Raw genomic sequence first — 72,089 nt, forward strand, 5'->3', positions numbered from 1 at the left:
TCGAAACAACGAGTGCCTCCAACTAACAACAGTCCCGGGGGAGTTTTGTTTGCAATTATTTTGATTTGATTTGCATAAAGCATGGGACTGGGCATCCCGGTGACCAGCCATTTTCTCGTGAGTGAGGAGCGGAGTCCACTCCTCTTGAGAATAACCCGCCTAACATGGAAGATACGGACAGCCCTAGTTGATACATGAGCTATTCGAGCATACAAAACATAATTTCATTTAAAGGTTTAGAGTTTGGCACATACAAATTTACTTGGAACGGCAGGTAGATACCGCATATAGCAAGGTATGGTGGACTCATATGGAATAACTTTGGGGTTTAAGGGATTGGATGCACAAGCAGTATTCCCGCTTAGTACAAATGAAGGCTAGCAAAAGACTGGGAAGCGACCAACTAGAGAGCAACAACAGTCATGAACATGCATTAAAATTAATAAACATTGAGTGCAAGCATGAGTAGGATATAATCCACCATGAACATAAATATCATGAAGGCTATGTTGATTTGTTTCAACTACATGCGTGAACATGTGCCAAGTCAAGTCACTCGAATCATTCAAAGGAGGATACCACCCTATCATACCACATCACAACCATTTTAATAGCATGTTGGCATGCAAGGTAAACCATTATAAACTCCTAGCTAATTAAGCATGGCATAAGCAACTATAATCCCTAATTGTCATTGCAAACATGTTTATTCATAATAGGCTGAATCAGGAATGATGAACTAATCATATTTACAAAAACAAGAGAGGTCGAGTTCATACCAGCTTCTCTCATCTCAATCAGTCCATCATAAATCGTCATTATTTCCTTTCACTTGCAAGACTGAATGGTGTGAATAATAATAGTGCTCGTGCATTGGACTAAGCTGGAATCTGCAATCATTCAATAAACAGGAGAAGACAAGGCAATATGGGCTCTTGGTTAAATAAGCAATAATGCATATAAGAGCCAGTTTAACAATTTCATTATGGTCTTCTCCTATCGACCCCCAAAGAAAAGAAAAGAAATAAAACTATTTACACGGGAAAGCTCCCAACAAGCAAAAAGAAGAACAGGAAATCTTTTTGGGTTTTCTTTTTAATTATTACTACTACAGCAAGAAAGTAAACTAGCTAAAAGCTACTACTAATTTTTTTGGTTTTTTCTTAAGGTTTTTCAAACACACAAGAAGAAAGCATAAAAAGGAAAATAAACTAGCATGGATAGTACAATGAAAGAGTATGAGCACCGACATCTAGCATGAGCGTGTCAACATAAATGTAATGTCAGTGAGAAATACGTACTCCCCCAAGCTTAGGCTTTTGGCCTAAGTTGGTCTATTGCCACGGCTGGCCTGGCGGATATCCAAAGTTGTAACTGGGGTCGTACTGAGATGCAGCGGCTATTGCATCGTGGGCTGCAGATTGGAGGCGAGCTGCCCTCGTCCTCCTTTCATACTCATTTGCCTCCTCCCTGGTTATAACATGTCTCCCTTTTGCCTGAAAGTCAAAGAGAGTAGGAGCAGGGAGGACAATATTGACAGCGTGACGCCTGTCAAAGATTAGTCGGTACTGGAGAGGCAGTTCGTTCCTCTCAACAAACCGATGGTGAACCATGGCATTAAAATCTGGATAAGCAGGAGGTAATTCCATATCATAATTACGAATGGGTATATTAAGAAAATTAGCTAAACGGGTTGCATAAATTCCACCAAAGAAATATCCATTAAATCTATTATCATGCAACCTACGTGCAACAATGGCTCCCAAATTATAATGTTTATCTCCTAATATAGCACTCCTGAGAACACTGAGATCAGGGACACACATGTGGCATGCTTCATCCTTACCATTTATGCACCTACCTATGAAGAGAGCAAAATAATGTATAGCAGGAAAATGAATGCTCCCTATGGTAGCTTGTGTTATATCTCTAGACTCCCCCACAGTTATACTAGCAAGAAAATCTCTAAATTCAGATTTGCGAGGTTCACTAGGACTACCCCATTGTGGAAGTTTGCAAGCAGTATTAAAATCCTCTAAGTCCATAGTATAAGAATTTTCATAAAGATCAAATAGGACAGTTTGAGAATTGCGTGATGATGAAAATTCAAACCTCCTCACAAAGGAATTAGTGAGATAGTGGTACTGACGGCACTTATCTGCCTCGAAGCTCACAAGATCAGCGTTACGCACATATGCGTTAAATTCTTCCTTGATTCCTACTCGATCCATGAAGTCCTCTGAAGGCCATTCACAAGCCCGCACTTCAGCGTCCCTTGGTGGTTCATCGTCGGCATCACGCATTGCGAGCCTGGGTCCTTGCTTCCTTGAAGGGCCACCTTGGTACATTTTCCTAAACATATTTCTTCCTCTGAAAAATTTCTGAAAATTTTAGTAACTTCAAAAAAAAGTGAACCAAACTCAACAAAATTGATAGTAACTACTCCCACAAGTGCCTAGAGACTATATCATGCGTTAGAACTACTTGGAACCATATAAATTTGACATGCAAGCTCAAGAACATGGTCACCTAGGCAACACAAATTTGCAATGAATAAAGCACTAGAAAAAAAACTAATTGGACCATTGGAGGAGTCACATACCAAGGAGCAATCCCCCAAAGCAGTTTTGTGAGAGGTGCTTTGAGCAAGGAGATCGAAAATCGCAGCAAAATGAGCTAAAACTCGTGCTTGAGCTGGTTGGTGATTTTTTTGGGAGGAAGAAGGAGTGTATGGGTGCAGGAATAAGTGGAGGGGAGCCACCATGGGCCCACGAGGCAGGGGGGCGCGCCCTGTAGGGGTGGGCGCGCCCTGGACCCTCGTGGCCAGGTGCTTGCTCCCCCTGCTGTGTTCTCAGTGCCAGATACTCTCAAATATTCCAGAAAAAAATCATATTTCAATTTCGGGGCATTTGGAGAACTTTTATTTTCGGGGTATTTTTTATTGCACGGATAAATCAGAAAACAGACAGAAAATATTGTTTTTACTTTATTTCAACTAAACAACAGAATGTAAAAGGAGGGTACAGAAGGTTGTGCTTTCTAACTTCATCCATCTCATGCTCATCAAAAGGAATCCACTAACAAGGTTGATCAGGTCTTGTTAACAAACTCATTCTGAATTGCATGAAACCGGAGAATTTTCGAATAGCACTATGTTACCTCAACGGGGATATGGACGTCCCCAATAATAAGAATATCATATTTCTTCTTGACAGTAGGAAGAGTAAATTCAAAACCTCCAAAAATAATCGATGGAATTTTTCCAATAGAATTGATACTGTGGACTTGAGGTTGTTTCCTCGGAAAGTGTACCGTATGCTCATTACCATTAACATGAAAAGTGGCATTGCCTTTGTTGCAATCAATAACAGCCCCTGCAGTATTCAAAAAGGGTCTTCCAAGAATAATAGACATACTATCGTCCTCGGGAGTATCAAGAATAACAAAGTCTGTTAAAATAGTAACGTTTGCAACCACAACAGGCACATCCTCACAAATACCGACAGGTGTAGCAGTTGATTTATCGGCCATTTGTAAAGATATTTCAGTAGGTGTCAACTTATTCAAATCAAGTCTACGATATAAAGAGAGAGGCATAACACTAACACCGGCTCCAAGATCACATAAAGCAGTTCTAACATAATTTCTTTTAATGGAGCATGGTATAGTGGGTACTCCTGGATCTCCTAACTTCTTTGGTATTCCACCCTTAAAAGTATAATTAGCAAGCATAGTGGAAATTTCAGCTTCCGGTATCTTTCTTTTATTTGTGACAATTTCTTTCATGTACTTAGCATAAGGATTCATTTTGAGCATATCAGTTAATCGCATACGTAAAAAGATAGGTCTAATCATTTCAGCAAAGCGCTCAAAATCCTCATCATCCTTTTTCTTGGATGGTTTAGGAGGAAAAGGCATGGGTTTCTGAACCCATGGTTCTCTTTCTTTACCGTGCTTTCTAGCAACAAAGTCTCTCTTATCATAACGTTGATTCTTTCATTGTGGGTTATCAAGATCAACAGCAGGTTCAATTTCTACATCATTATCATTACTAGGTTGAGCATCAACATGAACATCATCATTAACAATATCACTAGGTTCATGTTCATTTCCAGATTGTGTTTCAGCATCAGAAATAGAAATATCATTGGGATTCTCAGGTGTGTCAGCAACAGGTTCACTAGAAGCATGCAAAGTCCTATCATTTTTCTTTTTCCTCTTCTTAGAAAGACTAGGTGCATCTAAATTATTTCTCTGAGAATCCTGCTCAATTCTCTTAGGGTGACCTTCAGGATACAAAGGTTCCTGAGTCATTCTACCTCCTCTAGTCACAACTCTAATAGCATTACCATTATTCTTACTATTCAATTCATTGAGCAAATCATTCTGAGCTTTAAGTACTTGTTCTAGTTGAGTGGTAACCATAGAAGCATGTTTACTAATGAGTTTAAGTTCACCTTTAACTCTAGACATATAATCACTCAAGTGTTCGATCATATAAGCATTATGTTTTAATTCTCTACCAACATAAGCATTGAAGTTTTCTTGTTTGACAATAAAATTCTCAAACTCATCTAAGCATTGACTAGCAGGCTTATAACGAGGAATATCACCTTCATCAAATCTATAAAGAGAATTTACCTTTACTACCTGTGTTGGGTTATCAAGAGCATGTGTTTCTTCAACAGGCGGTAAATTAAGACCATGTATTTCTTCAACAGGAGGTAAATTCTTAACATCTTTAGCTTTTATACCTTTTTCTTTCATGGATTTCTTTGCCTCTTGCATATCTTCAGGACTGAGAAATAGAACACCCCTTTTCTTCGGAGTTGTCTTAGGAGTTGGTTCAGGAAGTGTCCAATTATTTTCATTAGTCAACATAATATTCAATAGAATTTCAGCTTGATCAACTGTTCTTTCCCTAAAAACACAACCAGCACAACTATCCAGGTGGTCTCTGGAAGCATCCATTAGTCCACTATAAAAAATATCAAGTATTTCATTTTTCTTGAGAGGATGATCAGGCAAAGCTTTAAGTAATTGGAGAAGCCTCCCCCAAGCTTGTGGGAGACTCTCTTCTTCAATTTGCACAAAATTATATATTTCCCTTAAGGTATCTTGTTTCTTGTGAGCAGGGAAATATTTAGCAGAGAAGTAATAAATCATATCCTGGGGACTATGCACACAACCAGGATCAAGAGAATTAAACCACATCTTAGCATCACCCTTTAATGAGAACGGAAATATTTTAAGGATGTAATAGTAGCGAGTTTTCTCATCATTAGTGAACAGGGTGGCTATATCATTTAATTTAGTAAGATGTGCCACAACAGTTTCAGATTCATAGCCATAAAAAGGATCAGATTCAACCAAAGTAAGTATATCAGGATCAACAGAGAAATCATAACCCTTATCAGTAACAAAGATAGGTGAAGTAGCATAAGCAGGATCATACTTCATTCTAGCATTCAGAGATTTTTGTTTCGGCTTAGCTAATAATTTCTTAAGATCACTTCTATCATTGCAAGCAAGAAAGTCTCTAGCAGTTTCTTCGTCCATAAGATAGCCCTCAGGCACAACAGGCAATTCATATCTAGGGGGGAATCTTCATCATCACTTTCATCAATATTATCAGTTTCAATAATTTCATTCTCTCTAGCCCTAACAAGTTGTTCATCAAGAAATTCACCAAGTGGCACAGTAGTATCTAGCATAGAAGTAGTTTCAACATAAGTATCATGCATAGCAGAAGTGGCATCATCAATAACATGCGACATATCAGAATTAATAGCAGAAGTAGGTTTAGGTGTCGCAAGCTTACTCAAAACAGAAGGTGAATCAAGTGCAGAGCTAGATGGCAGTTCCTTACCTCCCCTCGTAGTTTAGGGATAAATTTTTGTTTTCGCGTCTTTCAAGTTCTTCATAGTGACCAGCAGATATAAATCCCAAGTGACTCAAAGAATAGAGCTATGCTCCCCGGCAACGGCGCCAGAAAATAGTCTTGATAACCCACAAGTATAGGGGATCGCAACAGTTTTTGAGGGTAGAGTATTCAACCCAAATTTATTGATTCGACACAAGGGGAGCCAAAGAATATTCTCAAGTATTAGCAGTTGAGTTGTCAATTCAACTACACCTGGATAACTTAATATCTGCAGCAAAGTATTTAGTAGCAAAGTAATATGGAAGTAACGGTAACGGTAGCAAAAGTAATATTTTTGGGTTTTGTAGTGATTGTAACAGTAGCAACGATAAAGTAAATAAGCGAAGAACAATATGTGAAAAGCTCGAAGGCATTGGATCGGTGATGGAGAATTATGCCGGATGCGGTTCATCATGTAACAATCATAACATAGGGTGACACAGAACTAGCTCTAATTCATCAATGTAATGTAGGCATGTATTCCGAATATAGTCATACATGCTTATGGAAAAGAACTTGCATGACATCTTTTGTGCTACCCTCCCGTGGCAGCGGGGTCCTAGCGGAAACTAAGGGATATTAAGGCCTCCTTTTAATAGAGTACCGGACCAAAGCATTAACACATAGTTAATACATGAACTCCTCAAACTATGGTCATCACCGGGAGTGGTCCCGATTATTGTCACTTCGGGGTTGCCGGATCATAACACATAGTAGGTGACTATAGACTTGCAAGATAGGATCAGAACTCACATATATTCATGAAAACATAATAGGTTCAGATATGAAATCATGGCACTCGGGACCTGGTGACAAGCATTAAGCATAGCAAAGTCATAGCAACATCAATCTCAGAACATAGTGGATACTAGGGATCAAACCCTAACAAAACTAACTCGATTACATGATAAATCTCATCCAACCCATCACCGTCCAGCAAGCCTATGATGGAATTACTCATGCACGGCGGTGAGCATCATGAAATTGGTGATGGACGAAGGTTGATGATGACGATGGCGAAGGATTCCCCTCTCCGGAGCCCACGAACTCCAGATCAGCCCTCTCGAGAGATTAGGGCTTGGCGGCGGCTCCGTATCGTAAAACGCGATGAATCTTTCTTTCTGATTTTTTTCTCCCCGAACATGAATATATAGAGTTGGAGTTGAGGTCGGTGGAGCTCCAGGGGGCCCACGAGGCAGGGGGGCACGCCCTGGGGGGGCGGGGGCAGGCGCGCCTCCCACCCTCGTGGACAGGGTGTGGCCCCCCTGGCCTTGATTCTTTCGCCAGTATTTTTAATTATTTCCAAAAATAATCTCCGTGAAGTTTCAGGTCATTCCGAGAACTTTTGTTTCTGCACAAAAATTACACCATGGCAATTCTGCTGAAAACAGCGTCAGTCCGGGTTAATTCCATTCAAATCATGCAAGTTAGAGTCCAAAACAAGGGCAAAAGTGTTTGGAAAAGTAGATACGACGGAGACGTATCACACGTGATCACTTAGATGATTAGAGGGATGTCTATCTAAGTGGGAGTTCTTAAGTAATATGATTAATTGAACTTTAATTTATCATGAACTTAGTCCTGATAGTATTTGCATATCTATGTTGTAGATCAATAGCTTGCGATGTAGCTCCTATTTACTTTTGATATGTTCCTAGAGAAATATAAGTTGAAAGATGACAGTAGCAATGATGCGGACTTGGTCCGTGATCTAAGGATTTTCCTCATTGCTGCACGGTAGAATTATGTCCTTGATGCACCGCTAGGTGACAGACCTATTGCAGGCGCAGATGCAGACGTTATGAACGTTCTGACAAAAGCTCGGTATGATGACTACTTGATAGTTTAGTGCACGATGCTTTACGGCTTAGAGCCGGGACTTCAAAAAATGTTTTGAACGCCACGGGGCATATAAGATGTTCCAAGAGTTGAAATTGGTATTTCACACTCATGCCCGTATCAAGAGGTATGAGACCTTTGACAGTACTTTGCCTACAAGATGGAGGAGAATAGCTCAAACAGTGAGCATGTGCTCAGATTGTCCGGGTACTACAATTGCTTGAATCAAGTGGGAGTTAATCTTCCAGATAAGATAGTAATTGACAAAGTTCTCTAGTCACTATCTCCAAGTTACTAGAACTTCGTGATGAACTATAATATGCAAGGGATGACGAAAGTAATTCCCGAGCTCTTCGCGATGCTGAAATCAACGAAGGTAGAAATCAAGAAAGAGCATCAAGTGTTGATGATTAACAAGACCACTAGTTTCAAGAAAAGGGCAAAGGGATAGATGGGGAACTTCAAGGAGAACGGCAAGCAAGTTGCTGCTCAAGTGAAGACGCCCAAGTCTGAACCTAAGCCTGAGACTGAGTGCTTCTACTGCAATGGAAATGGTCACTGGAAGTGGAACTGCCCTAGATACTATGGTGGATAAGAAGGATGGCGATGTGAACAAAGCTATATTTGATATACATGTTATAGATGTGTACTTTACTAGTGTTTATAGCAACCCCTCGGTATTTGACACTAGTTGAGTTGCTAAGAGTAGTAACACGAAAATAGGGGTTGCAAAATAAACAGAGACTAGTTAAGGACGAGGTAACGATGTGTATTGGAAATGATTCCAAGGTTGATAAGATCACCATCGCACACTCCTTTTACCTTCGGGATTAGTGTTGAACCTAAAATAAATGTTATTTGGTGTTTGCGTTGAGCATGAATATGATTGGATCATGTTTATTGCAATACGGTTATTCATTTAAGTCAAAGAATAATTGTTGTTTTGTTTACATGAATAAAACCTTCTATGGTCATACACTTAATATAAATGGTTCATTGAATCTCGATCGTAGTGATACACATATTCATAATATTGAAGCCAAAAGAAGCAAAGTTGATAATGATAGTGCAACTTATTTGTGGCACTGCTGTTTAGGTCATATTGGTGTAAAGGCATGAAGAAACTCCATGCTGATGGGCTTTTGGAATCACTTGATTATGAATCACTTGATACTTGCGAACCAGGCCTCATGGGCAAGATGACTAAGACTCCGTTCTCTGGAACAATGGAGCGAGCAACAGACTTATTGGAAATAATACATACTGATGTATGCGGTCCAATGAGTGTTGATGCTCGCGACAGGTATCGTTATTTTCTAACCTTCACAGATAATTTGAGCAGATATGGGTATATCTACTTGATGAAACATAAGTATGAAACATTTGAAAAGTTCAAAGAATTTCAGAGTGAAGTGGAAAATCATCGTAACAAGAAAATAAAGTTTCCACGATCTGATCGTGGAGGAGCATATTTGAGTTACGAGTTTGGTCTTCATTTGAAATAATGCGGAATAGTTTCGCAACTCACGCCACCGAGAACACCACAGCGTAATGGTGTGTCCGAACGTCATAACCGTACTTTATTGGATATAGTGCAATCTATGATGTCTCTTACCGATTTACCACTATCATTTTGGGGGTTATGCATTACAGATAGCTACATTCACATTAAATAGGGCACCATCTAAATCTGTTTGAGAAGACACCGTATGAACTATGGTTTGGCAAGAAACCTAAGCTGTCGTTTCTTAAAGTTTGGGGTTGTGATGCTTATGTGAAAAAGTTTCAACCTGATAAGCTCGAACCCAAATCGGAAAAATGCGTCTTCGTAGTATACCCAAAGGAAACTATTGGGTACACCTTCTATCACAGATCCGAAGGCAAGATATTTGTTGCTAAGAATGGATCCTTTCTAGAGAAGGAGTTTCTCTTAAAAGAAGTGAGTGGGAGGAAAGTAGAACTTGATGAGGTAGTTGTACCTTCTCCCTTATTGGAAAGTAATTCATCACAGAAATCAGTTCCAGTGATTCCTACACTAATTAGTGAGTAAGCTAATGATGATGATCATGAAACTTCTGATCAAGTTACTACCGGACCTCGTAGGTCAAACAGAATATGTTCCTCACCAGAGTAGGTACGGTAATCCTATTCTGGGAATCATGTTACTCGACCATGACAAACCTATGAACTATGAGGAAGCGATGATGAGCCCAGATTCCACGAAATGGTTTGAGGCCATGAAATCTGAGATGGGATCCATGTATGAGAAGACTTTGATTGACTTGCCCGATGATCGGTGAGCCATTGAGAATAAATGGATCTTCAAGAGGAAGATGGACGCTGATAGTAGTGTTACTATGTACAAAGCTTGAATTGTCGCAAAAGGTTTTCGACAAGTTCAAGGTGTTGACTACGATGAGATTTTCTCACTCGTATCGATGCTTAGAGTCTGTCCGAATCATGTTAGTAATTGCAGCATTTTATGAAATTTGGCAAATGGGTGTCAAAACTGCATTCCTTAATGAATATATCAAAGAAGAGTTGTATATGATGCAACCAGAAGGTTTTGTCGATCCTAAAGGTGCTAACAAAGTGTACAAGCTCTAGCAATCCATTTATGGAATGGTGCAAGCCTCTCGGAGTTGGAATATATGCTTTGATAGTGTGATCAAAGCATATGGTTTTATACAGAATTGTGGTGAAGCCTATATTTATAAGAAAGTGAGTGGGAGCACTACAGCCTTTCTGATAAGTATATGTGAATGACATATTGTTGATCGGAAATGGTGTAGAATTTTCTGGAAAGCATAAAGGAGTGTTTGAAAGGAGTTTTTCAAAGAAAGACCTCGGTGAAGCTGCTTATATATTAAGCGTCAAGATCTATAGAGATAGATCAAGACGCTTGATAAGTTTTTTCAATGAATACATACCTTGACAAGATTTTGAAGTAGTTCAAAATGGAACAGTCAAAGAAGGAGTTCTTGCCTGTATTGCAAGGTGTAAAGTTGAGTAAGACTCAAAACACGAACACGGTAGAAAATAGAAAGAGAATGAAAGTCATTCCCTATGCCTCAGCCATAGGTTCTATAAAGTATGCTATGTTGTGTACCAAACCTTTTAGTGTACCTTTCCATGAGTTTGGCAAGGGGGTGCGATATTGATCTAGGAGTGGATCACTTGACAGCGGTCAAAATTTTCCTTAGAAGACTAAGGAGATATTTCTCGGTTATGGAGGTGATAAAAGGTTCGTCGTAAAGAGTTACGCCGATGCAAGCTTTTACACCGATCCAGATGACTCTAAGTCTCAATCTAGATACATATTGAAAGTGGGAGCAATTAGCTAGAGTAGCTCCATGCAGAGCATTGTAGACATAGAAAATTTGCAAAATACATACGGCTTTGAAAATGACAGACCCATTGAATAAGCTTCTCTCACAAGCAAAACATGATCACACCTTAGTGTTAATCACATAGCGATGTGAACTATATTACTGACTCTAGTAAACCCTTTGAGTGTTGGTCACATGGTGATGTGAACTATGGGTATTAGTCACATAATGATGTGAACTATTGGTGTTAAATCACATGGCGATGTGAACTAGATTATTGACTCTAGTGCAAGTGGGAGACTGAAGGAAATATGCCCTAGAGGCAATAATAAAGTTGTTATTTATATTTCCTTATATCATGATAAATGTTTATTATTCATGCTAGAATTGTATTGACCGGAAACTTAGTACATGTGTGAATACATAGACAAACAGAGTGTCACTAGTATGCCTCTACTTGACTAGCTCGTTGAATCAAAGATGGTTAAGTTTCCTAGCCATAGACATGAGTTGTCATTTTATTAACGGGATCACATCATTAGAGAATGAAGTGATTGACTTGACCCATCCGTTAGCTTAGCACGATGATCGTTTAGTTTGTTGCTATTGCTTTCTTCATGACTTATACATGTTCCTATGACTATGAGATTATGCAACTCCCGAATTCCGGAGGAACACTTTGTGTGCTATCAAACGTCACAACGTAACTAGGTGATTATAAAGATGCTCTACGGGTCTCTCCGATGGTGTTTGTTAAGTTGGCATAGATCGAGATTAGGATTTGTCACTCCGATTGTCGGAGAGGTATCTCTGGGCCCTCTCGGTAATGCACATCACTATAAGCCTTGCAAGCAATGTGACTAATGAGTTAGTTGCGGGATGATGCATTACGGAACGAGTAAAGAGACTTGCCGGTAACGAGATTGAACTAGGTATTGAGATACCGACGATCGAATCTCGGGCAAGTAACATACCGATGACAAAGGGAACAACGCATGTTGTTATGCGCTTTGACCGATAAAGATCTTCGTAGAATATGTAGAAACCAATATGAGCATCCAGGTTCCGCTATTGGTTATTGACCGGAGATGAGTCTCGGTCATGTCTACATAGTTCTCAAACCCGTAGGGTCTGCACGCTTAACGTTCGATGACGATCGGTATTATGAGTTTATGTGTTTTGATGTACCGAAGGTTTTTCGGAGTCCCGGATGAGATCACGGACATGACGAGGAGTCTCGAAATGGTCAAGACATAAAGATTGATATATTGGAAGGTGATATTCGGACACAGGAAGGGTTCCGAAGTGTATCGAATATTTTTCGGAGTACCGGGAGGTTACCGGAACCCCCGGGTAGTCAATGGGCCTTAATGGACCCTAGTGGAGATAGGAGGCAGTGGGCAAGTGGTGGGGCGCGCCCCCTAGGCCCAAACCGAATTGGTTTAGGGTTTGGGTGCCGGCCCCCCTTTCCTTCTTCTCTCCACCTCCTTCCTCCTTGTCCTAATAGGAATAGGAAAGGGCGAGCCAAACCTACTTGGAGTAGGACTCCCCCCGCCCCCCCCCCCCCGCGGGCGCGCCACCCCTTGGCTGGCCTCCTCCTCCCTCCCTCCTTTATATACGTGGGAGGGGGGCACCCCAAAGACACACAAGTTGAATGTTTAGCCATGTGTGGTGCCCCCCTCCACAGATTTCCACCTCGGTCATATCGTTGCAGTGCTTAGGCGAAGCCCTGCGCCGGTAGCTTCATCATCACCGTCATCACGCCGTCGTGCTGACGAAACTCTCCCTCGACCTCAGCTGGATCTAGAGTTCGTGGGACGTCACCGAGTTGAACATGTGCGGATCGCGGAGGTGCCGTACGTTCGGTGCTAGGATCGGTCGGATCGTGAAGACGTACGACTACATCAACCGCGTTGTCATAATGCTTCCGCTTTCGGTCTACAAGGGTACGTAGACAACACTCTCCCCTCTCGTTGCTATGCATCACCTAGATGGATCTTGCGTGTGCGTAGGATTTTTTTTTTGAAATTGTTGTGTTCCCCAACAACACCCATGTTCGTTTTAGGGTCTGGGTCGGTGCTTGCGGCTAACACTGACCCGAACCATTTTCGAGATCGCGCGAAAAAATACTTCAAATGTTTTGAAAATAAAAAACATTAATGCTTGTTACAAAGGTCGACGAGAGGCCACGAGTTCACCTTACATTAAAAAAAAGCATTTAATAAAACTAAAAAACTTGGAGGAGGCACGCTGCACTAGGCGTCCTCGTCGTCGTCGTCGGGGCCAGTGAGGTCGATGAGCGTCGGCGTCGGGCCAGCCTAGGAAAACGCCGTCTCCCAGGCTGTGGCGAGTCCTTCCCTGCTGGCTGTACCGCCGCCGGCTGGGCTGCCCCACCGCAGGCACGGTGCTCCTCCTCCACGTCACGCTCCAACTGCTCGAGTCGCTCGCCCTCACGACGCTCCTCCGCCAGCCGGCGCTGCCGCCATTGCTCGAGGTAGATCTGCTCCTACACTGGCGTCACCCCAAGCCAGACAGGTGGCGCGCTGACCGACTCGCGCACGTGCCCATCCCATGTGTAGCACTCGGGCTTGATGGGGGTCGGCGCCAGCTCGGCCTTGGCGGGGGACGGCGGCATAAGTGGCAGCACGATGCAATCGCTGGCAGCGGAGAGCGTGATTGCCTCCGACATCCATACCTGGTACGCCTCCTCCTCCTTTGCCGCCTTCTGCTGCTCTTCCTCCTCGCTTTCATGGAGGGCAGCCGCCAGCGCCGCCTGGTAGGCGCCTCCTCCTCCCGGTCCTCATCGCGCACAACGAGGGCGGCGGGGTGCCAGCCCGCACGTGCTGGACACCGCGCCGGCGCTGCTCCGCGTGCTTGAACGCGAATCAGACCTCCCAATCGAGAGAGTCTGTTGCATAAGCGGGGTTGAGGCGCTGCTCCGGCTGCCGCCGCTGCCGCACCTCCTCCGCGTGCGCTCGCGCCGACCGCAGCACTGTCGGCACTGGGGAATCCCGTGCTCTTAGTGCCACCTCGCCTGGTGCTCTGGGACACTTATCAGCTGCCTAGGCAAGCGGGAAGACGCCGGCGCAGGCGGGGGGAGCACCTACAAATGGCCGGCGGGGGCCTTACACTTGTTCTTGCCAGAGAAGAAGCCCATGGTGGCTAGGGTTGTCGCCGACGGGGGAGCAAAGGTGTGGCTAGATGGGGACGGGCATTTTGGAAGAGGATGAGGACGCCCCCCATGCACACTCTAATTAAAAAAGGTTACCCGCCGTCGCTGACGTGTGGGCCCATGGTCGGCGGTCTTCATTAATAAAGACGCGGGGGTAGTTGATCGGCCGCCATGTGGGGATGCGGCGGACACCGAGAGGACGCGCTTCGCGTCTGTGCCGACGCATTTCAGGCCCAAATTTGGGCTGGAAATGGGTTCACGCGCACGCAAAGCGGACGCATTTTAGGAATGGGTCAGCGCGTTGGTCCATCACTTTTGTCCTCGGCGACCCAAATGGACGGCGGTGGACGAAATGGGTCGTCGCGTTGGAGTTACTCTTAATTCCAAGGAAAAAGTGTCCTAAAATATGTCCAGTATGTATCTCTTTTGGTCAAACAAGCGATGTGTCAACTCGAATCCTGCACGAAGTTTAGAGCAACTCTAGCAGATCCCGTATAACTCCGGTGAACTATGGTTTGCGGAAAGTTATACGGGGCTGATGTCTACTATGCAACTTTATTCTTATAGACTCGTGTTGGGCCTCCAAGCGCAGAGTTTTGTAGGACAGTAGCAATTTTCCCTCAAGTGGATGACCTAAGGTTTATCAATCCGTGGGAGGCGTAGGATGAAGGTGGTCTCTCTCAAACAACCCTGCAACCAAATACAAGAAATCTCTTGTGTCCCCAACACACCCAATACAATGGCAAATTGTATAGGTGCACTAGTTCGGCGTAGAGATGATGATAAAAGTGTAGTAATGATAGTAGATATATTGATCTTTGTAATAGGAACAATAAAAAACAGCAAGATAGCAAGTAACAAAAGTGAGCACAAACGGTATTGCAATACTTGAAAATGAGGCCTAGGGTCCATACTTTCGCTAGTGCAATCTCTCAACAATGCTAATATAATTGGATCACATAACCATCCCTCAACGTGCGATGAAGAATCACTCCAAAGTTCTTATCTAGCGGAGAACATAAGAAGAAATTGTTTGTAGGGTACGAAACCACCTCAAAGCTATTCTTTCCGTTCGATCAATTTAAGAGTCCGTACTAAAATAACACAACGCTATTCTTTCCATTCGATCGATCCAAGAGTTCATACTAAAATAACACCATATGATACACATCAACCAACTCTAATGTCACCTAGATACTCCAATGTCACCGCGAGTATCCGTGAGTTGATTATACGATATGCATTAAACAATTTTTGATTCATAATACTCAATCCAACACAAAGAACCTCAAAGAGTGCCGCAAGATTTCTACCGGAAAAACAAAGACGAGAACGTGCATCAACCCCTATGCATAGATTACCCCAATGTCACCTCGGGAATCCGCGAGTTGAGTGCCAAAACACATATCAAGTGAATCAATATAGTACCCCATTGTCACCACGGGTATTTGATAATCCCCAAGTGCAGGGAATCATCGTAGCAATTTCCAAAGGTGGAAGTGACAAGTATGGAGTGTCGAACCCACAAGGAGCTAAAGGTAAGATCAATATTCTCCCAAGCCCTATCTGCCACTGATACGACTCTACATGCACCGAACGTTTGCTTCCAACTAGTAATGAGAAATAAAACTACGTTGTGGGTATGAAGAGGATAACTTTGCATGGTATCGGAGAGCTAAAATATAAAAGTAGGTGTTGTTATCATAAAGTTAGAATATATTACTAAATATTATAAATAGCGAGTGTGGAATAATGGTGGATCGGTGTGCGGAATTGTCCTAGGCAATTGTTAACAAGACCGATAGTTGTCATTGCAATTTCATATGAGGGAGAGGCATAAGCTAACATACTTTCTCTACTTGGATCATATGCACTTATGATTGGAACTCTAGCAAGCATCCGCAACTACTAAAGATCATTAAGGTAAAACCCAACCAAAGCATTAAAGCATCAAGTCCTCTTTATTCCCATACGCAACAATCCCTCTTACTCGGGTTTGTGTTTCAGTCACTCACCAACTCACTATAAGCGAATCATGAACGTATTGCAACACCCTACAACGGGAATCCCTCACGCTTGCGCGACACGGAGGGCACCATAGGACAGCACCAAAATAAAACATACAACTCGTACCAATCTATATCATCAATCAACCCAAGGACAAAAGATATCTACTCAAAACATCATAGGATGGCAACACATCATTGGATCATAATATGTAGCATAAAGCACCATGTTCAAGTAGGGATTTCAGCGGGGTGCGGGAGAGTGGACCGCGTAAAAGAGATGAGGATGGTGATGATGGTGGTGATGTTGATGAAGACGATCACCGCGGCGATGATTCCCCTCTCAATGGCACTCCGGTGCCACCAAAAGAGAGGAGGAGAGGTTCTCCCCCTTGTGCTTCCTCCTCCATGGACTCCCCCCTAGATGGGGAAAGGTTCTCCCTCTGGTCCTTGGCCTTCATGGTGATGATGGCCTCTCCGGGATACTCCTCCATGTCCATCGGTGATGATGGCCCCCTCCGGCAGGGTGCCGGAGAGGGCCTAGATTGATTTCTCGTGGCTACAGAGGCTTGCGGCGGCGGAACTTCTGATCTAGGTTTCTTTCTGGAAGTTTGGGTACATATAGAAGAGTTTGGCGTTGATTTCACGTCAGGGGGGGGGGGTCTACGGGCTGTCCACGAGGCAGGGGGGCGCGCCCCAGGGGGGTGGGCGTGCCCTCCACCCTCGTGGGTAGCCTGGGACTCTTCTGGCCTACTTCCGGTACTCCGTGGGCTTCTTCTGGTCCAAAAATGATCTCCGTCAAGTTGCAAGTCAATTGGACTCCGTTTGGTTTTCCTTTTCTGCGATACTCTAAAACAAGGAGAAAACAGAAACTGGCACTGGGCTCTAGGTTAATAGGTTAGTCCCAAAAATCATATAAAAGTGTATAATAAAGCCCATTAAACATCCAAGATAGGTAATATAACAGCATGAATACTTCATAAATTATAGATACGTTGGAGACGTATCAGCATCCCCAAGCTTAATTCCTGCTCGTCCTCGAGTAGGTAAATGATAAAAGAAATAATTTATGAAGTGTGAATGCTAGCAAGTGCTTAAGTTTGATCAATGATAATTCCAATCACTTTTTCTAGCATCATTATATGTCATAACAATAGCTCATCTCATAAAACTTTTCATGATCAAGTAACAAGCTATTCACATGTTAAAGTATAGATCATAAACTTTCTTGAAACTAACATACTATATTCTCAGTCATCAAACAATTGCAATTCATCTTATTTTCAGGAAGGGTCTATGTCAGAGCTTTGATTTAGCAAACTCCACATACTCAACTATCACTTAATCTTTCACAATTGCTAACACTCACGCGATATTAATGGGTTCAAAGTTCTAATCGGACACAGAGAAAGATAGGGGCTTATAGTTTCGCCTCCCAACCTTTTACCTCAAGGGTAATTTCAACAATAATAGCTCATGATGCCTTACATCCAATTGGATATATATATATCAGAATCTTTCCAACACAATGTGCTTGCCAAAGGATAAAATGTAAAAAGGAAAGGTGAAAATCACCATGACTCTTGCATAAAAGTAAAAGATAGGCCCTTCGCAGAGGGAAGCAGAGGTTGCCATGTGCTTTCAGGGTTGGATGCACAAAATCTTAATGCGCAAGAACGTCACTTTATATTGCCACTTGTGATATGGACCTTTATTATGCAGTCCGTCGCTTTTATTTCTTCCACATCACAAGATCGTACAAAGCTTATTTCCTCCACACTAATCAATCATACATATTTAGAGAGCAATTTTTATTGCTTGCACCGATGACAACTTACTTGAAGGATCTTACTCAATCCATAGGTAGGTCTAGTGGACTCTCATGGCAAAACTTGGTTTAAGGATATTTGCAAGCCCAAGTGGTATCTCTACTTGGTGCAAAGAATTTGGCTAGCATGAGGGGGAAAGGCAAGCTCAACGCGTTGGGCGATCCATGACAATATACTTTATTTCAGATATAAGAAAACATAACCCATTACGTTGTCTTCCTTGTCCAACATCAACCTTTTAGCATGTCATATTTTAATGAGTGCTCCCAATTACAAAAGATGTCCAAGATAGTATATTTATATGTGAAATCCCTCTTCCTTCAATATTCTTTCATGAATTGTTCAAGTGACCAATTCTACGTTTGCTAACTTTCAATAAGTTTACTACCTATACTTATTATGTGTGAAGTCATTACTCCCCATGTTATAAGCATATGAAACATATATAAATTCATATTTATGACATTCAATTTATTCAACTATTTACTCATAGGATATATGTGAAGCACATGAGTAAATGACAAACTACTCCAAAAGATATGAGTGAAGAACACTGAGTAGTAAAATAATTAACTAGCCATGGGAGGATTCTTTTTCATTCAATATTTCAGATCCAATGATTTTATTCAAACAGCAAGTAGAATTGAAAACACGCTCCAAGCAAAACACATATCATGTGACGAATAAAAATATAGCTCCGAGTAAGGTATACCGATAGTTTTGAAGACGAAAGAGGGGATGCCTTCCGGGGCATCCCCAAGCTTACGCGCTTGAGTCTTCCTTGAATATTACCTTGGGGTGCCTTGGGCATCCCCAAGCTTAGGGTCTTTCCACTCCTTGTTCTCCTCATATCGATATCTCACCCAAAGCTTGAAAACTTCAATCACACAAAACTTAACGAAACTTCGTGAGATAGGTTAGTATGATAAAGAGTAAACCATTCACTTTGGTACTGTCAAAGACAAGGTTCATAATTGTTCTCACACAATTCCTACTGTACCATATCAGTTCTACAATTTATATTGAGGAATATAAGCCATAGAAACTAGAAAACAAGCAAACTATGCGATGAAAACAGAATCTGTCAGAAACAGAACAGTCTGTAATAATCTGAACATAAACCATACTTCTGCTACTCCAAAAATTATGAAATAAAATGTTGGACGTGAGTAATTTGTCTATTAATCTTCTTCAAAAAGAATCAACTCAAAAGCACTCTTCTGTAAAAAATGACATCTAATCTCGTGAGCGCAAAGTTTCTGTTTTTTACAGTAAGATCACATCAACTTTCACCCAAGTCTTCCCAAAGGTCTTACTTGGCACTTTATTGAAACAAAAGCTATAAAACATGATTAATACAGTGGCTTAATCATGTGAACACACAAAAACAGTAAGTATAAATATTGGGTTGTCTCCCAACAAGCGCTTTTTCTTTAATGCCTTTGAGCTAGGCATGGTGATTTCAATGATGCTCACATAAAAGATAAGAATTGAAACATAAAAAGAGCATCATGAATAATATGACTAGCACATTTAATTCTAACCCACTTCCTATGCCTAGGGATTTTGTGAGAACACAATTTATAAGAACAACAATCAACTAGCATAGGAAGGCAAAACAAGTATGACTTCAGAACTTTAAGCACATAGAGAGGAAACTTGATATTATTGCAACTCCTACAAGCATATATTCCTCCCTCATAATAATTTTTAGCAGCATCATGGATAGCAACTTTGTTATCATACTCAATTAGAACCTCTTCTGAAATAGTGGAATCATTACTAGCTAAAGTTGACACTCTTCCAAATCCACTTTCATAATTATCACACTAAGATTCAACACCCTCCAAAATAGTGGGATCACTAATTCCTAAAGTTGACACTCTTCCAAACCCACTTTAAATTATAGTATTATTCATACTCCAAAATATATAAGTGAAGTTCATGGAGCATTCTACAATTAACATAGACTAACCAATATCCAAGCTCAAAATATATAAGTGAAGCACACGAAGCATTCTATAAAACCATACTCAAAAGATTTAAGTAAAGCACAAAGAGCAATTCTATAAGATCATACTTAAAAGATATAAGTGAAGCACATGAAGTATTCTATAAATTTATGAAGGGACATCTCATGCTAGCATGGTTCTTAAAGAAAAAGAAAAACACAAAGGACACAAATCATGTGAACAAAACAAAAACCGAGGTATACCGATAATTGTTGAAGAAGAAAGATGGGATGCCATGGGGGCATCCCCAAGCTTAGATGCTTGAGTATCCTTTGAAATATTTACTTGGGGTGCCTTGGGCATCCCCAAGCTTGAACTCTCTCCTCTCTTTATTCTTCTCATATTGATAGCTCCTCGACCTTCGGACACTTCATCCACACAAAACTTTAACAAAAACTTGTGAGATCTGTTAGTGTAATAAATCAAACCACTACCTTTAGGTACTGTAATGAACTCATTCTTTATTTATGTTGGTGTTAAACCTACTGTATTCCAACTTCTCTATGGTTCATACCTCCCGATACTAGCCATAGATTCATCGAAATAAGCAAACAACACACGCAAAACAGAATCTGTTAAAAACAGAACAGTCTGTAGTAATCTGGAAGTTTGGTAAACTTCTGTAACTCCTAAAATTATGAAATAAATTTGAAAATTTGAACAATTTGTACATAAGTAATTTGCAAAAAGTTTCAGACCCATTTGACCTTCCAGTAAAAAATGTAAATTCATGCACTACAGCCAAAGTTTCTGTTTTTGTTCTGCACATAGTAAACAAGCAATCTAATCATCCTAAAACCAAAGCTTGGCACATTATTTTTATAATACAATGGATATATACAAGGGGATAATTATTTACAGAGAAACTTCCATGAAAAATTCTACATTGTTTCCGTGAGCATGAACACAAGTGCTCAAGGTTGACCCTCACTTCTTCAATGCATAACTTTCCAATCGCTTCTCTTTTTGAAAAACTTTTTTAGGCATGAAAGGCAAGTAAATTTTTTGTATTTTCATTCTTTAAAAAAAATTGTATGTTTCACCCACAACTAAACAGAAACAAAAATAAAAAAACAAAATCTACTTAGTGAAGAAAGCAAACAAGCACACACGAGAATATCAACCCCACGCTATTGCTCCCCGGCAACGGCTCCAGAAAAGAGCTTGATAATCCCCAAGTGCAGGGAATCATCGTAGCAATTTCCAGAGGTGGAAGTGATAAGTATGGAGTGTCGAACCCACAAGGAGCTAAAGGTAAGATCAATATTCTCTCAAGCCCTATCTGCCACTGATACGACTCTACGTGCACCGAACGTTTGCATCCAACTAGTAACGAGAAATAAAACTACGTTGTGGGTATGAAGAGGATAACTTTGCATGGTATCGGAGAGCTAAAATATAAAAGTAGGTGCTGTTATCATAAAGTTAGAATATATTACTAAATATTATAAATAGCGAGTGTGGAATAATGGTGGATCGGTGTGCGGAATTGTCCTAGGCAATTGTTAACAAGACCGATAGTTGTCATTGCAATTTCATATGAGGGAGAGGCATAAGCTAACATACTTTCTCTACTTGGATCATATGCACTTATGATTGGAACTCTAGCAAGCATCCGCAACTACTAAAGATCATTAAGGTAAAACCCAACCATAGCATTAAAGCATCAAGTCCTCTTTATTCCCATACGCAACAATCCCTCTTACTCGGGTTCATGTTTCAGTCACTCACCAACCCACTATAAGCGAATCATGAACGTATTGCAACACCCTACAACGGGAATCCCTCACGCTTGCGCGACACGGAGGGCACCATAGGACAGCACCAAAATAAAACATACAACTCGTACCAATCTATATCATCAATCAACCCAAGGACAAAAGATATCTACTCAAAACATCATAGGATGGCAACACATCATTGGATCATAATATGTAGCATAAAGCACCATGTTCAAGTAGTGATTACAACGGGGTGCGGGAGAGTGTACTGCGTAAAAGAGATGAGGATGGTGATGATGGTGGTGATGTTGATGAAGACGATCACCGCGGCGATGATTCCCCTCTCAATGGCACTCCGGTGCCACCAAGAGAGAGGAGGAGAGGTTCTCCCCCTTGTGCTTCCTCCTCCATGGCCTCCCCCCTAGATGGGGAAAGGTTCTCCCTCTGGTCCTTGGCCTTCATGGCGATGATGGCCTCTCTGGGATACTCCTCCATGGCCACCGGTGATGATGGCCCCCTCCGGTAGGGTGCCGGAGAGGGCCTAGATTGATTTCTCGTGGCTACAGAGGCTTGCGGCGGCGGAACTTCCGATCTAGGTTTCTTTCTGGAAGTTTGGGTATATATAGAAGAGTTTGGCGTTGATTTCACGTCAGGGGGTCTCCGAGCTGTCCACGAGGTAGGGGGCGCGCCCCCCACCCTCGTGGGCAGCCCGGGACTCTTCTGGCCTACTTCCGGTACTCCGTGGGCTTCTTCTGGTCCAAAAATGATCTCCGTCAAGTTGCACGTCAATTGGACTCCGTTTGGTTTTCCTTTTCTGCGATACTCTAAAACAAGGAGAAAACAGAAACTGGCACTGGGCTCTAGGTTAATAGGTTAGTCCCAAAAATCATATAAAAGTGTATAATAAAGCCCATTAAACATCCAAGATAGGTAATATAACAGCATGAATACTTCATAAATTATAGATACGTTGGAGACGTATCAGTATTCATATGCAAAACATATATCAAGTGCTCTCAAATCCATAAAAGTATTCAATCTGATAAAACGAAATCTCAAAGGGAAAACTCAATTCATCACAACAAGATAGAGAGGGGAAAACACCATATGATCCGACTATATTAACAAAGCCCGCGATACATCAAGATTGTGACATCTCAAGAACACGAGAGAGAGAGAGAGAGAGAGAGAGATTAAACACATAGCTACGGGTACAAACCCTCAGCCCCGAGGGTGGAGTACTCCCTCCTCATCATGGTGGCCGCCGGGATGATGAAGATGGCCACTAGTGATGATCTCCCCCTCCGGCGGAGTGCCGAAACGGGGTATAGATTGGTTTTTCGTGGCTAAAGAGGCTTGCGGCGGCGGAACTTCTGATCTAGGGTTGCCCCGACGGTTTTTGGAATATTTGGGAATTTATAGGGCGAAGAGGCAGCGCGGGAGGCCACCGAGGTGGGCACAACCCACCATGGCGCGCTTGGGCCCCCGGGCGCGCCCAGGTGGTTTGTGCCCCCCTCGGGGCACCCCTCTGGTACTTCTTTGGCCCACTGGATGTCTTGTCCAAAAAAATCTCCAAAAAGTTTTGCTGTATTTGGACTCCGTTTGATATTGATTTCCTGCAATGTAAAAAACAAGCAAAAAACAGCAACTAGCGCAGGGCACTATGTCAATAGGTTAGTCCCAAAAAATGATATAAAGTTGCTATAAAATGATTGTAAAACATCCAAGAATAATAATATAACAGCGTGAATACTTCATAAATTATAGATATGTTGGAGACGTATCAGCATTCCCAAGCTTAATTCCTACCCGTCCTCGAGTAGGTAAATGATAAAAATAGAATTTTTGATGTGGAATGCGGCCTATCATGTTCATCACATTCTTTTCTTTTGTAGCATGGACATATGGAATTTTATATGGTTCAAATCAATAGTCTAGTTTTGACGTGAAGATTTCAATACTCAAGCATAGCAACAAGAAACCATGTCTCTCAAAATATCAACACTAAAGCAAGTTATCCCTAGTCCATCATGCTCAATCATTGATCCATTCATGAAACACACTCGCATATTAGCTACATCCAATGCTCAAGTATGATCATAGTGCCCCTTAGTTGGTGCTTATAAGAGAAGATGGAGACTCAAATAAAAATAAAAATTGCATAAAGTAAATAGAAAGGCCCTTCGCAGAGGGAAGTAGGGATTTATAGAGGTGCCAAAGCTCAAAGCTTAAATTGAGAGATAAAAGCATTTTGAGAGGCATACGTTTCCTGTCAATGAAAATGACCGAGTAATTTCCAACACTTTCCATGCTAGATATATCATAGGCGGTTCCCAAACAGAAAATAAAGTTTATTCCTTTTCCCACCATTCTTTCACAGTCCATGGCTAACCGTATCCACGGGTGCCCTCCATACCAACACTTTCCAAGGAATTTATTATTTGACAACATAAAGTAAATTCATTTTTCATTTAGGGACTGGGCATCCCTAATACCTTTGCCGTACTCTCGTGCAATGACAAGTGAATAAACACTCATCTTGAGAATAACACATCTAGCATGGAAAATATTGGCCACCCCCTGCCGCTTCATGAGCGGTACGAGCACACAAAAAGGAAATTTATTTTGAAAATTAGAGATGGCACATACAAATTTGCTTAGAGCGACACGGGAATACCGCATATGGGTAGGTATGGTGGACTCATATGGCAGAACTGGGTTTAAGGATTTTGGATGCACAAGTAGTATCTCTACTTAGTACAAGTGAAGGCTAGCAAAAAGATTGAGAAGCAACCAACCAAGAAACGGAAAATCACATAAGAGAGCATTAAGCATAACTAACACCGAATAATGCACCACAAGTAGGATGTAATTTCATTGCATAACTATTGACTTTCGTGCTTGCATAGGGAATCACAAACTTTAACACCAATATTCTTGCTAAAGCATAATTACTCCCCAACATGACTCACATATCACTATCATCATATCTCAAAACTATTACAAAGAATCAAGTTTATTCTGTCCAATGATCTTCATGAAAGTTTTTATTATATCCCTCTTGAATATCTATCCCTTTGGGACTAGTTTCATGGGACTAGTTTCATATGTTGCAATTGCTTTTGACAAGCTCAAATAAATTTAAGTGAAGAACATGAGCATAAAAAATTTGCATCTCTCAAAATAATCTAAGTGAAGCATGAGAGTGAACGACAAACTACTCCAAAAATATATAAGTGAAGATCAAATGAGTAGTTAAGTAAATGGGTAGCTATTTGAAGACTCTCTCTCTTATTTAAAAGTTTCAGATCTACGTATTTTATTAAAACAGCAAGAAAAATAAAATAAAATGACATTCCAAGGATAGCACACATCATGTGAAGAAGCAAAAACTTAGGCTCAACCGATACTAACTGATAATTGTTGAAGAAGAAAGGTGGGATGCCTACCGGGGCATCCACAAGCTTAGATGCTTGATACTTCTTGGAATATTAACTTGGGATGCCTTGGGCATCCCCAAGCTTGATCTTTTATGTCTCCTTAATTCCTCTCATATCACGGTTTACCTAATACTGAAAACATCATCCACACAAAACTCAACAAGAACTCGTGAGATAAGTTAGTATAAATCAATGCAAAACCTTATCATTCTCTACTGTAGAAAATCACTAAAAGTATAATTTAACATTGCATACTAAATGCCTCTGCATATTTAATACTCCTATCCTCAAATAGAATCATTAAACAAGCAAACATATGTAAACAATGCAAACATAACAGCAATCTGCCAAAATAGGACAGTCTGTAAAGAATGCAAGAGTATTCATACTTATTGAACTCAAAAAATTCTGAAAATTTACCACACTATAGAAAATTTATCAGAGCTTATTGTGCAAAAAGTTTCAACACTTCATCACATTCTGACTTTTCTGGGAAATTTTTGCAACAGCGATAAAATTTCTGTTTTTAAACAGCCACATATAGACTTGCAAAATAAGCATGGCAAAGGCTATACTTGACATTTTTATTGAAGTAAAAGATTGAAAACATTATTCTAAATAACATAAAGCAATCCTAAGAAAATAAATTGACGCTCCAAGTAAAACACATATCATGTGACAAATGAAAATATATCTCCAAGTGAGGTTACCGATAATGTTGGAGACGAAAGAGGGGATGCCTTCCGGGGCATCCCCAAGCTTAGTTGCTTTGATCTTCCTTGAATATTACCTTGGGGTGCCTTGGGAATCCCCAAGATTAGGGTCTTGTTAATCCTTATTCTCCTCATATCGACATCTCACCCAAAACTTGAAAACTTCAATCACACAAAACTTAACGGAACTTCGTGAGATAGGTTAGTATGATAAAGAGCAAACCATTTCACTTTGGTACTGTCAAAGACAAGATTCATAATTTTTTCCACACAATGACTACTGTAGCACATCATTTCCACAATTTATATTGAGCAATATAAACCATAGAAACTAGGAAACAAGCAAACTATGCAATGAAAACAGAATCTGTCAAAAACAGAACAGTCTGTAATGATCTGAATTGTTCTCATACCTCTGCGACTCCAAAAATTCTGAAAAATTAGGACAGCGTAGGTAGTTCCAGTATAAATCATCTGTAAAGATTTCAGGTCAAAATCACGTCCCAGTGAATTTTAGAATTTCCTGTACTGGGCGAAAAACTTTCATTTTTTTCACAGAATCAAGTCAACTATCATCCACACTATCCCAAATGCTTCCCTTGGCACTTTATTGAAACAAAAGCTATAAAACTTGATTACTACAGTAGCCTAATCATGTGAAAACACAAAAACAGTAGGTAAAAGTGTTGGGTTGTCTCCCAACAAGTGCTTTTCTTTAATGCCTTTTTAGCTAGGCAAGATGATTTCAATGGTGCTCACGTAGAAGATAAGAATTGAAACAAGAAGAGAGCATCATGAATCATATGACTAGCATATTTAAGTCTAACCCACTTCCTATGCATAGGGATTTTGTGAGCAAACAACTAACGGAACAAAAATCAACTAGCATAGGAAGGTAAAACAAGTGAAACTTCAAGATTTTCAACATATAGAGAGAAAACTTGATATTGTTGAGATATGTAGAAGCACATCTTCCTCTCCCATAGTAATTTTCAGTAGCATCAAGAATGAATTCAACAATATAACTATCACATAAACCATTCTTTTCATGATGCATAAACATAGAAATTTTGTTACTCTCCACATAAGCAAATTTATTCTCATCAATAGTAGTGGGAGCAAACTCAACAAAATAACTATCATGTGATTGAAAATTAAAATCATGATGACAACTTTCATGGTTATTATTATTCAATATAGCATACATGTCATCACCATATTCATCATAGATAGGAACTTTTTTTCATAGTCAAATGAAACCTCTTCCAAGATAGTGGATTCATCACTAAATAAAGTCGTGACCTCTTCAAATCCACTTTCATCAATATAATCATCATAGATAGGAGGCATGCTATCATCATAATAATTTTTCTCATCAAAACTTGGGGGAGTAAAAATATCATCTTCATCAAACATAGCATCCCCAAGCTTATGGCTTTGCATATCATTAGCATCATGGATATTCAAAGAATTAATACTAGCAACATTGCAATCATACTCATCATTCATGGATTCTATGCCAAACATTTTATAGCATTCTTCTTCTAACAATTGAGCACAATTTTCCTTTCCATCATTTTCACGAAAGACATTATAAAGATGAATAATATGATGCAACCTCAATTCCATTTTTTTGTACTTTTCTTTTTATAAACCAAACTAGTGATAAAACAAGAAACTAAAAGATGCAATTGCAAGATCTAAAGATATACCTTCATGCACTCACCTCCCCGGCAACGGCGCTAGAAAAGAGCTTGATGTCTACTACGCAACTTTATTCTTGTAGACTCGTGTTGGGCCTCCAAGCGCAGAGTTTTGTAGGACAGTAGCAATTTTCCCTCAAGTGGATGACCTAAGGTTTATCAATCCGTTGGAGGTGTAGGATGAAGGTGGTCTCTCTCAAACAACCCTGCAACCAAATACAAGAAATCTCTTGTGTCCCCAACACACCCAATACAATGGCAAATTGTATAGGTGCACTAGTTCGGTGAAGAGATGGTGATAAAAGTGTAGTAATGATAGTAGATATCAATTTTTGTAATAGGAACAATAAAAAACAGCAAGGTAGAAAGTAACAAAAGTGAGCACAAACGGTATTGCAATGCTTGAAAATAAGGCCTAGGGTCCATACTTTCTCTAGTGCAAGCTCTCAACAATGCTAATATAATTGGATCACATAACCATCCCTCAACGTGCGATGAAGAATCACTTCAAAGTTCTTATCTAGCGGAGAACATAAGAAGAAATTGTTTGTAGGGTACGAAACCACCTCAAAGCTATTCTTTCCGTTTGATCTATTCAAGAGTTCATACTAAAATAACACAAAGCTATTCGTTTCGTTTGATCTATCCAAGAGTTCGTACTAAAATAACACCATATGATACACATCAACCAACGCTAATGTCACCTAGATACTCCAATGTTAGCACGCGTATCTATTATAAGATATGCATCAAACTATTTCAGATTCATAATACTCAATCCAACAGAAAGAACCTCAAAGAGTGCCCCAAGATTTCTATCGAAGAAACAAAGATGAGAACGTGCATCAACCCCTATGCATAGACTACCCCAATGTCACCTCGGGAATCCGCGAGTTGAGTGCCAAAACACATATCAAGTGAATCAATATAATACCCATTATCACCACGGGTATTCATATGCAAGACATATATCAAGTGCTCTCAAACCCATAAAAATATTCAATCCGATAAAATGAAATCTCAAAGGGAAAACTCAATTCATCACAACAAGATAGAGAGGGGAAAACACCATGATCCGACTATATTAACAAAGCCCGTGATACATCAAGATCGTTACATCTCAAGAACACGAGAGAGAGAGAGAGAGTGAGAGAGAGAGAGATTAAACACATAGCTAATGGTACAAACCCTCAGCCCCGAGGGTGGACTACTCCTTCCTCATCATGGTGGCCATCGGGATGATGAAGATGGCCACCGGTGATGATTCCCCCTGCGGCGGAGTGCCGGAACGGGGTCTAGATTGGTTTTTCGTGGCTACAGAGGCTTGCGGTGGTGGAACTTCTGATTTAGGGTTGCCCCAAGGATTTTTGGAATATTTGGGAATTTATAGGGCGAAGAGGCGGTGCGGGAGGCCACCGAGGTGGGCACAACCCACCAGGGCGCACCCAGGTGGGTTGTGCCCCCCTCGGGGCACCCCTCTGGTACTTCTTTGGCCCACTGGATGTCTTCTGGTCCAAAAAAATCTCCAAAAAATTTCGCTGCGTTTGGACTCTGTTTGATATTTATTTCCTGCGATGTAAAAAGCAAGCAAAAAGCCAGCAGCTGGCACTGGGCACTATGTCAATAGGTTAGTCCCAAAAATAATATAAATTTGCTATAAAATAATTGTAAAACATCCAAGAATAATAATATAATAGCATGAATACTTCAAAAATTATAGATACGTTGGAGACGTATCAGGGGCGGCCCAAAAAAATAGCCAACAGACAAATTTCTTATAGGCGGCCCATAAACTGACCGGATTTCCGGTATATATGCGGGGTAGGGTGATTTTAGGGTTTCTATCCTTCATTCCCCACATCCATCTCTGCCGCAAGCTCCAATCCTCCAGCGAGAAATCTTCTCCACTTCGGCAGTGATTTCCGGCACCTTCGGCAACCGGATCTTGGAGGCGATGGCGTCCGTGGGCGCAGGGCGTGGCGGTGGCTGGGGTTTCGGTCGGCGCGGCGGGTCCGGGTGTGGCGGGGGTTCCAGTAGGCGCAGCGGGTTCGCCGGCCGCAAGCATCGCAACGACGACGAGGCCGACAGCTCCTTCTTCTACGCTCCCATTTTGGATCCGCAAAGGGAGGCGGCGTGCACCCGCGACCCGAAGTCCCGTAGCACTGGCTTGCGAGCGTGGGCGACTTTCTGGTGCCTCAAGAGGATCTTCGAGTCGTCCCTCCAGTAGCTCCGGGCGGCCGAGACCGCGTGGTGGCAGGCGAGGAGGCCGCCACGGCCGGCGATGCAGCACCCTAATCTAGGATACCCTGCACGGCAACGAGCCCCCGCCGTGACAACGGCGACTCTGGCTCCGGTGCCCATGCGTAGAACAAGTATGAATTAGAAGTAGAATCTCGTGTAGTATGAACTCTTTAATTTCCGTTGAACTATGTTTAATTAAGCTTGTATGAACTACGTGTGGAACTCCGGTGATGTTTAATTATGGCGTGAACTACTAGTTTTTAAAATCTAGTTGAATTCCGGTGATGTATGCGAAATCTATTTTGTCTCCGTGTCTGTGATTCCGTAAATTTTGTTTATGGGAGCATGTAAACAAATTTTGCGGCTCAGTTGGTTGAGGGATCAAAGGTAGAGTATCTACAGCCGGGCGCTCCAAACCGGCCTCAAACGCCTAGGCGGCCCGCCCGGACACTGACCGGTCATGATTTTTCAACCCAGACGGCCCCCTCAAACGGACCTCAAACGCCCGGGCTGGCAGGCACCCTTCATATCCAGCTCAAATATGGGGCAGATATGGGGGCGTCCGGGCATGCCCGTCACGTTGGTCTGACGGCGGGGTCCCACATGAAAACGCTTGGAAACCCGGCGGTCCGACAGACGCCGCATTCGTCGCCGCAGTGTGAACGCCGCGTGGCGCCGCTCTGGCTCCTGCCGGGCTATCTTCGGACTCGCCGGAGCCGGAGGAGGAGGATGAGCAGCCGGGGGAAGAGAAGGGAGAGGAACTGGCTCCGATGGAGGTGGAGGAGGCGGAGCAGCCAGAGCTGGAGCTGCCGGAGTAGGAGCTCTCAGGCTTCAACATGGAGCAGGCGGAGGTGGAGTTCACCGTCGCCCAATCGGAGAAGATGGCAGAGCAACAAGCCATCCTGGAGTCCATCCAGGATGAGGCCTATGTGGAGGCCAACCGGGTGTTCCTCCAGCAGGAGCAGACGGCATTCGACGCGCTCTTCACAGAACTCGATGCGAAGATAGAGGAGGAGGAGGCTGGAGCGAAGCAGCCGGAGGAGCCGGAGTTGCAACTGCCGCCCATGCTACCGGGGCCGGCACGAAGATCGTCAACATCTTCGACGACGAGTAATTAGGTGATCGACATAATACGTAGGTTTATTTTGTTTGCATGTATTTGTATGAATTTAAGAATCTAGTATAAAATGTCCAGATGCAACTCATAAAATTTAAGACATGCGCGTCCATGGACGTTTGAGAAATGAAGTGCCATATTTAACTTATTCGGCTGTAGATGCTCTTGCCATAAAACGGATTCAATAAGGAGGCAACTCAGGCCACCGGTGCATGCACTACTGTGCTCCTCACGTGCACACAGTAGACTGATGATGACTAGATATGCTGCAGTTGCAGAGGCCTAATCCATTATCGATGGGCAATACCTTATAGCATCTCTAGCCATTGGCCCCCTTACGAGGCATAAAAATTGCCGCCTGGGGGAGTCGGCGGTAGAATCGGCGCTGGGAATGGTTAGGCATTCAGCCGTCGCCCCCAGGCGCCGATATCGGCCCATTTGCAGCCGCATTTTGGCTCAGATAAATAGAAAAATGGCCCGATATTGGTGAGAAACGGCCCATATTCGGCGTGGTTCGGCATGGTTCGGCGTTGAATTCTCAACATAGATAATTTTTTTATCACATAGTTCATCACAGAAAATCAAATAATTCAACAAAATAGTGCAACAACAAATAGTTCAATACAAATTATATAGTTCAACAAATAAGAACTCATCACACGTCGAGCTATGCGTCGCCCTTGATCCTCCATAGGTGCTCCACCAGATCCTGCTGCAGTTGATGATGCACTTGTGGGTCTGGGATCTCCTGACGCATACTGAGGTAGGCAGTCCAGGTTGCCGGTAGCTGGTGATCAACTTCGGCTAGAGGACCCTGCCTGTAGTATGGTTCAGTGTCAAACACTGGCTCTTCCAGTTCGCTCTCGGTGATCATGTTGTGCAAGATGACACAGGAAGTCACGATCTCCCACATTCGATCTTTCGACTAGGTCTAAGCAGGGTACCGGACAACAGCAAATCGAGATTGGAGCACACCAAATGCCCGCTCGACATCCTTCCTGCAAGCCTCCTGCACCTTGGCAAAGTGGGACTTCTTGCCTCCTGGCACAACGTTTCAGATAGTCTTCACAAATGTAGACCATCTCGGATAGATGCCATCAGCTAAGTAGTACCCCTTGTTGTAGTGCCGCCCATTGACCTCGAAGTTCACCGGAGGAGAATGACCTTCAACAAGCTTGGCAAAGACAGGGGAGCACTGCAGCACATTGATGTCATTGTGAGTTCCTGGCATACCAAAGAAGGAGTGCCAAATCCAGAGGTCCTGTGTTGCCACCGCCTCAAGTACCACACTGCAACCACCTTTGGCGCATTTGTACATCCCCTGCCAAGCAAATGGGCAGTTCTTCCATTTCCAATGCATGCAGTCGATGCTTTCAAGCATCCCAGGAAATCCTCTTGCTGCATCCTGTGCTAGGATCCGAGCAATGTCTTCTGCATTGGGTGTTCGCAAGTATTGCGGTCCAAACACTGCCACCACTGCCCGATAGAGCTTGTAGAAACACTCAATGGTGGGGGACTCGGCCATGCGTCCATAGTCGTCGAGTGAATCACCGGGAGCTCCATATGCCGATGCAATCCTTCTTGCATTTGAAGTAGCTATCGAACTCTCGGATGGAATTCACAATCCTAAGGAAAAGCTTTCGGCTCATCCGATAACGGCGCCGAAATGTTTTGTCGCCGTGCAGTGGAGCGTCGGCGAAGTAGTCGGAGTAGAGCATGCAGTAGCCTTCGAGACGATGCTGGTTCTTTGCTTTGATACGCCCCGGCGCCGAGCCACCCCGTCGCGGCTTTTCATTGCTCGCCAGCAGGTCGGCGAGGGCGGCGAGGACCATGAGATGTTCCTCTTCCTGGATGTAGGCCTCGGCTTCCTCCTCCAGCAGCGCCGCAAGCGCTTCCTCATCGTCCGAGTCCATTGCCGAGGCAGGCAAATCGCCGAACACCTTGCGGGCGCGGTGGGCCTTCCCGCCGCTACACCGCCCCTCCGCGGCCGGAAACGCCGGAAAAATCGCCCAGCCGGTGGTGGAGAGGCTGCCTCGGCGAAACCTCTGCTCTTTTTCCGGCGGGGATAGGCTATCTAGTGGTGGCGGGCGGCGGGCGGTGCCGGGATCAGCCGGTTGGCGGCCGAGCGCGCGCGGGGTGGGAGGCAAATCTGGAAGAAAGACTTGACTTTTCGCCTGACGGTGTGGGCCAGACGTGCTTTTCCCTTGCGCCGGAGCCCCCGAGCGCCCCCCAGTGCGGCGGGTGTGGCCTGCAATCGCCGGGCCCAAAAACGGGCCGAGCCGGCGGATTTCAGAGTCCTGGGGGCGCGACTGGGGCGTTTTTTCGGCGCCGGCGCCAAAAAAGTCGCCTGGGGGGTGCTGTTGGGGGCGCGGATGGAGATGCTCTTAGCCCTTCTTCTTTGGGTGGGTGGTAGGATAGAAAAGTAATATCAATAGAAAAGTTATAGGAAATGAGATGACATATATTTAAAATCATATGAATAAAAATAGAAGATGTCTTATGATTCACATCATAGAATTTTTTCCACCGACTCTAGGTTAATATTTATTTTTCAGTGAAATATGAAGGATAGGAAGAATTCTTCATAGGAATAGGATTCTACTCCTATCCAAAGAGCTCTAAAAGAATTTTTTCTATACAAATCATATCCTATGTGATTCCTATAAAATTCCTACAAACCAAAAGAGGCCTTAAAGTATAACCGGCTGGGCAGTGATGCCCTGAGGATTTAATTTGGCACCGGTCCCACAACGTTGTGTTCGTAGCTTGTTAAAAAGTGGGAGTCAGATGTCCTATTCACATGAGTTTCTTCAGCCTGGTTTGCTCCATGTAGTGGGCCATGAGCTAATTGTTTACTACATTTTGCATTTGGCATCGGCTGGGCAGTTTTTAATGGTGGCATCGGCTGGGTAATGAAGGACATCAATGCCAAATGAACAAAAGATGAATTTGACACCGTTTTTGGCCTACAGAGTGGAGGGCCTGACTACAACTGGGTTCTATTATTGCCTACGTTAATTACTTTGACACGATCAACTCCTTTCTTCTTCATGAAAGTAGAAATTCTGTCATTTCAGAAAAAACTAAACAAAAATAGTCCTATATTGACTGAAATAGGATAGAGTCAAAGAAATTACCAAAATAAAGAGCGAATTACAGTACAAATATATCATATTATTTATTCTACAACAAACAATCATCCAATTATTTATCTTCCTTCGGGTGTTAACAATCAAATGGCAGTGATGCTGCTGCTCCAGCCGCGGCTGCGGCCGCGGCCTCCCCCCGCTTCATCTTGGCGAGCTCGACCAGCCTCATCGGGACATCCGCCATGACAGCCTTGGCCACGTCCAGCGCGCCGAAGCGCTCCAACCACGCTGCCAGGAGCGGGACCCTACTGGTACTAGTAGAGTGCCCGTGCGTTGCCACGGGCTCTTGAAATAGTTTACAAGAGTTACATGTTAAATTCCACACGTACAAACAATAAAACACAAATACAATTATTTAATAACTGAAGTTCATTTTTGCAATGTAAATTGATAACATGAAGAAAAATTAACGACATGTCCATGTAACAAACCGAGCGATGTTCCAACTAAACATCTATTACAAAACTATTAATATCTAGATGATGCGCTTAAGTAATTCTTTCACAATATCAGGAAAGTTTCCTTTAGCTTCATTCCCACGATGTTTTAGCAAGTGTAATAAAAACTGCTTCCTCAATTCATACTCATCCTGCACAAACAATACATGTAGTTATTATGAAAACTTCACGCCGAAGGTCTTAAAACATGTAACTGACAATACTCACCGTGCAAATCGGCTTGACCAATTCTTTACCGTTCCACCAGAGCATAAAATGAAAAACAAAATAGCCAGACACATTCCTGCAAAACTTTAGATTAATAATATATAGAATATAGTGATAACAAAAGTAAATGTTTTTGTTATGAATCCATTACCCGTCTATACTCGTTGGAACACCGAACGGAAATAAACGTTGCCATTTAGATATATCATAATTCCAACCAGGCAGCTTTATTTCGAGTGCTTCTTTGAAATCCCTTGCAAAACTTTTTAATTTCAATGCATGCCTCAATTTTTTTTTCCTCTAATGATTGTGATGTTTGAATAGGATCCAGAATATATAGACGACGTGCCTCTTTCTCGATGACGGACAAGATGTATCGGCCGATGGATGCATAGGGAAGATAAATCTACAAGTTGAGCTATTAGAAACAACAATAAACCATGATAACAATGGACAAAATACTTTACTTACCTTGTTGCACGATGAGATGTCATTGTCCATCCCAGACCAGCTATCAAATAATGTTGCCAACGTCTGGATAGTTTTCATCTCGCAAAACTTCTGACCTCGTGTTGACTCTAGCATCATGGACTAAGTAAAAAAAAGAAATATTGCTTCAACATGTTGATGCTAATGACACATAGAATGAAGAGTTACGATAACTTACACAAAATCGTAGATCCATGTAGTGCACAGGAGGGTCTGTGAACAATACTCCCTCGTCACATGCCAGCATACGCACGGCTGTGTTGAAGCAATCATTGTCCATGGGCTCCTCTATGTTAAGTATGCACTGAAGTTTCTTAAGACTTAAGCCCATTGGATCGGGTGTCGAGCTCCGGACCCATACCTTCCTATAAATTGGATGGTAAGAAGAACAATAATATACAACCTCACATTAAATATTGATACCTGATACTTACTCCAAACAACCGGCATCATCGATCGACATGATGTAGTTGCAGAGGCCGGCAAGTAATTCACGTTGGTCCGTGGGTATGATAGTGATTGGTGCAGGACGTTTGTCTTTGACTACGTCAGATGGATTGTCCAGTATCTCGAGATCAGAATTAGCTAAATTTTCTTGATCGTCAGGTTGATGGTATATGGGACCTCCTTTTAGCTTATTCAGCTCTGAATCGAGCAAAATGACAGCTAATTTTTGTCGAAAATGTTTCATATCCTCCTACAAGATATATATAAAAACAATTTATATATTATTTTGAGATAAAATAACGAGATAATGTATAAAAACGAAATACCTGGGTGAATTGGTCTGACAGTGCATGTGATGTCCAGTATTCCATATAATTTAGCATAAACAGTCCATATGATACGCTATAATATTATAAAATAATGCTTTAGAATACCACACAGATGAATCAAATAAACAAACCATTGTAACAAGTGCTTACCCATCGGTTTGTATTGCCTCATGAAACTGCTCTTATGACCTCTGATAAAATCCGGTCTATGCTCTACAAGTTTCAGACACTTCTCGAGTCCTAGTAACTATTTTATATATAAGAAATAGTAGGGATCAAGGCAAACAAAAACATATGTTAAGATGAATAAAAATAATAGATAGTTACCGTAGTAGCAAGGTCATTGCGTTTGACCCGAGAACCAAGTGAGTCCAATACTTGAATCTCACGTTTTTTGGCATTGACGACTGCTAGATACCAATGGTAGCTCGGCATGTTAATCGGAATGAATAATTGGTGTAAATATCATACAAGTCACGGTCGCAATTAGATATAAATATTAATAAATCATTATACATATGAATTAATAAAAACAGTACATAATTATATGCATGGATAACGAGACAAAAACTAACCATGTCTTGCTGTAGATAAGTATTAACATGATGCACGATGCGGTGATATTTTGATGGGTCTATGTCTCTTTCCCCGTCTTCTTTTATCTGTCCAGATACAAACGTGCTAACATCGTGTACCTTTTCACCCGCTCTGTTTTGTAGATGGTCGTGAGCAAGCATGCAATATATGTAAGCATTTATCACCTGTAATCAACATTTAGATTATGTGTACATTTTATAATATTAAATGTTGTTCATATTATTAATTACAAAGTTTGTGCAATTGGTCTTACACCGTCATGTAAGAACATATCATCTTTCATAAGGCATTCCAAATCGTCGGTTGATAACAAGGCATCTCCAATGTCCACGAACTGGGTATTCTTGGGGGCAGACTTGATTGATTCGATGACTGTAATATCCCTAGGGGTACAAACATAGTCTGTCGAATTCATAAATAAATGAGCCAATTTAGCAATCAAACTGAGCAAAAATAGTAAATACAAGAGGCAATATCACAAAAATAAGATTGATAGTAATATTAAAAAATACCTTGTGAGATAACATGTAAATTAGCATCCTTTTTTGGTTTGTTATGAGATATAACCTCTTCGACATTTTTATGTTGTGAGTTTTTGTCCCCTTGCAGCAACATCGCATATGAACCCTCAATGGATTCTTTCCGTGCATCTTCAAAGTCCATATCCATGTCTCCTATATTCTGAAAAAACAAAAATATAAAAATAGACCTTTCGTGTTTTCATGTATAATATACATACAGAGGAAGGTTAGCTATATGCACCTCTTCTCGTGGTGTTTCAGTGCGGTCTGTCATCGTTACATCAGTGCATATGTCGGAACCCATCACTTTGTATGTACGATGAAATATATATGATGAAATATAAATGATGTTTTCTACTGCATAATATAATCATATATAATATCTGAAAAAATAGTAATGACGCCCAGCAGCAGCAACCATGGATGAAATTTATTTATTTTAATTCCTAATTAGTTAGTAGTAGCGCGGGGCCTGACAATCTTCTTAATAATCAAGAAAACATCAAAGCTTTTGGCTCGTGTTTGAATTTATTTACTCATACTCATTTCCTCAACTAAAATTCAGATATATCAAATGTGTTTTTTACCAGTATTTTTTTCAACTTTTATAGATATTATTTATACAGGAAACCTTTTAAAGCATCAAATGATTATGACTATAAAAATAATGGATTTTATTAGAACAATGTGAGGTGAATCAGACACGGCCGATATAAAGAATACCATTTCTTTTTTGGATCGGACAACGCCGTGATCAATCACAATCTCTCCCCCGTCACTGCCTAGTACAGTAGTCTACGTAGTAGTATTAAGAAAAAACGTCAGATTTCTCAAAAAAAAAAACGTCAGTCATCCTCTCCACTGCCGCCTCACATTCTTCTCTGGATAGTTCCCCACCACTGCCTCACAATCTCCTCCGTTCCCCATTCTCTCCACCACAACCAGCGCTCCCTGGTCAGGCCGCCCCCTCCCCTTCGTCACCACCGCCGGCGCTCCCTGGTCAGGCTGCCCTCCCCTTCGTCACCAGCGTCGCCGCTCCCTAGCAGGCCGCCCCTCCCCTTCGAATCAGATCACATAAGTGGCCGAGGAGGTCCTCGAGCTCGGCATGCTCGCGCCAGTGCTAGGCGCCGTTGGATGCGGACGCGGAGGCTCGGGACTTGCACGCCCTACTCTACCCTGTTCCTTCCAATCCGGCCCCGAAGTGCTCGAGGAGGCGCTCGAGGTCGGCATGCTCACCGGCGACGCTGGGTCCCTCCATCCTCCTGGTTCCCTCGCCATCGCCAACATGAGCCTCTCCACCCTCTCCCGCGCGATCGTCCAGGTCCAGGTAATCTCTCTCTCCCTGACCCTGCCGTATGCTCCTCCCCGTCAATTCGGTTAGTCGCCAGGTGCATCGCCTCACTGAGATATCACCATGAATATTCCTTTTCAAGACTGTCCATATTTTGTTCTGTTAAAGGGCTTTGTTAGAAAATCTGATTTAACTGAGTATTATTCTGCTCTAAATTGCGGCCCCTTCTGGTTGTGAGTGGATCCAAGAGTTCACATGATGCAGTATCTTTTTGAAAGATGATACATTATCTTCATAAAAGAAAGGAAGTTGGAGGAGTTATTATTGAAGAGGGATTCAGTGGTATGTGCTTCTCAAGAGCTAAACTGGAACAAGAAGTGCATGACTCTCATGCCTACACTAACTAATCAGGTAGCATATGCAAATTTTTAACCATACTACATCTAGATATGACATTTGAATATAAAAACTGGCAATTCATATTATAAAATGGAACAAAAATGGGTGTCGCGTTTATTCTTTAGAGAGTGTGTTTTCCTTTCAAGAATGTAATATGAGAAATCATCTGCTTAGTTGGTGGTTGTATTGATGATTCGGCCCTTAATGGTTCAGACTTCCCGAAGGAGAAGAAGGAGGTGCGGAAAGAGGATGGGAGCAACAAATCTGAATCAAAGAGTATGCTTTGTTGTGGATCTTCTATGGAATGTTGTTGCTAGTAACCAAGCATGCTTTCTCTTTAGTTCCTCTATGAAAGTAGCATCAAATTGGGATTTTGTTGATGATTTGCAAAGCTTAATTGAGACATAATTCTCTCAGTTCCCACTTTTGCAAATCGTGATTGTTAGTTGAAGTTAGTTGGTTCTCCCGATCCCAGTTGCTTCTAATGCAGGTCTGTAGTCCTGAGTTTAGTGGGTGATTCTGTACGATCTTGCGATGATTATAACTGCAACACTTGAGGGTTGGTAGTAGCACATGCCCAAGGCTTGATGAACTCGTATGGCTTTTGTTCTCTTTCTTTTGGAGGGGAGAACTCTTCCACTTGCTTCTGCCTTTTCATCAGCTTCCATGCTGCAGTTTGACAATTTTTATTTCGGTGATATTTTTTGGGTTCCCCTTTTCCATCTTTTATGTTTGTCGATGGGTCATTAAAACAGAAAACGGTGATGTATGAACCATTTTCACCAATGATTTATTCATTGTGTCCACCAGTGATCTTTTGAGATACTGACGCTTGTTTTTTTGGAATTAGGGGTGAGAATTACTTATCGATGACTCGGGCATCAACTCTTGATTTTCGGCGGAAGACACAGGGTCAGAACAACTGGTCTGGGCCGTTGCGCCTAGTAAATGTCATCAGAAATAAATTCCCTACCTACAAGAATGGTACGAATGGGATAGTCATCAAATTTGCTGATGAGCCAGAAACGCCATGACTTAAGGAGTCTGTTGCCAAAGAGACAGCAGATCTGCTTGATCGGCGTCAGCGTCTTTCAGTCCGCGAGCTCGCAATGAAATTTGAGAAGGGCCTCAGTACTGCCACATTATTATCTAATGAGGTATGGGTCTTCCTGATTCCTGAACACTCATTTAGCAATTGGTCCAGTTATTACAGACCTTAAGTTATTGCATTGGCTTTAACTCTCAGGTTAAATGTAAACAAGTGGCTTTATTGGAGCGAGACATCCTTCTGAAGAATCTAAAGAGTGTATTGGAGTCACTGAGAGGACAAGTAGCTGGCAAATATAAGGATGAATTTGAGGAATCAGTATCTATGGTTGGTTTTTCTTCTTTTGAACCATATTTACAACCACGTGAAGGATTATTGTTCCTCAGTGCGTTTTTAGAGTATCTTTAATGACGCTGCAAGTGTTCTAAACTAACCAATATGGTTTCTTAAAAGAAGTCTCCAGCTAAATATATATGCCTAAATCATCCCTTTGTTTGTGAGCACTTTAATAGTTTGACACTTTCTATAGGTGGATATTTTAGCAGTTCAGCTGTCCAAAAGAGAAAATGAGTTGCTTCAGCAGAAAACCGAGGTCACGAGAATAGCGACTTCACTGAAACTGGTGAGTTGATCCTCGTACTTTGGAAGTATCTTTATTCTATGGACCTTTGTAAGCACATTTTAGTACCATGATCCATTCTGTGTTCTCTGTTTACAATGTACTATCAAATGTCATGTGTATTTTCCCTGCTTGCTACTGGCTTTGGAGGAAAACTTAGTTCCGTCGTTTTTAAATGTAAATTATCTGCTATGATTAAGCAAGCCAAGCTGAAGTTTTGCCTTTGTTGGGACTTCTGAAACAGACTATCAAACAGTACTACAAATTTGAAATGGTGTTCTTTCCTTGCAAATGCACAGCAAATTTTCAGGGGCCTGCCGATGGTTTGTTGAACAGCAAATTTTTAGGAGTTCTGCCTGATTTTCTTACCATGGTTAAGAAAATAACATGCTGGCAATGATTTGTGAGTAAAGCATGTTCCAATTCCTCTTGGATTGGCGCGTCGTTTTAGTATTTTTTATAAACATCATTTATCCATATCAAGTATGCTTAATCTTGGTATATTCCCATTTTTTCATTTTCACAAATCACTCTTTCTATATCGTTCACAGGCTTCTGAAGATGCTAGGAGAATTGTTGACGAAGAACGAACTAATGCACGCATGGAGATTGAAAATGCTAGAGCTGCTGTACAAAGAGTTCAAAAAGTACTTCAAGAGAAAGAGAACAGTTCACAAAGAATTGGAAAGCAGGTAAATTGTATATAATTTTATGAGCAGCATATTATCTTGTTTTCTGTACTTTGTACCATGCTTACCTGGAACTTATGCCTGAATCTGTATTCCTTATATATTCTTTTATTTATGTCATATACAATTACTCCCCTTGACTTCTGTACAGTTTTTCTGTTCAAAACCAGTGGTAGTTTATTTTAATTTAACTATGCAACCTTCTACGTACTGCATCATACAGCAACAGATCTTCCTGCCCAACTTTGCTTTTATTGCTTGCTTGTCCAGATGCTGTGCTTTGACACTGTCCTCAATTTGTTATATTCATTGTATTACTTGCTCTATCTTGATAATGTAGATTCATTCGGTTGGGATATAGTTGGTATTAGAGTATTACATATCCATTGTGAATAATTTTAGACTATTCCATCGAAGCATTTTGTCCTCAAGCAATTTCTATTACATGTAATGACTTAATATTATGACTCTGATGATATATATCTTCAAGCAGTCCTATTATATTTGTTTGTTTTCTGGCATGTTGAAACACTTAATAAGTTATTTGTTTGTTTTTCTGGCTCAAATATATATATGAGATTTCATTAAAAAGTTAGGCAGTCAACTATGGTCATGACTTCAAAAGTTAGGTGTATGACACACGTGAGATGTCCAGAATAGACTATTAGCCTATAATATCTGAAAGAACTGTTTGTATTCAGTTGCAGCCCACCTAATAGGACTGCTTGATTAGATCTACAGTCAATTGTATTGGCTATGATCTTTTTATAAGATGGCACTATCTCCACTGGTGTTTTTTTCGGAATTTGATGGTATGCCTGACCAAACATGATCCTAATATAATAACTGTTACCCTTTTACAGAAGAGGAAGATCTAGAAATTTGCATACCTAGAGGAACTCGCCTTCTTGATGCCCCTTGCTTACAGAAGGTACTCCTCGGGAATTTGTCCTCCAAGTCTGGGTATTTTGATCCTTTGATATCTGTGATGGGGGAAGGGAGAGTAAGGAGGGGGATGAGGGATGGCACATGAGGTTAACATATATAGGTAGGCCATGCAGGGGAAGGCTGGGTAGCAGATATCTTTCCTTTTTTCAGATATATTCTTATGTATGGTGCAGATATCTTTCCTTTTTCAGATATGTACTTATGTATGGTGCAGATATCTTTCCTTTTTTCATGAAACGCACACCTCTTAATAAATTAGAAAATATGTCAGAAATCAGAACTTACTAAATAATTAAATTGTTGTATTAATTAAATAAACAACTTATCATTGATTGCATGCCACTAAGTTACTTGTTTGTTCTTCTAAAATTTTCCCATATAAAAACGAAATATCTTATTTGTCTATTTAAATATTTATTCTTTTTTTAATATTGTTCAATTTGAAGAGGTAAACATGAACTTTCTATATATTTTATGTGTATTTAATTAGTTCAACATGTACTATAAATCAAGTTAAATTAACAAACAAACAATCTTAAATGTTTTGTTTCTGAAAGATGGCAATTAACAGCCTTCGGATTTTGTTGTTTGCACAATCAAAACACAAATGCACCTAATGCATCATCGATCTTTTGCAAGGTCGACATCGACTGAGTACGAGCGGCCGTAGGTCACAAGGGGGCGTGGAACTGCTGCAGCCCATCTGTGACAGAGCAGACTCCTGCGAATTTGCCCAGCTAGGTACATCCTCTACATGGTAGCAACTTGAAGAAAATTCTTCCTTTTTGCTTCCATGACCTGATATCCTCCTCGCTGATGTATCGAGGAGCCGTGACCCGGCCTCACAGGAAGGGCCAGGGCGAAGACGTATCCCCGACGGCCAAGACACGGCCACGGTGGTGATTTTTGATGGTGAGACAGAGCAGACTCGAGCGACTTTGCCCAGCCAGGTACATCCTCTACACAACTACATGGTAGCAAATTGAACAAAATGTGACTTGATTAGTATAGTAGCTTAGTAGTAGTAGGTTCCTGTACTCGCAAGTTTATGTCGAACAATCACTGCACCGGATATGCAAGCCTGGGATTATATATGTGTGGGGGTCTGTGATATTGTGAGTACAACAGCAACCAGCCCACCAGGTTCCCTTTGAAACCACTTAGCCCGGCCTGAGTCAAATACAAGGCCACTGTCATCTTTGAAACCACTTAACCTCAGATAAGACCCCCAAGGTTGATGGTTTTAGAATGTTGATGGACAAGTCTGAGGGGGCCAAACCTAAACAAAACATTTTTTATCTAATTTTCATCACCCCTACTTGCTGAAGATCCTGCAAAAGTGTACGGGCAAAATGTGTTGAGATCAAATGGTTACTTAATTTGTTTTCTTTACAAAAGACCGTAGTTTTCAAATGCCAGCTTGCTTATGGTGTACAGTTGACACAGGTATCAGATAAAATGCACACACTCGTAATCTTGTTGCACAACACTGGGATCAGATTTTTGACAACATTATACAGTAGACTGAGTAAGATATAAGTAGGGAACATTCTGTAATGTGCTTATGGATATTGATAGCAGAACAGATAACAAAATTGACTTGAAGCACAAGCCCAAACCACTGAAGCTTCTGTTGGCTGATGCAGTCTAACTTCTCGCCCATCTCGCGGCTCATGTGGTTCACCCAGTCCCCTACTCCTGATTTCCTATAAACCAGGAATTACCAAATTAAACTTTGTTTCCGTGGCTAACGGCCCCAACCTGGTTAACTTATAGGCTGGTAAGTGTCTCAAAACTGGAGAGTCTCACCACCTCTTTAGCAACACCAGAGCTCTATCCTCCTCTTCAGTCAGTGGCACGCTGAGGAATTTAGCTAACTTGCTCACAACTTGCAACGGGTTTGAGGACGTATTTTACACCAAGGCACCCGCGGTGTATGTAACTCATTAAATTATGAAGTTATCATTGATTTGTATGCAACTCATTAAAATTCACAGCCTGCACACTAACATATCTACTGTTACCGTGGTTTTACTTTTTTACTGTAGGTACTGATCAATAAGAAAAACTATTCCTCTCTCATTTTTGTTACTCTATTCAGGAGCACATAAAAGATAATCAGCGTTTATTCGCTAGCTGGAATTAAAGGCAACGGCGAGAGAGCAAGATCAAGGACAACTTCAAAATTTAAGAATATATGCAAGGTACGTGCCGTATGACCGTCATATGTTTATTGACTATTCTCTAGCTGGAATGTGATTATTTCGGACGAAGAAAACCTCGTATAGTATAACAGTGCGTGTATGGATGGAGTTATACTATACGAGGTAGTATATGGTGCCTGTATGACCGTCATATGTTTGTTGACTATTCTCTAGCTGATTATTTCCGATGAAGAAAACCTCGTATAGGATGGAGTTATACTATACGAGGTAGTATATGATGCGAGGCACGGAATGTCTGAAAACATCACCTGCCGGACTTTGAGTACGTTGTGAACCTGCCATGGTCCAACACAAAAGTACTTAGGTTCACCTGGAGCAAACCTGGTCCAAACTGTCTGGTCTACAACCATAAAATTTAGATAGAAGGAAAGATAGATATACAACCAACATAGCTAGTGGATGCCACCATCAATCACTCTTTAAACTTTAAAAATATTTCAGAAAATGTCATCTGATCATCTGATCAGCACGGGCATTCAAAAAGATTATTACCTTCAAAATGCCTCCGGTTCACCGGGAGCAACAAACCTGCTCCTGACCGCACAGGTATTATAGTACAAAATATACATACAAGCCAAATTATATAGATAGAACCAAAACAAGCAGACAACGTTGAAGCGAATACGAAGCTAGAGGGTGCCATCGAAGCATTTATTCCCTACATATATATAATCCAATACATTATTCATATTGCCAAAAGGATAAATCTGATATTTGATCCCTAACAAAGCTCTATTGGCTTATTATATCTGCGACATTTCAATATGCATCAGTCCATAGTCATTCGTCCAAAAACCTCAAGGCCGCTGTAATTTCAGCTGGGATGTTTCCAGCTGCTTCATTGCCTTTGATCGTCAGCATCTGGACCAGCAAGTTCTTTCTGAGCTGTATTGAATCCTAGAAAACATAAAAAAATGAATTGTTATATATATATATATGTAGGGAATAAATTGTTGAAGAATGAATTGCACAACAAACCTATGTGAGTGGAAGAACATAAATTTATATTCAACAATGATATGGAAGAGAGAAACTTGTTATATATGCACCTACCGAAGTCCTGGAAATGTTATGCCCGAGAGTATCATCTTGGTGAGCCATCTCCTGTAGGAGTTTGAATCCAGAGTCCAGGCTGTGACAAAAAAACTCCATATGTTAGAACCTATACCAGTGAGGCTGTATTGTGCATGACCAATTAAAACTATTACCGCGGGGCTGTAATATAGGTATGATCTTGTGGCCAATCCACGAGTTGGGGATTCAAACCAGGCCTCTCCTGTTGCAATACACTGCCAAATTCTTTCAGAACTATCAGGGCTTCCTTCTTAAGTTCCTTGTCATGAAAGTCCTCTGAGCCTAGGAATGACTCGTTAGAATGATCAATCAGGAGAGTCCTCCTATTTTCAATATTAACTGCAAGGAGGCCGTAGGAGGAATCCACCAAATACAACGGCAATAGGTACTGCAATAGGTATACAAAGTTAATGGTGAACAGATAGTATACACACCAACTTTTAAGAAGGAAAATCCTTACAATGGACGGGGTCATGAGCACGTTGTATTTCGGCAAAGGCCGTACAATGACATTGTTAATCAACAAGTTGGTGCGTTCAGCTTGGCATAAGCCAGTCTGACTCAGCACCCGTGCTAGGCCATGGAATTGCAAATCAAACATATGCGTGGAGCCAACAAAGTCTGTTCCTGCGTTCCTTTGTATCGCGTCGCTACTAAGCTTACGCACTGCAAGATCGAAGCAGCTCGGATTGACCCATGTATCACCTCGCATGGTGTCTTGGATAGTCCGTAGACTTAACTCGATCACGAATGGACGAGGGCTCCTTATCCATATTGTGCTGCAAACAAACCGGCATGATAAAATCAGGGTATCATAAAAATATTGTACTTCAATGTGTGGGCAAACAATAGTATATTTTTTCAAAACTTTAGAAAGGTCTGAAATGTATGTACCTAAAAATTGGAGTTGTAGTGTCATTTGAGGACATAAGTACTATTTCGTAAGATAACCAAATCTATTATGATATGTTCGGTTGCAACTTGTTCCTATTACAGTTATGATAAAATCTATAGATGGTACATGTATCATGCACCAGGACCCGTTGCAATATACTACAGTTCATAGAAAATTTGTAGTTTAAAATAACGTGCTGTGGATGGTACTAACATGGCGTAATGTAAAAGGATAATATTAGCGCATGACCAGATTTTTGCAACCACTACGTTAGATCTTAAGAACCTTATGGACTTAGAAAGGATCGCATGATCCTAACCAGTGCATGCATGCAACAACTTATGAACGTGACCAACTCATCGACGTGGATTAGGTGAAAGAACAGATTTTTACTCGGGTTTAAAATAAGAAGCCGATAATGCATAATATAATGGTACTGATCTGCAGCTAACAATTGCAAATAAATTATAGATAGAGTTTAGGGCTGCCAGAACAAACTCTAACTGCTCCTCGACTGAGGAAAGCATGACGTAGTTGTATATGTACTCGACTGCGTCGTTCACTCCATCAAAAATCGGCATTGCAGCCATTGGCACGGGCAGAAAGTCGTCTTAGCACCAGGACGAGCGAGCGAGGGGGCAGTGGACAACGGTGGACTCACAGCCGGACCATATATATGAGTGTCGGAGGGGAATCGTCCGGCACCAGGTCGGTGACGCATTAGCATGTTGTATGGATTGGAAGGTGCCCCTTATCATTCCATCCGTGCATGTTTCATTACAAATCCTTGCTAATAAAAGGACAAGCATATGTTTTTCTTCCATACTCCACTGGGCAAATAAATATACGCCGGATTATATATCTATTATATATGTCTCCCTTTCCCGATCGGAAGAAGCATAATTTAACTTTCCTTATAAACAAATCCGATTAAGGGAATATTAATGGCCACACTGGGAAACCCATTGAACGTATGGTAGGCCGGACCGGGAGATTGGACACTATAACGTTTTGGAAGGAAATGACTTTAAGGATAATTATAGTTCTAATTGACATATCCTGGCCGGGAGGAATCGTGGGCATGTACTCGGAAGGTGGCCCATATCCTTCCGTAGTTACAATATTCCATAACAAAAACTATAGGAAAACATGGAATAAAATTATTTTGGTTGCATGCTCCACCCGGCAAATGTATCAACGCCGGATTATATATTTCCTAATTTATGTCTCCTTTCCAAACTTTGCCTCCAGATATATAGAAAGAAACAATTAATTTATTTCCCAAATATACGTCAAACACGGGCGTCCGAGAAATATAAAGAAACACAACGTTTTTTCTTCTTCTGTTTTTGTCCTCCTCACCACGATCAAAAAGCCCGCGCCACTTGAAGAACTATTGTTTCCGTGTGTAGAAAGAAACACAACGCACGGGCATACGGCAATCCTTGATTCCATGTACAAAATTAATTATATTATCTTTGGAATGTCATAATGCATGATAGCATGCGATAGCATCTGTCAAGGTAAACGTATTTTCCTTTTTGCGCTGCACTGTATATTAAAAAATTTGAACCTACACTGAAAGAGATTCATACGTGTAGCTCAAATGAGAGTAGACAGGTTACCATTTGAAGTCCATTATTGACAGTTTGGTCATCAAATATATATTAGTCAAATATATAGTTCAGAACTTCACAGTATATGGCTCCGAAATATGACGACACTGTTAAATAGATTTTTTTATTGAATATCACATATTATTAAACCTCCAAGACATAAGCGAACACTTCATAATGTGACAATTGGCAACAAAATGTTGCATGCAAAGCGTTCATACATTTTTATATCTAAGACAAATTGTGCACTTGTGTACACAGATACTTCTAGCCTCCATTGTTCCTAGCTTGAACAACACCATTGACGTACGCACGTGTTTCGTCAAGTGTCATGAGGCTGGCTTCATGGATATCTACGCTAAAAATCAGTGTTATATAGTAGTGACATAGTATTACATAAAAAATACATTGACAACAAATGTAAAATAGAACGCAACCCCTACCTTGTAAAAAAATTCAAACATATGGAAATTAGTAATACCAATGCAGTAAACAAAATGTTCAGCTACCATCTTCTAATTAGTACAGATATGGTTCTATCAGCTGACTGCTCCGTATAGGATGTCAGAAATCACTGCCGGAGCACATGAATAATTTTGCAGGATGAAGTCTCCTGTTACAGACACACTTTTGGGCACTATGGCCACTACCACATGGCAACCCTGTCACAAACGGCTAGGTCACAAAGGGGAAGCTGGATAAATCTTCGTGGCTGGGAGCTCTGCGAAAGTCCTCCAAGCTTATCTTTTAGGAGTTATCTATCTCTAATAATTTATTTCTTAGATTCATGTTGCCCGGGTTTGATTCATGTTGCACCAGAATATCCATAAGTAATACAGAAGCTTGCTCTAGATAATTAGCTAAGATCCTTACTCGCCATGCTAGTTGCTAGGGACGTACCCAAAAGAATAATCTGGTGCATGCTCTGATCAGAAGGTAAAAAGAGAAACCTAGTATTACATGGCATCTAGAGAAGGATACACATTTTATGAACATTTAAACAGTTGATACCTGCACAGCCAATCGTCTTGGCTGGGTGCAACCTATAAGTCGACCACCCTCAGCCCAACCAGCGTCCTTAAGATACTGCAGAACGATGCTTGCTCTCTGAACCAATCCTCGACAGGTCCTAGATTAATGCAGCCTTGTACAATTTTTTAGGTTAGAACTCTTTCAGATCCGCAGTAAACTTATGAAGGTACATGAACCAATGCAAAAAATAAAAATGAAACTTGAACTGAACTGATAAATAATTAGTTCAGACGCGTGAAAGTACAAGTAATCAATCTTTTTTCCAAAGATTGCACACTTCAGCGATCAGACACGTGCATTGTCACATTCTCCAGAGTCGCACGGGCATTTGAACATATTTGCAAGTACGCAGGCTACCATTTTATTATTTATTAGATGTACATATGCAAAATATATCTTGAAAAGCTACACAAACTTCCCTTCTGCGTGTGTTGGTCTTATAATTCAGACCAATCATAATCCTATACTTCTGACCTATCAGAATAATACAGGGATAATAAGGACGCCAATAAATTTACATTCAACCATATTATCAAAATATCAAAATAATAACAATGGATATGATCACTTGCCGTAACACAAAAGTTTCATTGCATGTTCCAGGTATTTTTCAGGCCAATCATTATATCTGAATCACATATTACACATGAAATACTACGGTGGGTGACATGTACACTGCCAGAAACATTGCGATAGTAGAAAAGATATAACAGCGATGATGGTGCCAACATGACGGCTGATTATTGAAATGCAGTTAGTAGCTCAACTAAATGGAGTATACCTCCAACTATCAAAATACCAAATAAAAAAGATATATGTAAAAAAACGAATTACAATAAATCTTGACCATCACAAGAGTAAATGTTGTGTCATTACATAACCTGCCGGTCTATTAAGACCGGACTTCAGCCTGTAAGGACTTCCTTGTAGACGATGTTCTTCATCGAGGTTAGTAATGACACGGTCGGTCTTTTTCGCTTCTTTGGATTGTCCTTTTGCTTGTTGGACTTCTCCTTCGGCTTCTCCTTCTGAATGAGTATCTTTATGTTTCTCTTTGCGGTGGCTCGAGACAAAGCAACATAGAGTTGACCATGAGAGAACACGGGATTGGGTAGGTAGACACCAACAATCGGGATTGTCTGCCCTTGAGCCTTGTTAATGGTCATAGCAAAGCTAAGCCTTATAGGAAATTGCTTCCTCTTAAACTTGAACGGAAACATGTCGTTTTCAGATGGGCAGAGAGGTATTCGAGGAAGGAAGACCCTCCTGCCAGCGTGTTGTCCAATCACGATTTCTGCATCAATGGTGTTCCTCTCAAAACCTCTAACAACAAGCCTAGTGCCGTTACACAATCCATTTGCTGGATCAATGTTCCTTAGAAGTATGACAGGGCAGTTCAGCTTTAGCTTGAGTGCATGCGGAGGAAGACCGTTAGGAGTCAATCCATTCAGAAACTCCTGAGCGTAGTAGCCATATGGGTCGTCCTCCGCACTGTCAAAGCTATGGTATATTACTTCATCTCCCTGAAAACGCTCTATCATGCGGATGTTTATCTTGTCGACATTGTCGTTTGTCGTGGAAAGGATTGCTCGAGATGTCATGTAATTTGAATCAGACATGTTGTCATCTAGACTCGGAAACACGTGGTGAATAAGCTTCTCCAGGTCGTCAACCTCGCCTGTAGACGGCAGACAAATGTCTTCAGGGAGTAGTATGTTGCCTTGATCGTCGACTTCCTCAGTGCCATTGCCGACCCTTAGCAAGTAATTTGCAAACCACGTGTCATTATGAGCCCTCATGTTGGTGATGAGCCGAAGCTGCCGCATACCCTTCCATAGATGAGAACTTCGTAGGGTTGCATCAATTATCTGGCCCCGCGACCCCCTTCTGACGACCGGAAGCACCTGCCTAAAGTCCCCGCCAAAAACAACAGTCTTTCCTCCAAAGGGTCGGTCGCGTATTCCCATGATGTCGCGCATGCTATTGTCCAATGCCTCGACCGCTTGTCGTTTCGTCATGCTGGCCTCGTCCCATATTATCAATGAGGCCATCCTAAGCAGCTTGGCGGTCCCACTCTGCTTCGTGAAGCTGCACGAGGCTCCATCATCGCAACTCAATGGGATCTTGAACCTCGAGTGGGCAGTCCTGCCGCCAGGCATGATAGAAGCGGCGACGCCCGACGTCGCGGTAGCGATACCAATATTGCCATCGCTCCTCACCTTGGCAAGCATCGCCCTGTATAGAAAGGTCTTCCCTGTACCTCCAGGGCCATCAACAAAGAATACACCCCCATCACCGCGTTCAACAGCCGCTAGTATCTCGTCGTATGCGGCCCTCTGCTCCAAGTTCAGGGAAGATGCCAATTTAGTATCATCCACGTCAAACTCAACAGTTGATTCCTCGATGACCTCTCTTGCCTCACCCTCGGTTGGGTCAAACGCATCATCTATGCTTGGAAGAGCGAAATCAACAATGTCTTTACCCATGGACTGCAACATACCCCTAATGTCAAGCAACACCATCTGCTCCACCTCGATAGGGGACGTGCGTGATCGACGATAGTCATCTGACATAGGATCGAGGTGCCTATCCCATAAACCACGCACGTCGCCTGGCTCGCAGTGCACCAAGATGGTTGCGAAGAGCCTCCTAAGAGAACATGGCATCGCCCACTGCTCAGCCTCAGTAAGACAGTTGTCGAGCGTGTTGTCTGCCTCGATGAGTCCCAACCTTTCAGCAGCTTCTCTAAAGCTCCCACATAGAACGCCGTCCACGGTGAGCAAGTCGTCGAAGGATGTTTTGCCCGTAACATGGTTTAGCAACACACGCAGGTAGTATCGGTCACCCTCGGCAGGATTGGCAGACACGATGCGACCTATTTGAAAACGCTCGACCCGCGGCTTCCAAAACTTCTTTTTCTTCTGCCACGTGAAGCTTCCGGGAAAATCCTTGTACAATATATGCCTAGCCCGAGGGTGTTCCTGGTTAGCCTTGAAATACTCCGTTAACATGGATTTTGAATTATTTTCGGAGGCGACAACATTCTTCAAGTCAGCCTGCGCATTGAATGCGACCCTGTGCATATTCGGGAGATGAAGAGGCAACTGCAAGACAGGTGGGTAATTGGCGCAAAGTGGAAAGCCAAATATCCTCCACATAGCCTCCGGAGGGGTGATCCACCTTGCATCAACGTATCTCTTGATCTCATCAATGTTACCATCGGCGTCGGGATGGTCGATGCTGAAAGAAGCCTTATCATGGCCCTTGTAAATGTACTTGTAAAGATATTTGACGGCCTTTATGCTGGAGCAGACCTCAACGTTGATGTGGCAATTGAACATCCGCAGCAGGTATGGGTTATAAGGCACAACCCATCTGTTGTCCAACATCTTCCCTCGGACCTTAGCACGCCTTCCATCGTCTCTACGCCGATAAATTGGGTACGAGTCCTTCCCCTGTGATGTGTTTTCATTGAACGGCCGTGGGTATCTGCACTTGCATCTGTTTTCTTGCATGCAAACATTCTTCGGGTTGAGAGCACCGCATGGTCCGTGCATCATATGTTTTACCACCATAGCATACAATTCCGGATACTTATGCTTGTCTGGGAGCTCTGCGGAAATGAGTCGGTCATACTGCTCCGGGACGATAAGCTTATATTTAGAGTCCATGATCAACAAAAAATGTGCGTGGGGGAGGCCCCTTTTTTGGAACTCGACTACGTATACATATGCGACAACAACACCCAGGATATGCTTCTTGAACAACATGTCCTTCATAGCCTCTAGCTTGCCGTAGAACACGCGAGCCACAATATCAGGTCGGTCTTGCGCCGTCTGACCAGGCAGCAACTCATTCGTTATCTCTTCCCATTTAGGATTGCAAGTCATGGTCAAGAAGATGTCAGGCTTCCCGTATGTATGGACAATTGCCATGGCATCCATATGCCTCTTCTTCATGTCGCGGTCGCCACCAGGGTATGTTCCAGGGAGCACTATTCTTACCCCAACAGCGCTTGCTCGCGTCTCCCCCGATGTGATTGCATCAACAACTCCTTTATACAAGTCGGCACGAATCTGCGTCTGGTTTTTCCTGTACCACCTCAACCGACAACTTTCAATCTTGACGTACATGTCGACCGCCCATTGCTGCAAGAGGCGTGCTCCACAGAGTATGGGATTGAAGATTCCAGGCCGTGTCTGCAGCATGTAACAGTAGTAGTCTCTGACAGAGACGCACAACCTGCTGTTGCCCTCTGCACATGATTGAGTACCATCAAAATGAGGATATATTCGAGAAATAAGATATTATTTGTAGCAAAATGGGACGCAGACGGCATACCTGCATCCTCATCATCATCATGGACCAGTTGAGAATGTAGTACAACCTCCTCCGTTACATTACGTTTAAGTAGCTTTGGATGCCAACCTAGCTCCCCCCTTGGATAGAATAGGGGATAAGACAACGGGTCATATGCTCCGGAGGTCACACGTATACTATGCCTTTCGTTGTTGTTACCACAAAGTGTTATCCTCCGGTCAAACCTTTTTGCTAGGTCGTTGCCCTCAACCCAAATTGCAGCGACCTCAGATGACAACGGTCTATTATATCTTCTTTGGTCAAGCCTCTTATCGGTGTTTAGGTCTATCCTATAATCATCGAGGTTGTCCTTGTGTGCACCCAAACTCCTAAATTGCTGGGAGTACGGGTTTTCTTTGAGTATGTCTACTAACTTCTTCACGACATCCTGGTCTAATTGCTTGGTGGCCACCTTACGATGAGTTATGGTTGGGTCGTCATCATAGAAGTACAACTGCAGATGTTCTGGACGGGAGCTAGGCCCGAACGAATGCCCATTGTGGTAGATGGAGCCGTGCGCACGGAATGTGTACACCCCAGACTTCATGTTTGTGTAGTTCTCATCAAGGCTGACGCCAAGGGTTGTGAAGGCGAAATGCCCGTTGAAGAACCGTATGTTCTCCCGAAAATGTCTAGAATCTGCATCCATGCTTGACCATAGCCTCATCAGCTCTGGGATTGGCTCCGGTTGTTTAAGTTCGATCTGGCCATTGTGACAGCAGAACCCGTCGGTCTCAGAGACAAACTTTTTGGCCTTGCAGTGTTTGCAGTTTGCGTCGAGCTTCAGGATGTGAGTGGTGTCGGGGATGTTTGTGTAAACAAATTCTAATGGATCAACCTCGCTAGGTATAGCAGACGACATGCTCCCTTCCTCGTCATCATCCATGTTGTCATGATCGGACCCTACGAGCATTTGTTGAAACATAACGTTCAAAACAAAAATTACAAAAAAAAATTAACTACAATATAGATGCACGCCGTCCTACTTCATATCTGACCATACCTTCGTTGCGAAACATGTAGTACTCCTCATCCATCAATTCGGCTGCTGTCGGCTCATCGCCCACGATGCCGCTTTGTAAAAATTCGATGTCCTCTGGACATTCGTCGTTGCGAATGTCACAGTAGATAACATCATGTTAGAAGATGGTTGCTGATAATGAGCAGAAGAAAGTGACATTAGCAATTTCATACCTTCGATACCAACAATGTAATTCGTCTTGTTCGTCGGAGGGTCGCCATCAGATGAATCATCTTCGGCGACCCGAGAGACGGATGATGCGCGGCAGATTAAAGTGGGACATTCAGAGGTTGAGTTTGCTAGGTCTGGACGTGGGAGCGCGATGGATTCGTTGCATGGGGTGTTTTTTCTTCTGGCATAATTGGCCTTCCTCTGAGCACTTGACTCCCCCTTCTCAATCACTGACATGCTTTTGCGACGTTGCATTCGCTTCTCTCGTACTTTTTCATTCACTGTTTCTCTGACATCAACAGATACCTTGTCCTTATTCCGCTGATAATCTGCACGCCTCTGTGCGTTTATTTGCTCCCTTTGCGCGTTTGTTAAATTTCTTTTCCGCTCATTATCACGTTGCCTCCTAGCTAGATCATTGTCATGAGTGACAACAGACGCGTCTAATGTTGAATGGGGAAATGTTGCTGCGTCACCCTCGAATTCTATATAGCTGGAGCTATTAGGGTTGGCTGGTTTCGTAATGATTTTAAAACATAGTTAGAACCAATATTATTTAAGACGTCTATAGGAAAAAAACCATGATGGTGCATTAATATGCAGCATTAAACTGTACGCATCGAGCATGATGGTGGCTATAAGAATATTTAGCTATGAGCAGCAAAACAAGATATGTAAGTCATGGTGAAAATATAGATCATGTTTTACCTGATAACGAAAGTGGACGTATGTTTTCATCATGGATAAGCTTATCCTTTTTCCTCCTATAAGCAGCTCTCCGCAGGGCGTTTCTACGATCTCTCTTGAGTTCTTCGTCGGTTTTTTGCTTTGTTTCTTGGGTGTTATTCAAGACCACATCTGATGTCGATCAGGACATTAGACAATAAAACATAACAATGACAGCAATTGATGATGGAGTACGCACAAATCGATTACCTTGTACCTCCATGTCATTAATGAGACCAGATGTGACAGTAGTTGTAGCATGAAATGTCGTCGCATCAACCGAGAATGATGTATAGTTGGAGCTAGTTGGGTTGGCTGGTTAAACAAATTGATGAAAACATGTGGAAAACTTAATCATTAAGACATGAAGTCGGGTACTGAATATAATGGTCAAAACCTTTAGAGGTTACCAGATAAAATAAGGGCCTGTGCATGTTCATCTTGGAGATTCCGATCTTTTCTCTGCCGATATGCAGCTCTCCTCAAAGCTTTTTTACGGTCTCGTTTGCGTTCTTCTTCTGTTACTTGCGTATTTTCTGTGCTATCATTCAAGTTATCTACTGATGTCTTCCTTGGGTTTCTCTCAAAAGCGAAAGGTAAAAACAACATGACAGCAAACGAGTATGGAAAAAGCACAATCATTTTACCTTTTATATTTTTATCTGCAATTACATCAGACGCTCCCGTAGCTTTAGGAGGATATGTTGATTCATTATGCGAGATTGATGTATCAACCGAGCTAGCTGGGTCATCTGATATAACATGCTTGGTTAGTATTTATTAAAATGGCTGAACCATGAATGCTAGGATGTAACATAAAATAATCTTACTTGAATTACAAAGGGGACGAAGATCAACTTTCCGTGCTTATCATCTCGCGTGGGTTTGATTAGCTGCCCCAACATATGATCTGCCCCAACATTAGTTCCTATAGTTATCCACCACGGGCGTTCAGAAAGCAAAGAGAAGTTAAACATAATCACAAATAGTATGATTGTCAAATACGCACATATAATTAACGACATTGTAAATCTACCAAATAAGTACCAGGGATCACATATGAAGGTTGTTGAACATTTGTGATATCACATAGAGTACGACGGTGAACAATCGGCCCATCGTCTAGATGGTTTATAAAACCATCTGACTTCTTAGTGCGATAAGATGCCCGCCTCCACGCGTTGATAAGATCCCTATGGTCTACCATTTTTACAATAGGTATGAGAGTTAGAGAACAAAAAAAGTATCGATGTTGATACAACATCTATGAAACCAACACGGGGAACATCTATGAAGTCAGGTTACTATAACGATTAATTTGCATACTATAGGTATTCAGAAAAAACCAAGAGTAGTCAGCAAAATCACGCTTAAATACTTACCAGTCTTTGAAAGGGATGGCTGATTATACTCTTGTAACCTGACCATATCCTCCTCTTTTTTCTTCCGATAAGATTCACGCCTCTGTGCGTTGAACTGCTCCCTTGTTTCGCCAACGTTTTTTTTCTTCATTAAATACAGCTACTGTTGCATGCTGCTCGGAAGTTTTGTCATCTGCATTACGTTAAGCGTAAAAACCACAAAGCCCATTAAGCTCATCTGGGAGATGTCGATTTGGAAGCTGTATAAGCATGCCTGTGAATACCTTGAGTATCATCTCGTAGCTTAGTCGTACCATCCTTATTATTCTCAGAATACGACGGAATCCCGTCGTTTGAAGGTTCCCGCCCTACATCTTAGCAATCAACAAAATATACGGTATGCACGAAACATTAGCAGCAATCTTGACACAGTCTTATACCTGCATGTAAGGGTATGAAGTTTGCATTGTAGTCTCCAACATTTATCCCGCCCGTAAGGACTGCAACACATAATGCATTCTGCCACTTTCAGAAATGGACGTGAAGCAACATTTATAACCAATCTCCGGACAGTATTATACCTGATTCCGTCGAGTAGACGTTATCAACAATTTCAGCTACGGGTATGATGCTCGCATTGTGTTCTGCATCACTTCTCCCGCTTGTAAGACCTGGAAGACATTATGCATACTGTCATATATTCAGGTCTCGCAACTAAACGAAAACATGGTAGGTTGCATCATACCTGTAGTTACGTCATCTTCAGGTTGATGTTCGCCAACCGTGCTTTTTGAATTCCCCATATGCAACTATTGAATGGCAAAAATCATGAAGACAGAAATGGTAGTTATTTGATGACATTCTGGAAGGGTTATTGTTCTACATATATACTGCAACCTGTTGCTAGCATATACTGCAATTGTATTTTATTCTACATAAATACTGCAATGGCACTTTCATCTACATCTTCTACATCTCTGTACTTTCTTAGAATGCAAGTGTTTTGTTCTATCTTCAGTTCAGCACAAGTGGAAACATACTCTAGGGTCCTGTATGGTTTGTGTTTTCTTTTTTGCCATATTTATACAAGTGCAGGATGCAGGATACCCCTTGGTAATTTTTTTTGCCAATTGCCATCTGTAAACATGTGTACTTGAGTCTAGTTTTAACATGGAAAAAACCTAAACTGTGTAGAACAGAAATCAATCTCGCAGGCGGATCCATCCCTGTGAAAGCACTTGCCATGGCTGTATGACATGCGATGGATGTATGGGCTGTGAGATGTATGAGATGCGATTGTATGGCATTTGAGATGTATGAGATGCGATTGACGTATGAGATGGTTTGTATACCTATTTTTCGGATCCAGGACGTGTTCTGGCCGGATCCTGGACGTGTCCGCTTATCCTCGTCCAGGATCGGCGCCGGATCCTGGATCAAGGGCGAGGAGTTCAGCGCGGCGGCGAAGTGATGGAGGGCGGTGGCGACCTGATCCAGGACCCGCGCCGGATCGTCGAGGTGTTCAGCGCGGCGACGAAGTGATGGAGGGCCGCGGCGACCTTGTCCAGGATCGACGCGGATGGAGGACGGCGAGTGAAGCGGGGCGGCGACCTCGACCAGGATGGAGGGCGGCGAGGATGGAGGGCAGCGACTGAAGCGCGGCGGCGCGGGGATATAGGGCGGCCACGAAGGGAGGCCTCGCTCGAGAACAGGACTCGTCGCTGGTTAACCGTCGTAGGTTCTTTTTGTCGCAGGTTAACCTTCGTACGTCTTTTGAGGGTCGCATGTGGATAGGTGCGGGTTCGGGCCTCAGGAGGAGGTTTTTTCGGTTTGTGATGTCTTAGTCAGAGGTGGGAGGAGGTACCAAAATAAATCATGGGAGGTGGGACTAAAAAAAACCTGGAAGCGAGACTACCAACTGCTCCCTTAGAAGTAGAGATCGAAGAGCCTCGTACCGCAGAGCGCCTCCGTCCCATAGATCCACGGCACGGTCCCACCCAGCACGACGTCAACGAAGAAGCTCCCACCTTGGAGCACTCCTTCAGGCCCCCCTCCAGGACATCCACCGTCGCCAGCGTCTGCTCCATCCACTCGGCCTTCTCCTCCTCGGTCTTAGTCGTGAACACCTTCTGCCATGGCGGCACCAGCTGCACGTATGCCAATATACATATATTAACATCTCCGACCTGACTGAATTTCACCATCCTTAACGTAATTACACAACAGTGCCCCATATCTAGTACTCTCTCTGTAGAGAAATATAAGAGTGTTTAGAAGATAGAAAGAGAGGGGAGGTTTGGAGAGCCTGAGATAGTTACTGCAAAGAATAAAGGGGGTTTCTGTTCCCTATTTCTATTATTCTGTTATAATGCTTGTGGGTCACACACTAGAGTAGAATCCGAGTGTCTGTCGTGGTAATCAATGTCAAATGGACAAACCTTTCCATGAGAAAACTGAAGTCCTTATTGTAGTCATATAAAATCTGAGATGTCCGCCCCTACTGTCTCTAGTCTGTTTTATGCGCCGGAAAATATAAAGTATGTGCTGGCTGTTATGTTTGTAGAGAAGAGGTAATATGTAGGATAGAAAAGTAATATCAATAGAAAAGTTATAGGAAATGAGATGACATATATTTAAAATCATATGAATAAAAATAGAAGATGTCTTTTGATTCACATCATAGAATTTTTTTCCACTGAGTCTAGGTTAATATTTATTTTTCAATGAAATATGAAGGGTGAGAAGAATTCTTCATAGGAATATGATTCTACTCCTATCCAAAGAGCTCTAAAAGAATTTTTTTATACAAATCATATCCTATGTGATTCCTATAAAATTCCTACAAACCAAAAGAGGCCTTAAAGTATAACCGGCTGGGCAGTGATGCCCTGAGGATTTAATTTGGCACCGGTCTCACAACGTTGTGTTCGTAGCTTGTTAAAAAGTGGGAGTCAGATGTCCTATTCACATGAGTTTCTTCAGCTTGGTTTGCTCCCTGTAGTGGGCCATGAGCTAATTGTTTATTATATTTTGCATTTGGCATCGGCTGGGCAGTTTTTAATGGTGGCATCGGCTAGGTAATGGAGAACATCGGTGCCAAATGAACAAAAGATGAATTTGACATCGCTTTTGGCCTACATAGTGGAGGGCCTGACTACAGCTGGGTTCTATTATTGCCTACGTTAATTACTTTGACACGATCAACTCCTTTCTTCTTCATGAAAGTAGAAATTCTGTCATTTCAAAAAAACCTAAACAAAAATAGTCCTATATTGACTGAAATAGGATAGAGTCAAAGAAATTACCAAAATAAAGAGTGAATTACAGTACAAATATATCATATTATTTATTTTACAACAAACAATCATCCAATTATTTATCTTTCTTCAGGTGTTAACAATCAAATGGCAATGATGCTGCTGCTCCGGCCGCGGCTGCGGCCGCGGCCTCCGCCCGCTTCATCTTGGCGAGCTCGACCAGCCTCGTCGGGACGTCCGCCATGACAGCCTTGGCCACGTCCAGCGCGCCGAAGCGCTCCAACCACGCTGCCAGGAGCGGGACCCTACTGGTATCGAAGAGCCTCGTACCGCAGAGCGCCTCCGTCCCATAGATCCACGGCACAGCCCCACCCAGCACGACGTCAACGTACCCGACGTTGTCGCCGCCGAAGAAGCTCCCACCCTTGGAGCACTCCTTCAGGCCCCCCTCCAGGACATCCACCGCCGCCAGCGTCTGCTCCATCCACTCGGCCTTCTCCTCCTCGATCTTAGTCGTGAACACCTTTTGCCATGGCGCCACCAGCTGCACGTACGACGCCAACATACATATGTTAACATCTCCGACTCGACTGAATTTCATCATCCATAACGTAATTACACAGTAGTGCATCGTGTATCCGGTAATTAAGCACCTTGTCCATGATGAAAGCTGCCCAGAAGCGGGCGATGGCGCGTTCGTAGGGGTCGGCGGGGAGGAGGGGCGGCCCGCCAAAGGCCTCGTCGACGTACTGCAGGATGACCAGCGACTCGCAGACGGGCCTGCCGTTGTGGATGAGCACGGGCACCGCCTTGTGCACGGGGTTGGAGCGCAGGAGGAGGTCGCTCTTGTTGCAGAGGTCCTCGTTGACGTTCTCGAAGCTCACGCCCTTGAAGCTGAGCGCAAGCTGCGCTCGCAGGACGAACGGGCTCGCCCACGTGCCCAGCAGCTTCGCCTCTTCTTCTCCGCCTCCGGCCATCTTGTAGTACTCTACTACTAGCTTGTGTGTGCGCGTGTGATCCAAGGTCTGAACTGAACTCTAGTAGTAATCTAGTTGTGCTATGTGTTGGTGTTGAAGAGGAGATAGCTAGCTGTGTATATATAATTAAGTTGGTGTGGTGGAGTATCCCACGACCATGAGTAGGAAAATTCCTGTATTTTCCACTTCAACGTTTGACCAGCTGATCGGTTACTTCACTACTAAGCTGGATTGGTGAGTAGGACTTGTGGTCTGCTGCTACGTTCGCGCGAAACTTCCGTCGCATGTATGTATGCCAGCTTCTCCATCTCCTCCCCGCCGGTACCGTACGTACGTACGTGCTAAACTGCTGGTCGGTCGGTTGGAAGGAAAAAAACGATTCTCACGCACGCACTCTTAACAAATTTCTTTCTGCTTTCGCAATTCGCAAAGAACGCCTGCGAATGAAATCGATCCCCTCTTCCCCAGTTCCGGCCGGCCATTACACAAACATGAGCCACACAGGCTTAAATTCACTTAACACATTCATATCCATAAGGGGTAGTTCTATATACAAACTGTATTTTTTAACAGATGATCAACTCAAGGATTGGAGGAACTTGGAGAACTCGCAGGGGAGAAAGGACATGGGTGCTTCGGACCTTTTTTTGGTTAAGTCACCGTCGTCAGTTTCAAGGCCCTCCTTTCCATTGATATATTTAGAGAATGAATCCACGGTCTTGGTTTTCATGTTAATGACGACCACCCACATCTTCTTGAGCGCCCATTCAAAATCGCTCATAAGGAAGTGCACTTTGTGTGGGTTGTCGATGTTCACTTGAGGGAACATGAGGATGTCACGAGGGAGACACTCAGAAGAGTTGAGCGACCAGAGCTCATCCGAGCTGATCTTGTAGTCCTCGTTCCACACCATTTGGCCCGGCGTGAGGGTCATGAGGGTGTGGCAGGTGATAGTGAAGCCAGCACCGGGTTTAAGTGGTCCGTAGCCAACGCCATCATTGCGGGCGAGATTAACAAATTTGAGTGCACGGCCTGCATCGACAACTGAAGCACCACGATACACCCAGCTGGATTCCCTACTGCGATTGTGAGTAGAAGGGAACTTGTTGAGGGGAAACCGGAGAAAGGAGACCGCGGGACTGGCCTCTGCAAACACATCACAAATGAGGATGCCTCGGTAGTAGTCGATCCAGCATAGGAAGTGTTTGAAGGGAATAACGGTGTCGGTCTGCCAATAACAGAGCTGCGAGACATCATCGAGGATTGGCACACGCATGGAGTTCCATTTGTCGGCAGGTCCGAGGCTAGCTGATGTACTTCTTGAGTACAGCATGCAGATGTCGGCATAGACCTTATTATGGCGGCTAGGGTAAACGCCGAGCTCCGCCACCGCAAACTCTTCGCCTTCGCCTCGGCACAAGCGAAACCCTAGCCGCCCGCCGGTTTCCCCCCGCCTCCCCTCCTCCTCCCCCGCCGCCGCCGGCAGCCGCCCGCGCGGCGGTAGGCGGCGGCGGGGTTTCCCCGCGCACCCGCCTCGACGTTGGAGGCGCCCCCACCCTGCATCAGACGCCGCCGCCCGCCTCCCCAGCTCCTGGTGGCCGCCGACGCAGGCCCTCTGTGGCGGCCGTCGGTCGCCGGAGCTGTCGCTAGCCCCTCTCCAGATCCGGTGTGGGGGTCTCCTGGGAAGGTCCGACTGCCAGATCAGGCCGGCTCGGCCCTGGATCGGGGCCGGCTCCTCTCTGGCGGCTGGTGGGCCGGGGATCGCCGGATTCGCCCGGATCTGGCCGGCGCGGCCCTGCCTCGTCGCCCGGCTTGGGTGCTCGCGGTGTGGTCTCCTTGGTGGCGGCGGTGTGGGTCGTTCTCCGTGTTTTGACGGGATGTGCGCGGTGGGTGGATGCCGGGGCGGTGGCCTCGGGCGGTGTGGACGGCGTGGCTTCTCGACGGGTGATGGCCGTGGGAGCTGGTGGTCCGCGACTTCGGCTGTGCGGGCGGCGAGGTCTCGGTGGACGTCTATTACGGTGGGTCGGGGTGCCCCGTCACCCGGCGTGCCTGCTTCGATGAAGTCCAACGGCTTCTTCGGCTGTGTGTGCTCCCCTGGCCAGGTCTGTGGCCGGATGGATGGGACGGGAGCGGGACCGGGGGAAACCCTTGGCCGTCGGCGGAGGCCACGACAATGGCGGCGTCTTTGTGGGCGTCGGTTCCCTTCTTGGAGGCCTTGTCGAGATCCTATCCCGTTTCTCACTGTGCTCTTTATTTGGGCGAAAGCTCTAGTTCCCCTTGCGGGCGACGGCGTCGTACCTTCGTCGCGCTCCTTCTTGAAGGCGTCGCCTGGGGTTCCCGGAAGCACGGTGGGCGCTTTGTGGTGCGTGTGAGGTGTTTGGCGGCGGCCATGTGGGCGGCGTTCTATCTATTTTACCGCTGATTTTCATCTTGTGATAGCGCTCCATCTGCTTGGCGATGTTCTAGCGTAGGTGGTGGTCGTCATTTGGCGTCTTGGTGGCGTTGATGGCGCAGGAGCCTGCCAAGGTTGGCACTTCAATCTGTTTGGAGATGGACCAGTGGAAGATGGCGGAGACGACACCTGTGAGTGCGTCAGACCGGTTTATGCCCCAGACCCGGTATGTGGCTAGGCTGGGGATTCCGGCTTTTGATGTTAGGTTTAGGTGAGTGGTCTGGGTAGTGGCCCAGCTAGCACCCCTTCATCATATGGATAGGAGTAACGACATATGTTGTTTAGATGGTGGATTCAGGCATATTGTTGTAACACTTTGTAAGGTCCTCGAGAATAATCAATAAAGTGGCCGTATGCATCTTCCAGATGCAGAGGCCGGGGGTCATCCTCTTTTTTTTTTTAAAAACAAGAGGCCCATGGACCCGACGGTCAGCAGCCGCCGCTCCTCCTCCTGGCCAGGAGGTCGACGAGGCAGGCGGCAACCGGAGCGGGAATAATCCGGGTACGGCTCGGTGCAAGCTGGGAGCGCTATGAGCGAGGAAGGGTCGTTGGCGTTGTAGACGAAGAAGTCCTGCAGCACCACCCCGCCTAGTGCCGGCGTGCAGGTACCGACGCGAAACAGGAATAGATGACAATGGGCCGTCTGGATGGCTAAAGGCCTCTGTTCCTTGGGATCTGGGAAGCCCGGAAACTGCGCGTACAGGCGTGAGACGAGCGGCGGCTCGGCAAGGCAGAAGGCGAGGCGGAGGGGGGCGTTCCATGAGGTGGCGCCGGTCGCCCTGATGGGCGCCTTGCTGTCGTCCGGGAAAGACTCGTCGTCGTCCCTGCGGAAGACGAAGTACTCCATCATCACCCAGCTCGGGAAGGGGGCGGCGGCCATGGCCAATGGCGTTCTTGAAAGAGATTGGGAAATTAGAGCGGTCTTTGTGAGGACAAATCGGAGGAGCTAGCTGCGAGGTGGGGTGCCTTAATAAACACGAAGAAGGAGGCGGGCAAGAGGCGTGCGGGAGACCAACACGGATTTAGGTTACGAGTTACACGTCGATCGGGAGTGCTGCAGCAAGTTTGTATACGAGGGAGAGTATGCAGCAGCTTGGCCCCATGGACTAACGTCTTATTTGGACTGGCCCTATTAGCTCAAGTTGCGGCGGTTTAGAAAACGTTCTGGATTGTTTTTTCTCTATTATTTCTTGTTTGTGGTTCTGTGTCAGTTTTATGTTTTTCTGTTCATTTTAAAAAATGATCTCTTTTATTCATTTTCTTTCCCCTTTTCTCATTTGTTCACCTTTTCTTTTTCGTTCTTTTTCTACTTTTTTCTTTTCCAAATTCAGGACTTTTTAAATCTCCCAATTTTAGTGCATGATCATTTTTTCTATGCTACAGACATATTTTAAACATTGCACCTATATTTTTTTTACATTTTTATGAATATTTTGTAAATGTGTGAACTTTTCCGAATACATATCGAGCATTTTGTAAATACATGCAAATATTTTAAATGCATGGTGAATTTTTTAAATATATGATGGAATTTTTAAATACATGATGGACATTCTGAAATACATGTTGAACAATTTTTAAATATATGTTGAGCAATTTCTAAATACATAGTGGAGAATATCTTTTAAATACGATGCATTTTCAATGGTAATGTTAAAAATCTGATGTCAGATTTTTAACCTGGCAAATCAAATGTTTTCCACCGTCGCTCCTCTGTTCTGCCTCGATCTAATCTGGAGTCCTTTTTCGGTACTCAGCAGGAGGGGAAGACCATCACAGTGGCCATCTAAATCAACCTTATTGCCACCATGATTGCTCGTCTAGTTTTTTTGGACTATGGGTCCATAACAGTAGCTAGATGACAATCTCTCCCTACATGAGCTTCCCTACATGACTGTGATCCATCAGATGTAACCTTTAGGGATTGTTTATTGCAGTGCGATGAACTGTCACCTTATGGTCAAATTTATATGGTTTATTCTTGGATTTATATGAGTTCTTTGTTGCATAATTTATAGACATATATGATTTGTGATCTATTAGTCTTGCACTGGCCATGTTAAGATGAATGATCTCCAAGAGGGAGTTGTGTATGTTACTTGGGTCCAATCTTGCAAGTGATCTACGACAGTGATAGAAGGTGTGAAATGATTGTATTCTGTTCTTGCCACTAAGGATAAAAGGTTAGTTGCGTAGTAATTCGTCTCAAGCGTCTTTATAATTTTTGATTGTTTCATGTAATGTTTATATCATTTTGGCATCAATTTTTATTATTTTTTTAGACAAACCTATTAACTTAGTGCCTAGGGTCGGTTGTTGTTTTCTACATGTTTTTAGATTTCCAGGAAAATCATTTTTATGGAGTTCTAAAAATACAAAAAATGTTCCAGAAAATCTTTGTCATCGGGAAGCTTCCGGAGGGCACAAGAGCTGGCTAGGGGTGGCCCACAACCCACATCCTCCAGGTGCCCCACCACACAGCCATGGGCGCATGGTGGGGCCGCATGGAGCCCCTGGTCCACCTCTCCACCACCTTTCGACGTCTACATTTTTTGTTTGCACCGAAAACCCTAAATATCGAGGAGTTATTCAATTCCTACCATTGCACCTCTTTGTTACACGGTGATCCAATTTGGAGGCCTTTTTGGTACTCTGCCAAAGAAGAAAATCATCACGGTGGCCATCTCCATCAACTTGAAGGTCACCATGATCGCTGGTGAGTAATTTCCTTTGGACTACGGGTCCATAGCGGTCGCTAGTTGGTTTTCTCTCCCATGTTTCTCAATACAAAGATCAGATGAGCTACCCTACATGATTGTGATGCTTCTCATGTAATCTGTTGGTATGTTTGTTGTGTTGTGATGAATTTTCACTTTATGATCAGATTTATCCATGAATATTTTTTAGATCTATTTGATTTCTTTGCTGCATAATTGTTATTCATATATGCTCTTCGGTCTATTTATCTTTCTTTGTCCAAGTTTGATGAGTGATCTCCATGAGAGAGTTCTGTATGATAGTTGGATTCAACCTTGCAAGTAATCTACCGTAGTGGCAGTAAGCAGAAAATGTTTGTATTGTGTTGTTTCCACTCGGTATTAAAATATGATTTTGTAGTTATTTTTTGAACGCATGGTGGATACAATATATCATTGACTACATGTTATCATACTTAATGAAATACTCTATTGTTTACTTAATACTTTTAGATGCATGTTGGATAGCGGTCTTGGGTGGAGTAATAGCTATAGATGAAGTTGGATAGTGGTATACGGATATTGGGACGTGATGCATATGTTTATTATGAAAAATAGACAGTTATTATAGTTATAAAAACAACAATTTAATCGATACGCAACTGTAATTTGTTCACCTCACCATGCTATCTTTTGGATAGAAACCACTAGTGAACCTATGGACACCGATTCATTCTTCTTCCTATTTCTTTGAACCTCGATCGAACACTCTTTTACAATTCCTTACATTTACTTTGTTGCTGCAATCAAATCTTCCATACACTCATGCCTTTAGTCCCTATAACTAGCAAAGTTAGTGAGATTGACAACCTCATTAGTTTCGCTAGGGACAAGGGATTTTTGTATTTGTGTGTGCCACTAGTAGAAAACAAGGCTTTCGTTCGGGCCTGGCCAGCCCATTAGTCCCGGTTCTGCACGAACCGGGACCATGGGGTGCATTAGTCCTGGTTCGTGAGCCCAGGGGGCTGGGCCACGTGGGCCACTGGTCCCGGTTCGTCTGGACCTTTTGGTCCCGGTTCCACACACGAACCGGGACCAATGCGACTCCCCCCTGGCCCATGACCATTAGTCCCGGTTTGTGCCACAAACCGGGACTAAAGGGTTGGTCCTCGTTGCGGTCAGATTTTAGTCCCACCTCACCAACCGAAGGGCGCTCACACCGGTTTATAAGCCCGTCCCTCTCTGCCTTGTTGAGCTCCTCTCAAAATGAAAATAGATGCCCTTATACAGGGAATTTGACCTAAATTCAGAGTGAATTTCTCTGAAATTCATAGAAATTTATTATGAATTTAGGTTGAATTCTCTCTATAGGTGCATCTATGCTCATTTTTTTATGTTGGGGTTGGCGATCTTTACAGACTTTTTGTGTGTTGAATATGCACCATTCAAAATCAGTCTCTGCTTTGAATGGTTCATTTTGAACACACAAAAAGTCTGGAGTTCAAATAAGTTCAAGCAAATGAAATACCTTTGTAACAGATGAGTTTTCGTTCGAAACCCTGATACTTCGAAAGAGATTGTCCATTTTGTTCACGAAGTGCATCCACCTTTTGCCGGGACCCTCTCAACTTTTTAGCACATGCTATGTGGGTGAAATGATGATACCATGCCAACTTTCAACCTTTTCAGAGTTCATTTGAAATGCTTTTCAATTTTAGGGTCTTATAGCTCAAAATAATTAGTAAATGCATGAAAAATAACAAATGAAGTCAGAAAGGATTGAAAAATGATGATGTGGCTTTGAATGGTGCATTTTGAACACACAAAAAGTCAGGAGTTCAAATAAGTTTTAAAAAATGAAATCCCTTTGTAACAGACGAGTTTCCGTATGAAATCCTGATACTTTGAAAGAGATTGTCCGTTTTGTACACGAAGTGCATCCACCTTTTGCCGGGACCCTCTCAACTTTCTTGCACATGCTATGTGGATGAAATGATGATACCATGCCAACTTTCAACCTTTTCAGAGTTCATTTGAAATGCTTTTCAATTTTAGGGTCTTATAGCTCAAAATAATTAGTAAATGCATGAAAAATAACAAATGAAGTCAGAAAGGATTGAAAATTGATGATGTGGCTTTGAATGGTGCATTTTGAACACACAAAAAGTCAGGAGTTCAAATAAGTTTTAAAAAATGAAATCCCTTTGTAACAGACGAGTTTCCGTATGAAATCCTGATACTTTGAAAGAGATTGTCCGTTTTGTACACGAAGTGCATCCACCTTTTGCCGGGACCCTCTCAACTTTCTTGCACATGCTATGTGGATGAAATGATGATACCATGCCAACTTTCAACCTTTTCAGAGTTCATTTGAAATGCTTTTCAATTTTAGGGTCTTATAGCTCAAAATAATTAGTAAATGCATGAAAAATAACAAATGAAGTCAGAAAGGATTGAAAATTGATGATGTGGCTTTGAATGGTGCATTTTGAACACACAAAAAGTCAGGAGTTCAAATAAGTTTTAAAAAATGAAATCCCTTTGTAACAGACGAGTTTCCGTATGAAATCCTGATACTTTGAAAGAGATTGTCCGTTTTGTACACGAAGTGCATCCACCTTTTGCCGGGACCCTCTCAACTTTCTTGCACATGCTATGTGGATGAAATGATGATACCATGCCAACTTTCAACCTTTTCAGAGTTCATTTGAAATGCTTTTCAATTTTAGGGTCTTATAGCTCAAAATAATTAGTAAATGCATGAAAAATAACAAATGAAGTCAGAAAGGATTGAAAATTGATGATGTGGCTTTGAATGGTGCATTTTGAACACACAAAAAGTCAGGAGTTCAAATAAGTTTTAAAAAATGAAATCCCTTTGTAACAGACGAGTTTCCGTATGAAATCCTGATACTTTGAAAGAGATTGTCCGTTTTGTACACGAAGTGCATCCACCTTTTGCCGGGACCCTCTCAACTTTCTTGCACATGCTATGTGGATGAAATGATGATACCATGCCAACTTTCAACCTTTTCAGAGTTCATTTGAAATGCTTTTCAATTTTAGGGTCTTATAGCTCAAAATAATTAGTAAATGCATGAAAAATAACAAATGAAGTCAGAAAGGATTGAAAATGATGATGTGGCTTTGAATGGTGCATTTTGAACACACAAAAAGTCAGGAGTTCAAATAAGTTTTAAAAAATGAAATCCCTTTGTAACAGACGAGTTTCCGTATGAAATCCTGATACTTTGAAAGAGATTGTCCGTTTTGTACACGAAGTGCATCCACCTTTTGCCGGGACCCTCTCAACTTTCTTGCACATGCTATGTGGATGAAATGATGATACCATGCCAACTTTCAACCTTTTCAGAGTTCATTTGAAATGCTTTTCAATTTTAGGGTCTTATAGCTCAAAATAATTAGTAAATGCATGAAAAATAACAAATGAAGTCAGAAAGGATTGAAAATTGATGATGTGGCTTTGAATGGTGCATTTTGAACACACAAAAAGTCAGGAGTTCAAATAAGTTTTAAAAAATGAAATCCCTTTGTAACAGACGAGTTTCCGTATGAAATCCTGATACTTTGAAAGAGATTGTCCGTTTTGTACACGAAGTGCATCCACCTTTTGCCGGGACCCTCTCAACTTTCTTGCACATGCTATGTGGATGAAATGATGATACCATGCCAACTTTCAACCTTTTCAGAGTTCATTTGAAATGCTTTTCAATTTTAGGGTCTTATAGCTCAAAATAATTAGTAAATGCATGAAAAATAACAAATGAAGTCAGAAAGGATTGAAAAATGATGATGTGGCTTTGAATGGTGCATTTTGAACACACAAAAAGTCAGGAGTTCAAATAAGTTTTAAAAAATGAAATCCCTTTGTAACAGACGAGTTTCCGTATGAAATCCTGATACTTTGAAAGAGATTGTCCGTTTTGTACACGAAGTGCATCCAACTTTTGCAGGGACCCTCTCAACTTTCTTGCACATGCTATGTGGATGAAATGATGATACCATGCCAACTTTCAACCTTTTCAGAGTTCATTTGAAATGCTTTTCAATTTTAGGGTCTTATAGCTCAAAATAATTAGTAAATGCATGAAAAATAACAAATGAAGTCAGAAAGGATTGAAAATTGATGATGTGGCTTTGAATGGTGCATTTTGAACACACAAAAAGTCAGGAGTTCAAATAAGTTTTAAAAAATGAAATCCCTTTGTAACAGACGAGTTTCCGTATGAAATCCTGATACTTTGAAAGAGATTGTCCGTTTTGTACACGAAGTGCATCCACCTTTTGCCGGGACCCTCTCAACTTTCTTGCACATGCTATGTGGATGAAATGATGATACCATGCCAACTTTCAACCTTTTCAGAGTTCATTTGAAATGCTTTTCAATTTTAGGGTCTTATAGCTCAAAATAATTAGTAAATGCATGAAAAATAACAAATGAAGTCAGAAAGGATTGAAAAATGATGATGTGGCTTTGAATGGTACATTTTGAACACACAAAAAGTCAGGAGTTCAAATAAGTTTTAAAAAATGAAATCCCTTTGTAACAGACGAGTTTCCGTATGAAATCTTGATACTTTGAAAGAGATTGTCCGTTTTGTACACGAAGTGCATCCACCTTTTGCCGGGACCCTCTCAACTTTCTTGCACTTGCTATGTGGATGAAATGATGATACCATGCCAACTTTCAAACTTTTCAGAGTTCATTTTGAAATGCTTTTCAATTTTAGGGTCTATAGCTCAAAATAATTAGTAAATTCATGAAAAATAACAAATGAAGTCAGAAAGGATTGAAAATTAATGATGTGGCTTTGAATGGTGCATTTTGAACACACAAAAAGCCAGGAGTTCAAATAAGTTTAAAAAAATGAAATCCCTTTGTAAAAGACGAGTTTTCGTATGAAATCCTAATACTTCGAAAAAGATTGTCCGTTTTGTACACGAAGTGCATCTAGTTTTTGCCGTAACCCTATCAATTTTCTTGCACATGCTATGTGGGTGAAATGATGATACCATGCCAATTTTCAACCTTTTCGGAGTTAATTTGAAATGCTTTTCAATTTCCGGGTCTTATAGCTTAAAAAAGCAGTAAATGCATGAAAAATAATAAAATGCATAAAACTATTATATTTGTTATGATCAACTAAAAAACTAAAATCAATTAAAATATTCTGTTATGATGATCTAAAATAAAACTATAATATTTTTTCAATAGCAAAAAGAATCAACTAAAAAGCTTTTATAAAACTATAATAGCAAAAGGAATCAACTAAAAAGCTTATATAAACCTCTAGTATTTTTGAAACTAAAATTATATAAATTTTATGCAACTTATATTAACAAAGTATTTTTTGTTCAAACATTAATAGCAAAAAGAATTTAATAGCAAAAAAATTAACAAAATCTGGTTTTGATTAAAATAGATATTTAAAATAACCTAAAATTACCAAATTGAGTATAATGATAAAACATATTAATATTAAATAGCAGGAAATGGAATCACTCAAAAATCTATTTTTATAGTAAATTTATTCATAAAACTAGTGATTCACATACATTTAAAAAATAAATTTTAAAACTAATGGCACTAACAGAAAGTTTATAATTTTTGTGACCTAAAAGCAAAAAAGAAATCACTAAAAAACTATAAGTATTCAGTTTTAAGTAGAAATAAAAAATATAAAGAAAAAGGAAAAATGCCACCTACTGGACCTCCACGGCCTGAATACGACTAGAAACCCTACAATGGGCCAGGATTCAGGCCCGCAGAAGGCCCAATAGGCCCAACAGGCATGGCAAAGTAGAGATTAGGCCCGTAAGCCTGCAATAGAGAGGAGCTCGAGAGGGTGGCGGCAGCAAAGCTTATAAACCACTCCGAGCCCCTCTCAACTAGCGAGGTGGGACTAAACTTCCCACCGCACCGTGCCAGCACAAGGCCTATGGTCCCGGTTCATGCCACCAACCGGGACC

The 72,089-nt window shown here is 42.4% G+C and overlaps 3 protein-coding genes and 1 long non-coding RNA gene across 6 annotated transcripts; 1 reads left to right on the forward strand and 3 right to left on the reverse strand.

The window, feature by feature from the left end:
• Nucleotides 1-38,576: 38,576 nt before the first annotated feature.
• LOC123168280 (stomatal closure-related actin-binding protein 1) lies at nt 38,577-57,679 on the forward strand. 2 transcript variants are annotated; one of them, XM_044586153.1, is made up of 9 exons: nt 38,577-38,944; nt 39,146-39,208; nt 39,783-40,089; nt 40,179-40,307; nt 40,510-40,602; nt 41,151-41,291; nt 42,876-43,186; nt 44,338-44,440; nt 57,249-57,679. In XM_044586153.1, exons 3-7 carry the CDS (start codon nt 40,042-40,044, stop codon nt 42,888-42,890), a joined length of 426 nt encoding a protein of 141 aa, XP_044442088.1. In that variant the 5' UTR covers nt 38,577-38,944; nt 39,146-39,208; nt 39,783-40,041; the 3' UTR covers nt 42,891-43,186; nt 44,338-44,440; nt 57,249-57,679. The 2 variants fall into 2 exon arrangements, with proteins under 2 accessions (XP_044442088.1, XP_044442087.1); XM_044586152.1 differs by lacking the exon at nt 57,249-57,679 and adding an exon at nt 42,152-42,219 and having other exon boundaries at nt 38,578-38,944; nt 44,338-44,417.
• LOC123168277 (ATP-dependent DNA helicase PIF1-like) lies at nt 48,058-51,614 on the reverse strand. Of its 2 annotated transcripts, none has more exons than XM_044586149.1 (2): nt 49,058-51,614; nt 48,058-48,399 (listed from the first exon to the last, which is right to left on the reverse strand). In XM_044586149.1, the coding sequence occupies exon 1, from the start codon at nt 51,598-51,600 to the stop codon at nt 49,984-49,986; it is 1,617 nt and encodes a 538-aa protein (XP_044442084.1). In that variant the 5' UTR covers nt 51,601-51,614; the 3' UTR covers nt 48,058-48,399; nt 49,058-49,983. The 2 variants fall into 2 exon arrangements, with proteins under 2 accessions (XP_044442084.1, XP_044442085.1); XM_044586150.1 differs by having other exon boundaries at nt 48,058-48,404.
• Nucleotides 54,784-56,212, reverse strand: LOC123168281 (uncharacterized). Its single transcript, XR_006484274.1, has 4 exons — nt 56,003-56,212; nt 55,766-55,891; nt 55,566-55,670; nt 54,784-55,487 (listed from the first exon to the last, which is right to left on the reverse strand). It is a non-coding gene; the product is annotated as an uncharacterized lncRNA (long non-coding RNA).
• Nucleotides 57,680-59,988: 2,309 nt separating the features above from the next.
• Nucleotides 59,989-61,166, reverse strand: LOC123168278 (probable glutathione S-transferase GSTU6). The gene is made up of 2 exons (XM_044586151.1): nt 60,627-61,166; nt 59,989-60,517 (listed from the first exon to the last, which is right to left on the reverse strand). Exons 1-2 carry the CDS (start codon nt 60,948-60,950, stop codon nt 60,110-60,112), a joined length of 732 nt encoding a protein of 243 aa, XP_044442086.1. The 5' UTR covers nt 60,951-61,166; the 3' UTR covers nt 59,989-60,109.
• Between the last annotated feature and the right edge of the window lie 10,923 nt (nt 61,167-72,089).

The sequence above is a fragment of the Triticum aestivum genome, chromosome 7D (assembly GCF_018294505.1).
Source record: "Triticum aestivum cultivar Chinese Spring chromosome 7D, IWGSC CS RefSeq v2.1, whole genome shotgun sequence".
NCBI classification, from domain to species: Eukaryota; Viridiplantae; Streptophyta; class Magnoliopsida; order Poales; family Poaceae; genus Triticum; species Triticum aestivum.

Excerpts from the sequence above, each read along its gene's own strand:
- LOC123168280 (XM_044586153.1), top strand. The coding sequence starts at position 40,042 with ATGAAATTTGAGAAGGGCCTCAGTACTGCCACATTATTATCTAATGAG. Across the intron at positions 40,308-40,509 it reads TTGAGGAATCAGTATCTATG|GTGGATATTTTAGCAGTTCA; the intron begins GTTGGTTTTTCT and ends CACTTTCTATAG. Across the intron at positions 40,603-41,150 it reads TAGCGACTTCACTGAAACTG|GCTTCTGAAGATGCTAGGAG; the intron begins GTGAGTTGATCC and ends TATCGTTCACAG.
- LOC123168278 (XM_044586151.1), bottom strand. The coding sequence starts at position 60,950 with ATGGCCGGAGGCGGAGAAGAAGAGGCGAAGCTGCTGGGCACGTGGGCG. Across the intron at positions 60,518-60,626 it reads CAGCTTTCATCATGGACAAG|CTGGTGGCGCCATGGCAAAA; the intron begins GTGCTTAATTAC and ends TCGTACGTGCAG.
- LOC123168277 (XM_044586149.1), bottom strand. The coding sequence starts at position 51,600 with ATGGTGTTGCTTGACATTAGGGGTATGTTGCAGTCCATGGGTAAAGAC.